The following is a 72,089-nucleotide window of genomic DNA, read 5'->3' on the forward strand; positions in this document are numbered from 1 at the left end:
TTATGTATATACGGTACATACACTAAAATAACATTTTTTACAATTTGTTTGTCTGTCTGTTTGTTCCGGCTAATCTCTGAAATGGCTGGACCGATCTTGACGGGACTTATATTGGCAGGTAGCTGATGTAATAAGGAGTAACTTAGGCTATTTATTTTAGAAATAATAAAGTAATGTTGCAATGTCTAAGAAACGGTCTAACTATAAATATAATTTATATGGCAAAACAACGTTTGCCGGGTGAGCTAGTAATAAATAATATTATACTGTCGTTATTTAAATCTATAGCCCTCAGTGGGTTTTCGAGTAAATAAATACAAAGTAATGTGATATTAAATGTGACGATTGTTCGTCAATGGTTGGGGAAGTACCTACTACAACACATCACACATAGACGTAACAAGTCAACCCGGATGTGAGTTTGAGATTCTACGAAGAATGTTGTAGGTAGGTAGGTACGTCAGTGTTACTAAATGTAGGTAGTTATGATACTAATATAATAGCCTACTATCTGATAAGTAGGTACTATTTAAAAATTAAAAGTAAGTAATAATTTTGAGGAGGACTTTCGGTACTATTATTTATCTTATACTAAAATGCTCTATTAATAGTTATAATATCCGGTCATTTGGTTGCTTGTCATGGAATTACGCATACAATAGTGTAAATAATGATGAATAAAATAGAAGGTAATTTGTATGTGAATTGGTATAGGTATTAGGTATACCTATACCTAACTAGTTATCTTCGAACAAAAAATTGTACAATTAATAATAACCTCTGAAGCTAATTTTGCATTGTATTACCTACCTATTTTTTTTTAATTCTTAATATTGCAGACGTTATGGAAAGTTCGTTACCAATTTTAATTACTTATTATATTTATAAACTACTAGCTGAGCAAAATATTTGAAATAAACACTTCACACTGCCTAAGTGAGAGTTGACACTCGAGAGTCGAGACCCAATAAGTACCTAATCGGGTGTCTTGTGGGAATCTAATACCTACCTATCTATATAATTTACTACGTAACTTAGTTAATAGCCAATAGCCATATTTAATCATTATGAACTTGCAAGTTCGAAGATGGCCGGCAAAGCTCTCAGACGTGTTTACGTTTTGTGTCTATATTTAGCAGTACAATCAGTATTCGCAAACAATGTTGACCGGAGATTTGACGTCAAAATACAAGCACTGAAGCCAAAAGGAATTCGTGTCTACATTCCAGGTTGGTTTTTATCTTTTACTACAGTTAAATTAAATTAATTACTTTTTAATGTCGTAATAAATAGTGTTTATGTTATTATTTATAGTCCCATTTCCCAATGCACCTAATCAAAAAATATAATCAGACAGGTTTAATTGTTACTAAAGAATAATACTTAAGTTTTGATTTAAGCGCCATCTATTTGCATCTGTAAGAATTTTCTCAATTACTTATCTTACACAGGTGCGCTGCTGACAAATGGTAACTTTAGCGCTTGTATCATAGAAGCTTAGATCAATATATTATTCATCAATCTGTGGATGGTAAAAATTATTGCAAGGAGTTAAATAATATTGAAGGAACAAAACGTCTGTCTAATGTTTATTGTTTACTGTATTGGTCGTTGCGGGTATCGAATTCGGTGGTGGAAAGAAATAATATTTTTCTACGTCTGGATTTTTGTTATTTAATAATGTTCTAGGTGATAGGAATGGTCAAATTATCTGTGTTTTGGTCTAAAGGGCACCATAGCTAGTGAAATTACTGGGCAAATGAGACTTGATTACTTATGTCTCAAAATGACGCGCGCAGCTATAGTGCCGCTCAGAATTCTGGGGTTTTTCAATAATCCTGAGCGTCACTGCATTCTAATGGGCAGGGCGTATCAATTACCATAAGGTGAACGTCCTGCTCGTCTCATCCTTTATTTTATAAGTAAAAAAAAAGACGTGTGGCACTCGGGGACTGCCGCGGTAAAGCTATTGCATAGCATTTTTTATCAACTTATGCAATTATAATTATTTATTTATTTTATTTATGCAGTTTTATTTTTCCTTTGTTTTTTTTTTCTTTGATATTAATTCAAGTTACACTTTTTGAGCGTGGTGACCGATAAGAAAACAATTTTTTTTCTTTTATTAAATAAATGAGAAGTTAATATTGTTCAAAATATTTTTATTATCTTACAATACATGTAGATAATTCAGGAATATTTATCATTGAAACTATAGGTTTATGGTAAATGAAATAAGAAACATAAGTTGCAGACTTTATATCTTCTAAATACCTGGAAAATACCGCGTCAATGGTGGTCCCATATTTTGTTGTTGATTCTTGTGGATCATTATTCATTTTCATATTCAATATTTTCGAAAGAAAAGTTGTCAATCGCTCTGATTTTTTATCAGCGAAGTTGATGTTGAAATCGCCAGCCAAAATAAGTGGAAATTTATTACTTCTTCAGTGTACTCCAGTAAAGTGCGATGAATAAAATGCTCTACCTCGTCCAATTTTGGATTCGGAGAAATGTAAATAATAATAAAAATTAAGAAAACGTGATAAAAAAAAATAAAGAAATTACAAAAAATCAAGATGTACACCCCAGGCTCGAATTTGGGACCTTCTGCACAAAAAGCAAACATGATAACCGCTGTTCCACGGCAACTGTAGTAAACGTGGCGAAATATCTATATAGATCTAGTAAGTGGGGTGTTAGGTTATTTTCGTTACGGAATTTCTGGATTCTGTCTCCACGCTCAAGGCCCGCGATAGAAGCTATGCAATAGCTTAAAATTATAATTCTGATAGAACAAAGGTCCACGTTTATGTGACATTATTATTAATTTACTCGTGGATGTATTGAGGCCATATTCATCGCATTCGCAGTGTGCCAACAAACTACACCATCGTAGGAATAACTTTCCCAGCTTGGCTAACAAAGTTCGCCGGGATTTGGAATTTTTTATTTACTTTCACTACAATTAAGGACGGGTTTGGCCTTAATTTAATTGACATAATACTGTCTTCATTTTCAGATGAGAAAAACTTCTCTTTGTTCGTTTTCCAAGGAAATGTAAATAGAAAAATTGGAGAAAACGATGTAGGCAATATAAGTGGAGAGGTGACTAGTCCCACAAACGGTCGGTGGATCTTTGAAGACCCAAATGTTCAGTTGAAACCTGGTGACGTCGTCAATTATTATGTACACGTTGTTTATGACGGAAAAGGCTTTTTGGAGGATAATTTGAGTTTTACTGTTCAAAGTAAGTATAAGTTTGTTCATTTTAAGACCTTCCATTTTCTAATATGCTCTGTACCTATATACTCTGTGGATTTTTTTTGTCTCATTGTTTATGCACTAAAGTATCTATCTAATACAAAGGGATTAGCGAAGGTTATTAATAATAATAATACTTTATTTCATTTCTTTTACACTCACTGCAAATAACTTAAATTACTAAATGTACAATATTTATTATATAATACCAATTATTTACATCTTTTTACCGCTAATTGTAATAATACATTTTACATTGAAAAACGGTTTTGGAGTGATATTAAAAGAGGTTGACCCCTGACCCCGAAACTAGTTAAAATGACAATGACAAACGAAACAAAAAAAAAATAAATGTGAATGTATGTGTGTGTGTGTGTGTTTGTGTAGTGAGTAGGTTACAGTAGACTTTCCGTTTCTGAATATGATAATTGTTTAAGATAAGTGGTGGTTATTAATGTTACATTTTATTTTTTTTATTAGTAACATTTTGATAGTCCATTGAAAACTATTTTTGTTTTCTTCAGAATTCGTTTTTTCGTTAAAAACGGAGGTATAGATTAAAACCGATGAAATTTTTCTGAAACCGGCGAAAAATTGTGCATATATATGATATACATATATACATATGTTCAAATTCAAATTCAAATATTTCAAAATAGGATTTAAATCACTTATTGAACGTCAAAAACTACCACCCATTCAAAAGATGCCTCAGACCTGAGAAGAATGAGCGCAAGAAACTCAGCGGTTTTTTTTTTATATAAAATATGGATTACAATGTGATATCGTACAATAAACATTTATAATTAAAGAGCCTGAGGGTGTTCGCTTTATTCCCAGTCCGTGGTGTCATTAAGAAAATCGTTTATGCTATAATAACCTTTCTCACACAAACGTTTTTTAACAATTCTTTTAAATTTCGTAACACACTTGTTTTGTACATTTTCTGGGATCATATTGTAGAAGCATATACATCGCCCAACAAAAGACTTACTAACTCGACCCAACCGAGTAGTAGGCATAACAAGTTTATGTTTGCTCCTCGTGTTAACATTACGAATGTCACAGTTTCTAGAGAATTCCTCAATGTGCTTATGAACATAAAGAACATTATTAAAAATATATTGAGAAGCAACAATCAAAATGTTTATTTCTTTAAATTTTTCTCTTAATGATTCTCTAGGACCTAGGTTATAAATCGCGCGAATAGCCCTCTTCTGCAGCACATAGATGGTATTAATATCGGCCGCACTGCCCCATAACAATATACCATAGGACATAATACTATGAAAATAACTAAAGTATACTAATCTCGCCGTATCTATGTCAGTTAACCGTCTTATTTTCTTAACCGCATATGCTGCAGAACTAAGCCTATTCGCCAATCCTTCAATTTGGGGGCCCCACTGCAATTTGGAATCAAGAGTAATGCCAAGAAATACAGCAGATTCCACTGGTTTTACCACCTCTCCATTTAATAAAATATTCGCATCTACATTTTTGACATCTGGCGCGGTGAATTTAATATATTTGGTTTCATGACTATTTAACAATAAGTTATTGGCGCTAAACCAGTACACGATGTCAGAGAGAGCATTGTTTACTTCGTCATATAAAACTTGGCTTCGTTTCACTTTGAATATAAGTGAAGTGTCATCCGCAAACAATACCACCTTGTGTTTTTTTTTCTACAAGGTTAGGTAGATCATTTATATAAATTAGGAAGAGGAAGGGTCCAAGAATAGACGCTTGTGGTACCCCCATACCGAGAGGAGTCCCAGGAGATCTCCTGCCTGAATGGCAGGAGATCTCCTACTTCACTTATATTCAAAGTGAAACGAAGCCAAGTTTTATATGACGAAGTCAACAATGCTCTCTCTGACATCGTGTACTGGTTTAGCGCCAATAACTTATTGTTAAATAGTCATGAAACCAAATATATTAAATTCATTCCTCGACCCTCTGAATCCTATTATTTAAATATGAGATCAGAAGATCGAGTGCAGATCCTCTTATACCGTAGTGAAATAGCTTCCTGACCAGCGTTGAATGTTGAACACAATCAAAAGCCTTAGATAAATCACAGAAGATACCAAATGCATTCTGTGATTCCTCCCAGGCCTCAAAAATATTTCTGATGAGTTCAACACCTGCAATCGTAGTCGAGCGTCCCCTAGTAAAGCCAAATTGTTTTATATGAAGTAACTTATAAGTGTTAAAGTGAGTAAGCATTTGGCTTAAAAAATTTTTTTCAAAAATTTTACTTAGGGTCGGCAACACTGAAACAGGGCGATAGTTATTCGGGTCAGAAGTGAGTCCCGATTTAAATATTGGTGTAATTTTACTATACTTCAGAAGGTCAGGAAACACGCCATGTTCAATACAGCTATTAAAAACTAGTGCTAGATATGGTGCTATGACGTCAATAACAGAATTTATTATTTTTTCAGATATGCCCCATATATCAGCGGATTTTTTCATTTCTAAGGATCTGAAAGTTTTAATTATTTTTGCTGGGCTTACAACACTGAATATGAAATTTTGTTTACATTCCTTAAAATTTTTCAAAAGAAGTGACTCGGCAACACTGGTGGAGGAGACAAGGGTGCTTGAGATGGAAACTGGAATGTCAGAAAAAAAAATCTCAAAAGCAGAAGCTAACTACTTCCTGCTCACAGTGGATTTTTGTATTGTTTATTATAAGATTATATTCAAACTTGCAGTCTTTAGCTCTAACAGATTCCCAGTTAATATGCATTGACTTAGCTATTAGTACATACTTTCTTAAATAATTTTGAATATTTTTTCACATATAGAAGAAAAGATACATCATGATTACATGATGATCTCTCACTATATAGTTCATATAACCGTTGTCTGCTCCTATGAATACCAGCTGTTGCCCAGTTGTTAAATGACAAGAGACCACCGGAGTTGACTGTCTTTGAAGTAAATATAGAGGCAAACTCTGTTTTGATTATTTTAAATAACTTACCATACATCTCATTTGGAGTACTGTTATAATTCAAATACAAGTTTGAGAGTTTTTCCGAAACATTGCCTATATATTACTCTATTCGCCTATTGTTTACCGGAACAAACATAAACTTTTTAGTTGAAGTAGATTTGTTTACTTCAATATTAAAAGAGGCTAATTGACCAAAGTGGTCTGAGCTCAGTTTATTAATTATTGACTGAGAAATAGGTTTATAATTAGTAAAAATATTATCAATACAGCTTGTAGAGGTTACTCTAGTAGTTTAGGTTCTCAGAAAATATTTGATAAATTATATGATTTAAACAAAGATTTGAATCTAATACTTGTGGAGGATTTTTCTAATAAGTTAATATTAAAGTCACCAAAAATCATAATATATTTCTTAGATTCTGATAATTTTGATAGAACCTCCTCTAATACACTCTCAAAAAACTCTTATAATGCATCGGGTCTGTATATACTTACAACAATAGCACACTCAAGCTCAGCACAGGCTATTTCAATGGTACGTTCAACGGAGAGGCCCACAATATATGGTACCTATGGCAGGGTCTCAATTGTCATTCATAGTATCAAAGGAATTTTGCTGCATTGCGATTCCTTGATTTACTTATTGATGTTTATTTAAGCGAAGATGAATCCTATAATAATTTACTAAGAAAAACCAAGAAAAGACAAAGAAATACGAGACTTACCTACCGAAATTAGTAAAAAAATATTTGCCCAGAGTGGGAAAATTTTTTTCTTACACTTACGTACTTTACTTAATTATGCAGGGTATTGTCTTCTTAATGATAATCACCACTTTCCGGCTGACATAGATGGTTGTTCTCCTGGAATATAAGGGCATTTTTCTTACAAATTAAACAAAAAAAACATTTCGACTGTCATCCCAACCATGACAACAATTTATTGTTAAAAAACCTATAAACATGTATTTTTTAGTTTCAGTCATACTTATGGCAAAACAAAAATGCAATTTCATATAGTAGAGGTCATCGCACTGAGCAATTGAACGCAGTTATATAATATATTATGGTGAATTTTGTAGTTATTTTTCTTGAAGCTCTAGAATTTGTTTTTTTTTCAAATAATACTGCTTTAGTGTCTCGGAAATTCAATTATCTATACAACGAAGTAAATTTTATACTAAAATAATTATCCAGTATGGATCTTAAAAAAAGAGTCACATTCAAAAATTGTTATCACCATGAAAAATTGGGTTAATTTAAAAAACCTTTTTCATTGTGTTTATCACATATCTAGTTTTGAATTTTTCTTATTATGTAGGTACTTACTTCAAATGTAAATTTTTGTTTGTGTTTTTAAAAAATGTAAAAATTTTCATCCTATTGAGTCCTCTTAAACAGGTCATTTGCCCAGTATGCATTGCCCAGGGATCATAATGAAGAAAAATAACATGATAAAAGTTTAAATTGTATTATTAAAAATCTATATCATAGCCAAAAATGAAAAAGTTTACTGAATCAAATGAAATAACTTTTCTTCTATGCAAATCTTGTAAATGTTGCAGAGTTAGAAGATCCGTCGATCCCAGTTCCATCAACACCCTCCAAGTGTCGGTCGACCGTGACCGAAGTACGAAATGGCAAAGCGTGTGCCGGACAAGTTATTTTTGAAGATACCTTTGAAAGTTTCCGTGAAGACTTTTGGTTGATTGAGCAGTACATTCCGGAGCAACCTGTAAGTTTCTATTTCAGGTGTTACCATATAAGGAAAAGCGCACGAAACGCGAGCGCTCTTCCACTGAGCCAACCGTTCGAGCGACATAATGTTCATAAATCTTGATTATCTTGTTCAACTCTCAGGTTGTGGCTTCATATACAGGATCTACTTTACATTTGATAACCTGCCCAACCCCAATATTTGCATACTTATAAAGAAATTCGACTTGAGATGTCGCTTTTTCAAATCTATACAATGCGTTATTTATTTTAACGTTTTAAGGTTAAATTTTTCATCAATTTTGTTTACAAATTCAATTTGTGTTATTAATCCCAGAAGTGAGGGTAGCACTTTAAAAAATAACAAAATAAAATACGTCCCTTCATTGTTGCAATTTTCAAATAAATCAATACCTATTTGTATGCGCTATTTACTCCTCAAATTCGCAAGCTATGTCCGAGTGGCAGGACATAGGTACAAATGCAAGTAGTCTAGAAGAGGTATATAAAATGCTATAAATGATGATTGGAATTATGGTGACGTACATCGCTCCCGTAATATTGCCACTTCTCTAAATACCTAAATAGTTACCAAATTTGGAGTGTGATCCGAAGAGCTGTTTGACCTAATTCCTTCGCCGAAATCCACCTTCGCACGACGCGCCACAAATTAGGATATCATCCCCCCACTATCTGGATGGATAGCGTTCCTCGGTATCGCGGTTTTGAAGGAACTTTCTTCCACTTACACCCAAGCTTTGGAATGAGCTGTGTTGTGCAGGGTTTCTAGGAAAATATACATATATGACTGCGTAAACTTTTCTAAAATGCTGGCAGCACACAATCGTCTGATTCCTCTAGTATTGCAAGAGATTATGAATGTCGGTGATCATTTAACATCGTTTGTCCTCCTTTTCCATAAAACATCTAAACTTTAGTAAAATTAGCAACAAAATATTGTATCATCACATATTGAAAAATGTTACAAGGCGCTTACGTTATTTGCTTTTGGATCATTTTGCTACATCAGGGGTACTAGGAATTACGACGCCTTAAAGCCACGCCCCTAATGTTTCAACAGAGTTAATATACCTACAGGATGTTTTTAAAAAATCCTGTATTATATCTTGACGCGATATGATATTGGCATCAAGTAGTGAGAAAAAATAAATATTGATTTTCAGGAAATAAGCACATTAAAAAAATATATTATTAACTTACCCAAATAAAAAAAATTAGGACCTCTGCCTACGGCCATTTTAATTTTTCCCCGCCCACACACCCATTTCATTCATGTACCCTGCGAAGGGCGTGCGGGTGGCGGCAAAAACGAAAGTTTTGTATTAATAATAGTCATCGCCCGCCGTATTCGTTTGATCCCCCGCGCCGCTCAGGTGTTGCTAGCTATTTGCCATTTCACTAAATAAGTAAGTAAGTAGAATAAATAAGTCAGGGGTTCTCTTGTTGAAAACATTTAATATGAAAATGTTATTTAAATCGTAGCATTAAATTTATGGGGTTTAGATTTTTGTGTTTCCGCATTCAAATCAAAATCAGTTTATTCACGTAGGTCACGGAAATGACACTTATGAATGTCAAAAAAAAAAAATTATTCTTATTGAATCTACCGCTTCTTCGTAAAAGGTTGAGCTAATGAGAAGAAGTAGCAAGAAACTCATTGCCACTCTTTTATATCAAGATTTACAGATCATTTCAATTACAATATAATATGTAAAATGTAAAATGAAGCAACAAACACACTCAAATGTCAAATAGTCAATGTCTTACACGAGTAAGGCAAAAAAGTAAATGTTAATTAATACAAAAGTTATTGAGTACAGTAGCTGCATCATCCACATACACCATAAATCAATAAAGGTATTCTGTGAGCATTTTATAAGCGGTTATAAATAAATCAACATGTATATATCCATACACACATATATATATATATATATATATATATATATATACACAATAACTTTTAAGAATCTGAAACCGAGTCTCCGGCAACAGAATTATCCTGCCACCACAAGCAGCGCCCGTTCACGAGAATGACGCATGAGCCAGCCATCGCCTCCCTCAACCATACTTTAGGGAAGGGGACGATCCGTCCCATGTCGTCGCCACAAGCAGTGACATTTAAGCGAGCATGATGAAACCTGTTACGAGAACTCAGCAAACTACAATAAAATAATCCTAATTTACGTATCATGCAATACTCACCAAATACCTCTCTTACAATTTGACAATTCTGCTTAAACCTGTAATTAATATTATATTTTACTAACAGTAATCAAAAGCTCAATCCTTTAGGGTAATCAAATCAAAATCACTTTATTCAGGCAGGTCAAGGAAATGACTTTTCTTTCTATATCCACCTCCTTTGGGGGTTGAGCTTTAATAAGAAGTGGCAAGAAACTCTGTGGCAATCACTCACAAATCATTTCAGTTACAATATATGTAAAGTGATGCAGCAATAATACTCAAACTACAAATACTCAACAAAATAAATAATAAATGTAAAGTAATACGCAAAAACAAGAGCTACTGAGTACAGTCACGGCCGACTACTACTGTATCAACAATAATACTAGGCCATGGTACGGTAGATGCATCGATCCCCACACACCGTAAATAAATAAAGGTATTTAGCGACCATTTTATTAGCATTTATAAAAAATAAATTTTTAATTTTAAAACCATGAGGTCGAGTTTCCGGCCACAGGATCATCCTGCCACCGCAAGCAGCGCCCGTTCACGAGCATGACGCATGGGCCAGCCATCGCCTCCCTCGACCATATTTTAGGGAAGGGAACGACCCATTCAACTTCAAATCCTTATCAATTATCGTACAGGGGTTTTTTTTTAAAATAGTGTAATAGTTCATTAAACTCCTTATGATTTCAGGACTACCCGTTTGTTTCCTACCAACGTTCTCCAGCAGCGAAAGTTGTATCAGTAGACGAAGGTAACTTGAAGATCAAACCAAAACTTCTTCAAAATCTGCCTGGTTTCACAGAATCCTCCGTGTACTCGGATAATCTGGATCTTATTAGTGGGTAAAGTATCTGATAAAACTTGTTTTTATTATAAAATGACGACAAAAGAGCTATTCGGCTATTGATTTATTGGTTATACAGAAATAAAAATTTGAAAACAAAATTTTATGAACGATGCGGGACTCGAACCCACGAACTCTCGCGTTCCGTGCGAGTGCTCTTCCAACTGAGCTCGACTCTCAGGTTGTGGCTTCATCTACAGGATCTACTTTACAGTTGATTACCTGCTCAATCCCAATATTTTTATATTAGGAAATTGACTTGAGATGTCGCTCTTGTAAATCTAAAAAATTTGTTATGTTTTTAAAGTGATAACCCTCACTTCTAGGATTAATACACAAATAAAATTTGAAAACAGAATTTTATGAACGATGCGGGACTCGGCCCACGAACTCTCGCGTTCTGTGCGATCGTACGACTCGAAGCCACAACCTGAGAGTTGAAAAAAGCATACAAGATTTTATGACGATACTTACTCGAAATTTTGATACATTCTTATGTAACCGGTTGATAAATTAATAATAATAATATATATATCTGCTGATTTTCTCCTCACAAACAACCATAAAACGAATACAGTACCTACAAAAGTGTTATACTTATAACAGTTGGTATTTTGATCCTATATTTAAGGTAACCAGGACCTCGCCCCTGAATTTCACTATCAGAATTTGTAATAAATATTAAAAATTAATTAAAGTCCGACTCTACGAAAGTAAAAATGAAAAATCTTCCGCCTCTCCGCCCAAATTCTCTTGTAATACCAGAGGAATCACAAGCCTTTTAGAAAGGCCGGCCATGCTGCCGTGATCTGGCTTTGTGCTTGATTGAAAGTCCCATGTCGCATCGTCCTGAAAACACTGCAGGAAGCTTATTCTACAGCTTGGTTGTATATGGAAGAAAGTATCTTTAATACTGGACTGTAGAAGAAAACCATTCATCCAGATAGTGGGGATAATATCCTAATTTGTTGGGTGTCGTGCGAAAGTGGAATTCAGCGGCAGAAATTAGGTCAAACAGCTCTTCGTAACACTCCCAGTGATAAATGCGGTAGAAGACACACATTGCAGGGCCAGGTGATTGAGCCGTTCATAGTATTATAATTCTCGTAGAGCTATTAGGATTAAGGAGACTGATATGATCACCTGCCATAAAGTGAGCCCTCTTCTTATATACCTGATTGATTCCTGACTCGAGAAACATTTTGCAGGTGCACCAGTAGATCCACATACGTGGCCAAATGCAGCATGAGGCCTTGGGGGGCTACTATACTGCCTCCAGTAGTAAGCGGTAGAATCACTACTAAATCACTGGCCTTCAAGTTCGGTATTGTCGAGATTCGAGCGAAACTGCCACAAGGAGAATGGCTGTACCCAGGTGGTGTTAACTTTTTTAAAAGATTTTTGCGTGGATTAACTAAACGGCGTCCGTCGTCGCGACATCGTCGCGACGTCCTCCAACTGGAACCTTTAAAGCAGCAAAAATACTATCACATCCTAACGTGACAATTTGTCTATCTGTTGTCTCGACCTCTTGCTACTATTAATGCAAAATTACAATTAAATCTATTCAGTAGTTTTTATGTTTTGCCCGGACATACATATAGAGAAACAGAATTCTATAAAGAACTTGTTTTGATTCGGTTCTGTTTGCACGTACAGCAAGTTTTAAAAAAAGTCATTCAATGAACAGTTACTACGTTGTTACGATTTTATTATATTTGTGACTATAAATAAGGGTCCTGTCACGTCTGTCTAGAAGCAGGGTAGGCTCAGATTACATACCATAATCTTAGTGGAATTAGCATTCAAGTTAACTTAAAACATAAATTACCTCGAACTCGGACGGGCATGCATGAAGCTTCAAATCTTTTCGTCCAAAATACCACAGTGTCTGAAGACTAAGGTTTTTAAACAGTGCGTGTTGCCAGTGATGACATACGGAACGCAGACGTGGTCGCTAACTATGGGCCTTATGAGGAAGCTGATGGTCTCTCAGAGATTGAGATGGATTGCTCGAGGGTTCGTAGCCCCCGCCCCCCCACAAGATGGACTGACGATCTGTAGGTTGGATGAGGACAGCACAGGACTGCTCGTCATAGCGATCTTTGAGCTCCCTCAAACGTTCACTGCGGGACAAAAGTCTCCACTTTTGTCCCGCAGTGAACGTCTTCCAGCTGAAATGGATTAACATAATAATGTGAAAACAAAATAATCTGATTTCAATACTGTAATGTCATTAACATATTTTTTTCAGACATCCTTCTTGAACCACTATTAAACAAGTACGGATTCTTGAGTTACGCTAGTGGGGCCATTAGGATAGCGGGTGCAAGGGGCAACGAACAGTTAACTGTCAATAATGAAGACAAGAGTAATAAGGTAAATACTGAAATGAAATAACACAATTGGGCTGGGAAATCAATATATGAGATCCCAGAATGAAGAGCCCTATATGTATAAAGAACATGCCTAATAGTTTAAGTATCTCTATTATTATATTAATGTATAAACTAACGGACACTGCAATGCTTATAACTATGGTGTTAAGAACAGGTCATTCTTAGGATATACGAGTATCTATATTATCTTCGTGATATTTGTTTGTGAACAGGTGATTCGCGAAGACCTATAATTTATATTTTATTATACATTATTGCCATCAAAACAATGCTTATGACTATGTTAAAAATAATTTGATTACTTACATTAAATTAAAACTATCATTACGGAGAAGTGTACCAAGAATACTGGCAAATTCGCGTTGGATAACTCGGCTGATCCGTTGACTGAAATAGCTGACAGCGCTTAGGTTTCCAGTAGCTCTATTGAGGCGCGTAGATAGTACTTTGTATATTCTCCGTGACCCTGGGCCCCACGGGCCAAGTGTCTCGACAACAAATGGCACAAAGATGTAAGACTCACTGAGACTGAAAGCTTCGGCAGCTGAAGCAGCAGCCCCAGCACCAATTGAAGTAGCTTTGATATGAGAAGCCAACACTGTCCGACATACCCCGTAACTCGTCTCTAAAACAGTTGCTATATTAAGTTGGTGAAGGCGTTTTATTAAGGCTGGTCATGGCATCATGTTGACGTCTGGCATTCTACAATCGCGCGTTTTACGAGAAACTTCTTCCCTCGCACAGCCATTTTGTGTAATCAATAACGTAATCTTAATTAACAATGATCTTCAATCTAAGAGCATATACCCACTTTAACGACCGGAAGCGCATCTCTTGATCTCACCACTTGCTATCACATGAGCGTCTTGCCTGTTTGCCCCCTCTTTTATAAAAATATTCCATACTAAGCTGAAAAAATCGTGACTTATCCGAACTTACCTAAATTGAAATAATTAAAATTATTGCTCACATTGAAAAATCAAAAATATAATTTAAAACATCTTAATATTGGAATGACAGATATAATCCAGTTAAGGCACAAGTAACAATAAGATGCATATTGTTTTATAAACAGTCACGGTAGCTTCTACATGAACCTACCTTAGTATTGCCATAAATGTAGCTACGAGGGAAATATCTTTTTTTTTCTATTGATATTTCTGATGTGTATTCGGCTAGGTATAAAATTAAAGGAACCACATCAATGCCGATGTTGAGTGCAGGTATAATTTGCTCTTGGGGGTCACGAGTTATCCTGCCTAAGATCATTCGTCACGCCAGCATTAATAATGCAATTCGCAGGGAATTTGCCGCTCTTAAACAAAAGAAGAAATTATAATATAAAAATAAAATCATTCATTTCATTCCACCCATATAATTTTAAAATACGTTAATACAATATTTGACAAAAAATCTTACAATAATTTGGTATTTACAATATTCACCAAAATCTAGATTAGTTATTATCGCTAATCCTTGTATTTACCTTATAAAACTACTTGCACCTAGTGCTAATATGAGCCTCGCTCCAAGTTTTCCAGAGAGAACTGTCTAGTCGAGATGCCAATATGCTAAGGAGGAGATTAGGACTGAACACGTAGGGCGCTGTAACTTCTCTGCGTGTAGTTATTCCACAGACTGCACGAATAAAAAGACTGGCAATATGCTCTAAACAGAGTCATTGACTCGGACCGACAGCGCCCTAAAAATGAATGCTTCTATGTTTAAAATAAATCAAACTTTCAAGATCAAAATTTAAGTAGTTTGTTTACAATTCTCTATAGGTCCTTTATGGCGGCCCTATCATGGACTTTGAGTGTCGTCAAGCAATGATGAATAAAAAGCTGTCGAATAAAAACTGGGGAGATGAATTTCACGTGTACTCCGTTATATGGGCACCAGGTGAGTTGATCTTTGTAGTTATCAAGTCAGAAATAGGGTCGAGGAAAGCGATGCTTGATCCATTCGTAATGCCCGGTTCACATTCAGTCCAGTGCTGGACTGGATCATATCGTAAAAGCTGCAAGATCGGTAACACTATAGTAACAATTCTTTCACGAGGGAGGTTGCGAAATAGTTCTAAAACTGTTCAATTATTACTGTTAGAAGAAGAAGCTGATGTAGTGTAAGAAGAACTAGAAAGAAAAAAAGCTGATATTTTCTACATCTGCTGTAAAACCATCTATCTGTATACCCTCACAATTTTTTTGCAGGGCGGATTGGCGCATGTTCATAAAATTCCGAAGTGATATGCCACAAATATGTTCTCTATATAGGATCTTAAATTTTAATCCCGAAGCTGGGGAAAGACACCGCAGTAGCACAAAGCCACCGGCCCATAGCTCTTTTGGCGACCCGAAGATATTCGAATCTCTCCTGGTGCCACTCCTGAGACCCCACATCGAGCTTAGGCAAGAACAGTTTGGATTTCGCGCTGAACACAGAACCACGCTGCAGCTGTCCAGGGTACTCCACACCCTCACCGATTCTTTCAACAAGAGAGAGAAAGCTGTGGCAGTATTCCTAGACATGGTGAAGGCGTTCGACCGTATTTGGCACTCTGGACTCGTGCACAAAATAGCTGCAACCTCGACACCTCCCCGCCTGGTGAAGATGGTCGCCAACTTCCTCGAAAATCGTCGGTTTCGAGTAAGGGTAGATGATGCCATCTCATCGCTCAAAATGATGATCGCTTGCGTATCGCAGGGGAGCTGCTTGCCATCCCTGCTGTACGCCAAATACACAGATGACATCCCGCTCCAACCGACGGCAACTCTGGCGCTGTATGCAGATGACGCGGCGTACGTTACCACGTCACTCAATGTGACCCATGCCGCTGTGAAGATGCAGCGCCAGCTGGACACCCTGCCAGAATGGCTCAAAAAGTGGCGACTATCGGTGAACGTGGGCAAAACCCAGGCGCTCGTGAACGGGAGAATGCTCACAGGCCAGCATAGGTTGCAGCTAAACGGACAGGTCATTGCGTGGTCCCCGACGGTAAAGTACCTCGGGGTCACCATCGACCGCCGGTTCAACATGAACGAGCACGTGAAGGTCTTGGTGTACAAGACCCACCTACGCAGCCGACTCACGTACGCGGCGCCTGCATAGTACGCGCTCGTGAGCCAAACCAATCGGAAAAGGCTTCAAACCGCTCAAAACAAGATTCTTCGTCGCATCACGGGCGCACCATAGTACGTGAGGAACCAGACAATTCAGAGGGACCTAAGAGTCAAGAGTTTAAACTACGAGAGAATTAACACTAAAGAAAACTTAAATCATTTGTATAACTATGGATTTCCGCAAAGTAACGCCTAATTCAATAAGTTTTGATTAATACCCACGACTTATGTCGCTGTAAAAGCCTTCAGGGCTAACAGACACCCGAGACCGATATATTACGTAAATACGTATAATGTAACCATATTTTTTCTCCTTTCGAAAAAAAAAAAAATTAATACACGGGTGGAGATGATGACGGCTTCTAAGAAGTCGTCAACAGTTCTCCTTCGCCGGCGTCTCCGACACCATCGGCGAAGCGGTCCGCTCACCGGTACCGCTGCCACTCCCACTGTTAAGCCAGTGGGGCCAAAACGTTCCCCCCCCCCATCTTTATAAGGAACAGGGCCCGCTGGCGCTGGATGGCCATTAATAATAAAACACCCAAATCGCTCACCTACTCGGCGAGAGAGTAATGACTAATGAGTATCAATCGCTAATAAAGGTGGAGACTAGGGAGGTAGAGCATCACCGCGCCCTTACCTCTCTCCTCCGCGATATGAATGTGGGCTTCCACACTTACAATCTCCCGGAGGAGAAGCGACTTCGGGAAGTCCTCCGAAATGCGCCCAAAGGACTGGACACAGCAGACGTCCTTGCGGATCTCAAGGCACAGGGCTTTCCCATGAAAGAGGTACACCGCATGCGTGGACACTTTTCCAAGCGGCCAATGAACTTGGTAATCGTCATCCTAAACCTCACCACGGAGGAAAAGGCCATTTTCGGCATTAAGGCCGTATGCTCCTTAAAGGGTGTACGTGCCGAGGTGCCATACAAAATAAAGGGTCTGGTACTGCCACCGGCCATGATGGATGGTGTATTATTTATTTATTATTACTCGTATTTATTCTCGGGTTCTCCTCTTCCATTGCAAATTCAACCCGAATTTATATTACAGGATCTAAAATTTTAAGCTATACTAGTAAGCATTGTAGTTCCTGAGCTCCTCGTGTCTTTCCAGGCAGGATAACGCTGACAGTTGACGGCGAGGAGTGGTCCCGCGTGGAACCCACAGCCACAGGACTTCAGGGTCGGCTGACAAAGAGTTGTCAGGTGCCACGGGAGCTGCTGTCGACAGGAACCAACATGGCGCCCTTTGATGACTTTGTAAGCATTCATTTTACTTTCCTTTGACTGGGAGATGTCTAGAAATGTTTCCTAAGGTAAGGAAACCAACAGGAAAGAAACCATAAACCTTTTCAAGGCTTGCGTCAAATTTTAAAATGTATCGAATTTCTACATGAGATTAACTTACTATAACAAAAAGAAAAACAAATGAATAATGTCACTGTTATATTTAACCTAAAATGTTCAATTTTGCACATAACAAAAAGATGTCTTTTTGTACTATCCCTTGTGTACTTGCTACAATTTTAATTATATAATGATGTGTTGTTGGTGTGACTCGGAACCAAACATCCATATTCATCATATAAATGTTTGCATCTACCGGAATTCGTCACTAGGTAATAATTCTCTACTTTTATTTTAGTTCTACGTCACATTGGGTGTAGCGGTTGGTGGTATCTCGGAATTTGAAGATGGCAGCTATTCCTCTGGAAGGCCAAAGCCATGGCGGAATGGCGGCAGAAAGGCTGCGATGAATTTCTGGCAGGACAAAGACTCTTGGTATCCAACGTGGTCAGAAGGCTTGATAGTCGACTATGTCCGCGTTAAGGCTTTGTAGACAGGCTAATTTACGAGTATACAATAAAACGTTGAGTGCATTTTGCTGTTACCGGCTATTAAAATAATTTTATGAAATATGATGTTTTATTTAATTTAGAGTTCCTGTAGAGTAACCGCACTAACCAACGCCTCAGACGAACCTATGCGAATTTTTTCTTAAGAACTCGTTTATTAACAAAAAAATTAGAAAAACGGTTGACCCTAAAGACCATCCCTGCAACTACCCGGAAATTTTTGAAATTTTAGAATTTTTTGGAGATGATTTATTTTTTGTTTTTGATATAATTATCTTGAATAAAATCGATCTCGAAAAAAATAGATACGATCGACGCAGGTTTTTAAATTCTATAAAAGAACTCAGAACATGCATTTGATCAGATATTAATTTTCGGAGTAATTTGAAAAAATTATTCTGTAAATTGTGTGTGATAAAAGTTTCTCTTTGAGCTCGAAGAGCCCAAAATCTTCATAAGTACAGTTTGAAGCGTTTAGGTATGGAATTAGCGGGAAGTTACAGGGATGGGGGGACCTTTAGGGTCAACCGTTTTCCTACTATTTTAAGCTATTGCATAGCTTCTATCGCGGGCCTTGAGCGTGGGGACCGAATCCAGAAATTCCGTAACGAAAATAACCTAACACTTACTTACTACATGTATATAGATATTTCGACACGCTTTTTACAGTTACCGTAGAACAGCGCTTATCACATTTGCTCGTTGTGCAGAAGGTCCCAGGTTCGAGCCTGGGGTACATCTTGATTTTTTTTAATTTCTTTATTTTTTTATCACGTTTTTTTAATTTTTATTATTTTGACAAGCATTTTTATTTAGTTTCACCTGTCCCGTTGTCTGTTTGTAATCAAATCTTGCAAGTTAAATTTTACTCTTTTTCTTTTTATTTAATTTATTTGATTAAAAAAAATACTGGATAAATAAAATAAATAAATAATTATAATTGCATAAGTTGATAAAAAATGCTATGCAATAGCTTCACCGTGGCAGTTCCCGAGTGCCACATGTCTTTTTTTTCTTTCATGCTATTGTATTTAACTTTTAGCGCTCCACAGCTCTATAACCACCAATTCGAGGACCGTAATATGACATAATTTTTGTTTGGCTAAGAATTCTAATTTCAAATTAATTTTATTTTAAAAACATGGAATTCTTTTTCCAAAAGTTAATTTATTAAAGTTAATACATTTTCATCGCATTTCAAACTTTTTCGTCATCATGGATGCTTTAAAAATTCGAGTAATTATGGAATATGAGTACCGTAGTGGTAGCAACCTGGCACAAGTGGCACGCAACATCAACGACATTTACGGAGCTAACACTACAAACCACCTGTTATTGGTTTTCTCGCTTCCGTTCTGGAAATTTCGACCTGAAAAATGAACCTCGCGGCCGTGCGAAGATTTTGGTCGACAATGACGAATTAAAGGCGATTGTTGAAGCTGATGATACACAATCTACGGCTGAATTTGCAGCAGCTTTCGACGTTAGCGTCAAAACAATATTGGTTCATTGGCGTCAAATTGGCAAGGTAAAACAGGTTGACAAATGGGTGCCCTACGAACTCAATGTTCGCCAGCGCGTACGCGTCGAGACGTGCCTTGCACTGCTCAACAGACACACAAATGAAGAAATTTTGAACCACATTGTTACCTGCGATGAAAAATGGATTCTGTTTGATAACCGCAAGCGCTCAGCAAGTTGGTTGGATCCTGGTTCAGCACCTAAACGAAAACTTACCCCTAGAAGAGTGATGGCCACTGTTTGGTGGTCTAGCGCCTGTGTGATTAATTACAGCTTCTTCCCAAACGGGGTGAGCATTATTGCAGATGTGTACTGTGAAGAACTGAACACAATGATGGAGATGCTGGCACATCTTCAACCAGCATTGGTCAATCGCTCGTCTCCGCTGCTCCTACACGACAACGCGTGACCTCATACTGCACAGCAGACGGTCTCCAAGTTGCAAGAAATGTGCTTGGAAGTTCTCCGTCATCCGCCTTACTCACCAGACCTTGCGCCTACAGACCACTACTTTTTCCAGAATTTGGATAACTTCTTGGCGGGAAAAAAATTAAATACCCGAGAGGCAGTACAAAATGCCTTTAAAGAATTTGTTGCCTCCCGTCCAGCTGATTTCCTTAAGAAGGGCATCAATAAACTGCCACTGCGTTGTCAAAGATGCATTGATTGCATGGGTGATTACTTCGATTAATACAAATAAAAATACATGAAAAAAAATCGTTTAAATTTTTACATACAAAATGGCAATTTCATAGGTAAAGCCTTATATCTTCACATTTGTATGTACTACCAATTATAGGAGAACACATCATTCCATAAAAATAACAGTGACTGTAATTTGTATTTAAGGTGACTAAAAACTACTTAAGTATCTTAAAAATAAGTTATATAATAACTAATAGTTGGAGAAATATTGTTTTCTGAACAAGAACAAATGTTGAATATAATAAAAAGTTAATCCCTAATTAATTTGCTAGAGCGTCGCTACATTTTTTCAGAAAAAGTGAGAGCCTCTCACAACAAATGTCCAGTGTTGCTATGTTTTTTACACGTTCGTTGTACACGCGTGACATACGGGCTGTAGGAGCGTCCTGTCCAAGAATCGTTCGAGCGTTATTAGTTTTAAAGAAAGGACATGGGTTGCGATGAGGTCTCCGAGGTACGTTTATATTGAATCTACTCAACATTTCATTGTCATTTATTTTTCCATTGAAAACTTTATATAGAAGTTTCATATCTTGAAGAGATCTACGAGATGCCAGTGGTTACATCCTAAAGTAATCGAGCCTGTTTTTGTAGCACTCTCTATAACTTGAGATCTTAAATCGGAAGGTTAGGTGTTCAATGAGTCTCTTTTGAACACGTTCGATTCTGTAAATGTGATTTATGTACCCGGGGGATCACACTTGACAACATACTTTCATATTCCTTATTCGATTTCTCGCCTTATTTTGATCTTACGAAGTGCTATTTACCTTTAAAATTATAATAGAATAAAGTCCGTTAAACTCTGTACAAATAAGAACAAAAACAACGTGACAAAAGTTAGCGGAAAAAGTGTGCGGAGACTTAAGTCTTTATTGGCACTTTTGTACGTTTATTGAAAACATGGCAACCTCTTCTTGCGAGCCTTTTTTAACGAGCAAGCATGACTTATAATGATGACTTATATGTACTTGAATAGTAAATATAAAACTTCAATTTTGTACTAAATACAAAAAAAACATGTGATCATAAATAATTAACAAAAAAAATGTGGTGTCGTGGACACCGGATGGGAACGAGGTTCCTTATTATAAAAATATTAATTTTACTGAGTTACCCAAAAAAAATGGGCCGTTTCCACTGAATTCCACTGTCTAAAATAAACAAAAGTGTGTGTATACTTATGTATGCACGCAAGAAGTTATACTTCGTTGGCGTAACAAAAAAAAATCCTTAAAATTATTTATTCGTCGTGCTACTCTTCGTTTGTAGAAAGAACAATATTGTAAAAATCGTGATATAAATTATTGAATATTACGAATACGGCTGTATTTGCTTGAACCCTTTGCCTGTCCTAATAATGGACGAAGAAACCAAAAAAAAAATATTAATGTCGCCAACGTCACAAAATTTCTGAAAATTTTTATTTTTAGTTGTTTTGCGCGCGCAACGTAATATTCAAAGAAATTTTTCTTCAATATTATCAAGAAGGTTTACATAACGTACATGTTTTGCTTTTATGTCACGGTAATTTTACAGTTATAAACCTATTAAAATATAATTTAAATATTCGTTTATTGTATTTTGGTTTGGTTTGGCCTTGTTACCAATGCTCTAAATAAACAATCAATGTAATTTGTAAGAAATGTGTCAAATGTCAATAATTGTTACTTGTCAATTATTTATATATAAATATTAAAATTCTTACGTTCCGGACGGTTTTTCCCGGTTTCTTTCCAATAAAATACCTTTTTACACCTAGCAACCCTAACTTTGCGGCTGACCAAGAGTTGGCATTCACTTTTTTATTCAATTCCTTGCATAATCTCAAAATTACGTAAAATTGATTAAAAAACATACACTTGCTCGCACATATCTGGAGCGAGAATCGTTTATTGAAATCATGGCAACCTCTGCTTGCGGTCATGTTTACTGGCAACCATGGCTTATGATAAATAGTAAATACAAAACTTCAATTTTCTTTTAAAATAAAAAAAAAGCAGATGACTGTAAATTATCAACAATAATACCTGTTTGGACCTGGCACCCTACTGTGCGGCTGACTGAGAGCTGGCTACAATATTTTTTTCATACCCTTTACATAATTTCATTTAAATGACGTATAATTTATTAAAAAAAAAATATATAGTTGCAACTTAAATCAGAAAATAAATTATACTAAAATTAATGACATGTTTACATTACATGTAATTGCGGCTAATTTTTTTAGGCTACATTACATACTTAACGTAAAAAACGTTTGTGTGGGAAAGGTTATTATAGCATAAACGATTTTCTTAATGACACCACGGACTGGGAATAAAGCGACCACCCTCAGGCTCCTTAATTATAAATGTTTATTGTACGATATTACATTGTAATCCATATTTTATATTAAAAAAAAAAGCCCGCTGAGTTTCTTGCGCCCATTCTTCTCATGTCTGAGGCAGTCTCTTTTGAATGGGTGGTAGATTTTGACGTTCAATAAGTGATTTTAAATCCTATTTTGAATAAAAATATTTGAATTTGAATTTGAATGGATGAAGAATGAAAAAAAAAAAAAATTTAACGAAGATCGCAAACGTCAGAAAAATTCTGAAAACATTAAATCATTATTTTTAATTAGTAGTAATAAATAAACAAAATAATCTATATATAGTAGGAGATTTTTTCAAAAATATTACTAATCAATTCGAAACATTTTTTTTAAATATTAAATTATAGTGGTTAAAAATTGTTTCGAGTGATAAAGTTTTTTTCTGACGAAAGTACTGGGCTTTACTTAAAAAATCTGAATTACTGGGGCGCCTAAAGAAGTTTTACTAAAAAAAATCATAGTCCATATATATTGCATAATTCAAGTTTCTATCTGGATGCAGTTTATTCCCTTGGTGAGCCTGGTTTGGCAGCCGGCTGAACCATGGAAGCCACAGTTAACCGCGAGCACTGCGGTACACCATATCATGAATGGTATCAGTCAATAACATTCAACCGCCCAAGCTTTCTCTGCCATATTGGCTACTCCTAAAACTATGAAAATTTATTGCACAACATTCCAGTTTAAATTTGAAACAGGCACAGTGTAAAACAGGCGTTTTGCAATTTCAGAGTAATTTCTTCTACTCTTCGAAAACTACCTTCAAAAATCTATTTCAGCATTACTATTATCAGATTAAATAAAAATAGCCTATAGTTATAATTTTATTTTTATAAAATATTTTATTACTAAATTAAATATTTTCCCATTGAAAAAAATACCGCCATAAATAGTAGCCCTTTACGTAATATTTTCCAATATTATTCCTAAAACCGCGGTTATTTAATTTAGAAAGTATTTTCTATGAAAATTAACAAGGAAAATTCACTCTTTGTTATCAACAATCGAAATTTTACACGTAACTTACGTGGATTATGTCCTTTACAATGTTGTGTTCTTGCCAACTTGCCTGCTTGTCTGTACTGCGATAAAAGTATTTACTAACTTTGATTATAATTCAAAGGCTTGCAAAATACCGACAAACCGTTCAAACATTAATATATTTTAAAACAAAGTAATTAAAAGTAAAAAATAAATGTTTAGTAAGACATATTGGACTTGGTGCCATTTCATTACAATTGCTAGATGCTAAAATAATATTGACACTGCCACACAAAATATCTTGTCCCAAAACTAGGCACAGTCTTTACTATTTTTCCAAGAAAACGATATATTTAAAACTTAAGCATGTATTAATACATATATATCCATGACTCTGAAATAAATATCCATATTAAACATATAAATGTTTCCACCAAATTGAATTCGAACGCGAAACCTCTAGCTGAGGGTCGCTAACCACTGGGCTTGTGGGTCTTATTGGTTTAAATCCTTTCAAAAGTATTTCATGTAAGTAGTAGGACTCACCATGAGGTTACTACAGTTGAATTGAATTAATACCCTGTTATTTACAAAAGTGCATGGGAGCGCTGATAACTCACCATTAAGTTCCCTGCAACTGCTATTTTAGAATTCCACAAAATAAATTAAACCCATGGATGGTTCAAAGTATGAAAACCAGACATGGAGGTTTATTAGGCGCCTGGCGTCTGAGAAGCCTCGAGCCAGGGTCTGAGCTGTGAGAGCTGTAAGACGTCTGAGGTCGAGCCCTGACTGCGCATGTCCTCCCCTGTGGCCCTGTAGCCTCCCCCCTCCCGCGCCTCGCTGTCGCGCCTTTGCTGCAGTGTGCCGCGGAGTTACGTCACGCGCGAACGATCTCCCAAATCCTGGTCCATCTACGTGCTCTCATCTCTATGGTCGAGCGTGCTAAAATGTCAAGTGAAATACATTTAGTTTCAGTGCAGTGCTGATGTGTACAGAAGTAGCGGCGGAATCTGAATATGGTGTATCGGAGAAGTAGGAGTGGGTCGAGAGTGTGTTGCGTTGGGACGGGCAGTGACGTCACGAGGTGATATTCGAAAAGCGCGATGTCGGTGTTGGTGGCGGCGATGGTGATGGGTGCGTGGGTGAGGAGTGCGGCCGGAGGCTGCGGCGTGGCGGAGTACGCGTGCCGCAGCGGCGACTGCGTGCGGCTCGACGCCTACTGCGACGGAGAGATGCAATGCTTGGATGGCAGCGATGAACCTCCCCACTGCACCGTCTGCAACCGCACTTACTACGGCATAACCGGCGTCGCTTACGGCGTGGCCGTCCGCGGAACCCCCCGAGCACCATTCCTCTGCCATCTCACCTTCACAGCGGGCGGAAGCGGACACGGCGATCTGGTCCAACTAGCCTTCGACGAGTTCCGAGTAGGGCGGTACCAGACAGGCGCGCTTGACGCGTGCCCGGACGGCTACATGCAAGTCTCGGAGCTCGGTCGACCTTTTACCGGCGGTTCATGGTGCGGTACCGCAGAGGGCGTAGCTCTGTACTACAGCGAAACAGCTACAGTTACGGTTTCAGTGAAGCTATTCCGCACTCGTCTCGGAGAACCGTTCGGCTTCCGACTGCGTTATAAGTTTTTGGCGCAAAGGGATGCTATCGTGAGGTAATCTTACCTTTACATTTTTTACAACGGGCTCATTGACACACCGATAACTTATTCACACACCTCAGTTTCAGATTCCTTATCACAGAGATAGTTCGTGCAAAAAAGAAACCTATTCATACTGCTCGCGAACTTATCTGAAACTTTCACCAGTATAAATGATCCCTTAGCTCTGCGAAAGTTATCGCCTTATTGCATTTAGATTTTATTAACTTAGATTTGTAAATTAACAACGGGAATTCATTATTTCCTTTTTTTTATTCTGGTGTCAAAAAACAATTTAAAATAGGCTATCGCATGTGTGAATGAGCCTTCATCCTAACATAGTTAATATCTCAAAATATACATAATATGATATCCGTATAACTAACCAGTTTAGACATATAATAGTCAGTAACGAAGTAGTTGTATATGATCATATTATAGTATTCTATTCTATTCTTCTTCCTTCTGTTACTTCTGTGGAAGATACACCACAATTTAGCCAATGTCATGTTAAAGTAAAGAATTAGCTTTGAGTGTGAGTTTTCAAATTTTAACGGTAATGTTTGATGCCAAGATTGGACAAAATTATATTTTCTAATTGTATATCTAAGGATTGATTTCCGCAGCGCTCCAACTAGATACCGAACTATCTAAGAACAATAGATTTTTTATTAGATCCTTGAGTGCGTGGCACCTTGACACTCAATAGCATCTCTCAATATCAAATTTTGTAACACACGCATCCTGTTATTTTACTTTTTTTTGACATAAGATGTCATATCTCATTTGCCCAATAATTTCACTAGCTAGGGCGCTCTTCAAATCGAAACACAGTAATGCTTACACATTACTGCTTCACGGCATAAATAGGCGCCGTTGTGGTGCCCATTATCTAGCTGGCATCTGCTGCAAAGGATTTACTTTACAGTTATAACCTGCTCAACCCCAACAATTGAATATTGAGAAATTAACTTGAGATGTCGCTTTTTTTGTTTAGATTTATTTTATTAAAGAGCGACATCACAAGTCAATTTGCCGTTAATGTGCGGGCATCGTCCATAAATTTAGGTCCAATTAAATTTGTATATTAACCTGTTTCTCAAGAACAACTTTAGTTATGTCACAAATACCCAATAGTTATAAAAGTACAATATTCCTCATAAAAAAATACCGGTCTTGCAAATTGTGATGTCTGATGACTCTACAACGACCTTGATGTATTCAAATATGAGCGTACCCTTGCATTTGTAGAAGTTTTATGATTAAAGTAACTAAGACGAGTTAAATATTTCAGAAGTTTAGTGATTTGACCTTAGATAATGTATATGTTTATGACAACAAACCAGGTTTATTAGCTTAGTGTGCATAACAGTTCTGTCTTACACTGGTGGTGGTGGTGAGTGAATGAACACTTTGTTTGTGTGTGTGTGTGTGATACTGCTGTGCCCTGCTTCTTAGGAGATCGGTTTAAAGAACTTTATTTCTCATTAAGACAGTCGTCACTTACATGAGAGCATAAAATCAGTGAATGAGAGGCGAATTAAATGGAGATAAAGTAGTTCAACGCTCAGAATTCTTGAGTATCCAAAATTCTGACCGTAAATGCGCTGGTTCCTTTGAAATAAACAAAAAGTATTGTATATTTTATTAAAAAGAGCGTAAAAAATAATGCAGGGAGAGTTTTTCGCGCCGCTTTTTCTCTCTCAGTGCGTCATTTGTTTCCGAAGATGTGGTAGTGTTAGAAGTGACATCAGAAATAATTCTAAAGGAATCAATTTTGGGAAAATATATGCCTTACATGCCTTTTGAAACTTGAGATCTGTGTTTTAGAAGACGTCTGATTCTCAATACGTAATCCACGATTGACTATTGGATTTTTTTTACTACCGATATAACTATCATCATAAATGTTAAGTCACAGTAATCCAGTATTGTCACTAGATAGGACACATTTTAAATCATACTCGCACACTACTGGCGTGAAGCCGAAAACGGTAGACATAAACCTTCTTTATTTTTTTTAAATAAAAGTCATTATAGATATATTTTTTTATATAATAACTAAAAAATGCTCGCATAATGCCATTATTTTATTTACGGTATGTGTGGATTGATGCGTCTACTGCACTGTACTTTAAGTAAGCACTCTTATTAATTTACATTTATTTGACTTACTAAGGTATTTAAGTAAGGCATTTAGTAATTGACGTTTGAGTATTTTGTTGCATCACTTTGCATATATTGTTATTCAAATAATTTGTTAATTTAATTCAAAATAAGAACCTGTAACACCATTTCTGTTTTGAAAAGAGCAACCTCAGAGTTTCTTGCTCGTTCTTCTCTAAGAAAATCTGTATTCCGAGCGAGCTATATGAAAAATTTACATATTTCAAGTGTAATACAATTTACCTACGAAGTAAAATAGTTTTTATTTGATTTGAACCTGTCACTGGTGTTACAGCCCCGTGCAAGACCCACTAATGAGAGAATTTTCCAGATTCGGCGCACTGGAGGCACCTCTGGAGCGGGGATCTGTCTCGCCTGGTACCTATTGTACTCGGACTTATGAGGAATGTCATCGGAAACCATGTCGCTTGCAAAGTCCTAACTATCCCGGAATGTATCCTAGGTACGTATCTAGATGAATTAATTAGACTTAAATAGTATCCTGTCTCAATTATTAAATTACTTTTTAGATTGGTTCTTTGGAAAAAAAATTTATTACTCGAGATCCATATGCATTACCAAAAAATGTTTTAGGGGGGCTAAGATTCACAAGACTTGAGACAGTATTTAAATCCGTAATATTTAGTTTTAGTTTAGTTTCACTGAAGTAAATTAGATTCCAATTATAAACCCAATTTATCTTAAAACTAATAATATATTTATTTGTAAATAAGCTAGGAATGGACCGAAGCGAAGTTATATACATTACCGATTCATATCGTCTTATTTTAGGTAAAATAATGTTGTTTTCCGAAAAGTTAAGTATATATTTTATTTTTATTAAGACAGGAAAATAACTTTCTTACTGTTTGTTTCTTATCTGTGCTTTGGCAGCTTCGGTTCAAATGAAACGTCGAAGTGTTTAGTTGTAAGTTCTTGTTAGGTTTTTGGAATACAATTAAAATTTATATCAAAGTATAATATTAGAAACGGTTCCAGCAATTTATACCAAATTTTGTGTTTAAATAGAACTTCGCTTTACGATTTCATATAAATATATAGTTGGTGTCCTTCCTAAAATAAAGTGATAAAAAAAAATAAACGTGATGCAACTTATAAAATAATTTTTGTCGCCCCATTTCGTAAATCATTGAAACACTTTCAATGTTGCTTTTGAATGTCACTATCAGATTTAACCTTACTCATAAGTTTGTGGTTAATTTGTATTACCTAAAAGATCACCTGATAACGGTCACTTTTCCAGAAATTATTTGGTGGTAATATTTAAAATTCCGTCTTTATTTACATACATCAATGTAAAAAGGTTTATCCTGAATTCAATCATATCATTTTAATCTATGTTGGTGCATGATTTCAAAGTAAATGCAATGCGAGGAGAACAACACAAAATGGTTTAAAATTTGTCGTGATTATTGCTACCTGACCAATCACAGTTTGTCGTAATCATTAACTGACCAATGAGCATCCAGAATCTGATATTGACTGAATTGTTTGTGAATATGGGTATAAGGAGTCATCGGTATTATATTAATACTGTTAAATATTCAATTAGTTATTATACGTAATGGTCTTGTGTGGTCCATGCGTCAACTCGTGAACGGGTGCTGCTTGTTGACGTGTCGACAAGGTGTCGACCTTTTACAGTTAATAAATCATTGTATTTGTTGGATGCAATTACTAATTATAACAGTAATCACGACCATCACGACCACAAACAATGAATTAAGCTCTAAGGGTTGATGCATCCGTTAATTTCTTATGTACCAATATTACAGCCATTGTAAAATACTCTATTTGGTTGAAAAGAGTGGTCGTTGAGTTTTTATTTTCGAACTCGCTCATTTTTTTACAAACTTAAGGTAAATTCAGTAATTTAAAAGAAATGTTTGTAGTGATGATTCGACAGCGCTTACATTAAGCCTAATTGAATAAATTGTATTTGGCTTTGACTTTGTATTTAACAATATGGCTCTTTGTAAATTATCATTCTGTTCTGTCTCAGCCATTCTTAAGCAGTTAATTGCACGCTTCCTTCAGATTGTGTCATTTAAGATGGTCTTGGGCTACTTCCATCAGTTCATCCCTTCAGTTTTCTTGCCGTCATACTACTGTCGCATATGGTCTGATTCAAGTCTCTTTGCGCCCCACAGAACCCATTCCGGGACCGTTTTGCCCCATGCCATGTTTCCGGACTATGTGTCCTAGCCACTGCCACTTCATCATTTCCACTCGGTCAAACGATTAACTCGGTAATTCTTAATTAGAAATACCAAACATTTGATATTACCACCTTTTCCCTATAATAAAGTTAACTAAATTGGAGAGTTTACCAAGACTAATTTAAATCTGCATCTAAGTTAAGGCATAGTTAAGTCAACTTAAAATCTCGCTAACTCGAATTAAACCTTGAGCTAAATCAGAGCGTTATGTCAGTGACTTGAAAACTCCAATTTGCGCCAGTAAAGTAAGAAGAGACATAACTTAACTTTGATAAAGTTAGAATGATATAATAACGTAGTAAGTATACACAGATACAAGTGGCAGTGTTGAAAGAAAATTTATTGGATTTGGCGTTAATTTGCAGAATTCTATAATTATTCAAATGCTTACAAGTGGGAGGGCTTTTTACACATGATGCCGGCTAGATTATGGGTACCCACATCAGTGCCTAATTCTGCTGTGTAGCAATGATGTGTAATCATTATTTTGCTTCGGTCTGAAGGGCGCCGTTGCTAGGAAAATACTGGGTAAATGAGACTTGACAACTTATGCCTCCAGGTGACGAGCGCAATTGTAGTGCTGCTCAGAATTTTTGGATATTTCAAGAATCCTGAGCACTGTATTGTAATGGGCAGTGCGTACGTTCTGCTTGTCTCGTCCCTTCGTGTCATAATAAATCCAAATGTTATGAGTTTTGAGTGTTTCAACAACTTTATGGTTGAGATCTATAGATCGTATTCAGACTTTGCCCAGACATTTCTGAAGTAAAGCTTAGCTGAGTCTAAGCTTGTCATCTTTGATTTCGTTTTTATAGTCATTTGACAGCTGAAATTATACTGAGGTTTGGCAAAGGCAATGCAAAATTCATGTTCGCGTTTTATCACACTCTGCTATGTTTTACATAAGTAAAGTCTAAAACATGTTTTAGAGATAACTTAAGTTCGAAGTTGGAGTTTATGCCTTCTAAAATTGACCATAATTTGTTGGTCATCGGGGTTAGATATGGTATAGACCCGTTGATTTTCGACTCTTAAGAAATCCGAAATCTTGACTGAACTCTGACCGGGTGTAGTCGAGTCTTGCTGAAAGTCCAATGTATATTTTATAATCATCTAAGACTCCTCCTTCTCCTTGCGCCGTATTCCTCATTGCTGAGGATCGTGATTTCTCTAAGGATTCAACTTTTTGACAATAGTTCGTCATCTGTGTCTGTCTTTGGCTAAGTGTAGTGCGCCATGAAGTCCGGTATCCAGAGATGTGCGAATTTGGTCAGACTATCTTTATAGGGCTGCGACCTCTGGGGCGTCGTCCGTCTACCGTCCCAGTAACCATAAGTTGTTCGAGGTTGTGGCCATCTTTTCTGGCCATATGTCCAAAGAACTCTAAGATTCTACGGAGGCAGATGGACGAGAGTCTGGTTTTTACAACTATAGTGTGAAGGATAGATTGGTTGGTGCGGAATGTTGTCCAACGGATTTGAAGCATCTTCCTCCACCACCACATCTCGAAGGCATCAATCAGATCTCTGTCGGCCTTCTTTAGTGTCCATGTCTCAGCTGAAGATGGACAAAATTAGACTGTTAACCTAAGACAGTCTTTTAGATAATTTATACGTCTAATAGAGTCTCTTTCTGTTAGACAACCGATAAAAATAGGCCCGTAATATTAGTGTAGTGTGCGTGACAAGCTACACTCGCGATTTGTATGACACTTTGCGTAAGTTTGCGTGAATTGCTCTGAACAGAGGTTAGTTATAAAAGTCATTTTTTTCGACGTTTTCACAGCTGTCATAGTTAATCTAGACGTATAAATTTTCACAATCATTCGGGCTACGTCGGTTACTTAGGTTCTCCTACGGAAAATCTTCACTTACTTTTCATAAAAATGTATCTTATACTCCAAGACACAAAAATTATGACTAACGCGGGAGATAGCCATTGTAGAGCTTATTTTTCTTGTTCTATTTGTCTACAGTTTTAACATTTTTTCTTCAGTGAAATAGATATTGTGATACAAGTATGGAAAGTAGGTTATTGCAAATGAGCTGTCATTAACGATTGCCGATAGCCACTGTTTTTAATATCACGAGCTTAGATTAATGATTGGTCTCCGCTGCGCCACAACTAGATACCACACAACCTAAGAACAATAGCTTTTTTATTTTGGCAACTATTAGATGCTTGTGTGCGTGGCATCTTGACACTCAATGGCATCTTTCAAATTTTGTAACATACGTTTCGTGTTATTTTACATAGAAATCAATAAAATAGAAAATACTTACTGATTATAAATGATACCAGCGTCTTTCTTATTTCTTATAGTTCTATTTTTACAAAGTTTTACTACTTCATTTTAGTTTCAATAATTAGCAAACTTTAACAGAATATGTGGCACGTCAACGTCACTCCTTGATCGAGACTGGCGCGAGTACGACCACTTGGGCGTAGTATAAGTTGCCCTTTGCGGTTACGCCTAACTACGCCTACGACTAAGTACAGCGGAGACCAACCCTTAATCTAAGATTATCACATACAAAATAATAATAATAATAGCCTTTATTTACAATCCTTAATTATGTACAATGATTCCTTACCTAACTGATCTAATCTAACCTATATTTATATTCTATTTTCATTTGTACCGGTAATTATTGGATGTCTTGCCTTTCAGCATAGGCCTCCCCCAAACTTTTCCATAGTGAGCGGTCTCTCGCTTTTCTCGACTAGGTTGCACCTGCTACTTTTTTCATGTCATTTTTCGACGTGACGTGAAAGACGTGGTTTGCCTTTTTTGCTTTTATGTTGTCTCGGATACCATTCTGTAATATTTTTTGACCATTTGTCTTTTTTGTTCCTGATCATGTGGCCTGTCCATTTCCATTAGATATAATATTTCATATCAATTATTTTTAACCGACTTCAAAAAAGGAGGAGGTTCTCAATTCGTCGGTATTCTTTTGTTATGTTTGTTACCTCAAAACTTTCGACTGGGTGAACCGATTTTGATAATTCTTTTTTTATTTGAAAGCTGGTGCTTTCCGAGTGGTCCAGATCTGACAATGGAATCCATGAGAAAACCATAAAAGTCTTAAATTTTGCTATACATACGTATAGCAAAGTGGATGATAAATTTACGAATAACTGAATATCGCGCTATCCGATTTCGATGATTCGTATTCGTAAGGTGAGAGTTTGGTTAGGTTCTGATTACGGAATCCATTACAAAGTAACAGAACACTGTCTGTAATCAAATTACAAAGCACTTACATTCATTGCTGCATTGAAATATTTAATATTTTTACAAATATTTAGACAAATTGTTAGTTAGTGTACTTAAAATTCACTAAAAATCATAAAACAAAAAAAATAACAATAAAACAACCGCCTTCAAAAACACTATTCCAAAACAATAGATATAATGTGCACTAAAAAGTATAAAAATAATTGCGTATTTTTATACAATCTAATTAATTAATCTAATTCTAGTTACGATTATTGTAATTTTTGGAGTCGGTGTCATCCAAGATAGGTTTGTTACAACATACATAGTTATAAGTGAGATGTGCTTGAGTCGTGAGGAGGCGAGAGCGGGTTGCAGCGGAAGGACACCGATTCCAAAATTTTTGTTTGTTCTCGTATGGATTGAGGTCGTATTCTGTCCTGTATTTTTATATTGAGCATACTTCTCTCCATGTTACATTTACCAGTTGAGGCCTCCTTTGCACAGGATGCCGGCTAGTTTATGGGTACCACAACGATACCTATTTCTACCATGAAGCAGTAATGTGTAAACATTACTGTGTTTCGGTCTGAAGGGCGCCGTAGCTAGTGAAATTAATGGGCAAATGAGACTTAAATCTTATGTCTCAAGGTGACGAGCGCAATTGTAGTGCCGCTCAGAATTTTTGGGTTTACCAAAAATCCTGAGTGGCATTGCATTGTAATGGGCAAGGCGTATCAATTTCCATCAGGTGAAAGCTCGTGTCGTCCCTTATTTTCATAAAAAAAAAGAATTTTATGCTGACAAGTTTCTAAATGTTTATTTGGTGAGGCTCTACGTTTGACAGCCGTAGGCCAAGCTGGGTGAAATGTATGTATTAAAAACTTTTCTTGAAAATTGGCAATTAAAAAATAATTTATTTTATGTTCCAGTATTTTTTCCATGCTATGTTTATTCTATTAAATACTCCCTATGGAGATATTTGTTGTACATACAAAATTACTTACGTTTAACTTTTACCTTTTTTATGAAAGAGGAGGACAAACGAGCGGACGATATAAAGTGTCGCATGAACGTACATATGAATTAAAAAACCGAAAACATATTGGTACATGGACAGTTAATTATATAACTTATGGTTAGTTAAATACTTCTTCAATCTGAGCTTAGCGAAGTAATTAGGTTGTTGTGTTAGTAATTAGAGTTGAGGCGGCGGCTGTAATTAGCGTCGAGGATAATGTATTTAAGGATGTAATTGAATACGCTGACATATACGAAGTAGGGATGACTTAGAAAAGTAAGCAGGCAGTTTAACTAAACAAAGTATTGAATGTCGCGTTTTAAACAGTATATTATACTGTCTTAATTAGGTACACCTTTTTAACTTTTTTTAATGGAAGAGGAAGGCAAGTTCGTGTGCGTCACCTGATTTTAAGTGATCACCACCTGCCACTTCCTCCTGCATTACTAGAGGAATTATAAATGCGTTGCTGGCTTTTAAAAAAGTGCCATACGTTTTGGTAATACCACGCAAGGTAGCTCATTCCAAAGTTTGCTTGTACGTGAAACAAAATCCTTGAATACCACACAGTAGATGAACGCTGGACATCCAGATGGTGATGATATACAAGCATGTCGTGCGAAAGTGGAATTCAGCGGCAGGAATCAATTCAAGCTCTTCGGACCACAGACCATGACAACAGCGGTAGATGACACACAATGAAACGACGTGAATGCAAAACTAATCTAGTCGTTCACAGTGCACTGAACCTTCGACAATTCGAGCAGCTCTGCGTAGCACGCGGTCTAATGGTTCGAGCTGATATTGGGGTATATCTAGACTATAGATGAGAAACTCCATTTGTTCGAAAATGTCGTTTTGCCCCAATCCGCAACCTTCGAAGTCGACGGAAAACACAAGTCCTTTCCGGCACTGGTCGAAGATATCCCGAGGGAGACTTGCATCGCTCGTTTATATGACGTCTCCAGTACTGTCATTTGCATAGCAATCCAATAGGAGACAAACAACTTACCGTTTATATGCAGAAGAAATAGTGCAATTTCCTACACAGGCTTGGGGAAATCCAGCGATCACGGGCTTGGGGTTTCGAGCAATATTCGTCGAAAATTAATTTTGATTTCAAACATCGAATGCAGCTTTTGATGTAGCGAGCTTTCGCCACGCGCTTGTAAGAAAGAAAATCATTTACTTATTTAATTAGGTCAAACTGACTTATGATTGTTAAAGATTTTACTACCGCTACAAAAAAGTTGAACTTTAATCAGCAACTCATTGCCACTCTTTTATTCAAAAGAGTGGCAGTGAGTTTGTATATGGTAGTGATTATATGGGATTAAGTATGATGGAATTAAAACTACCGAGACAATTACAAAACTTTGATCACTAAAAATAGACTCGGGCTAAGCATATGCTGCTTTGCATAACAAACAAATGGAGCAAAAGAGTTACGGTTACGATAAAACTGAAGTTACCAGAAAGCAATCACGACCAAAGATGTGATGGAAAGTATATATTATACGTCTGACTGGGGCCACATTCGACAAGGGGATATAACTCAATAGAGAAGGAGGAGTCCTATCAGGGTTGAGCATATCAAATAGGCAGTGGACACCTTGTTATCACCCTTAATAAATATAAGTTAATTTAGTAGTATTTAAGTTAATTTGGTTTACTTTGGTTCGGTTATTTTATAACCCAACATTAAACAACCTAATAAGATTTTTCCTAACGCTAGATACTAAATGTAATGTTCCACGTTTGCTCACGAGTGACAATGATTGTTAGCACATACTTAGTTCAGACTGGATGTCAATACACTACTCTAAATACATACGGTAAGCAATCTCTAGTTAGATATACAATGCCAACTTTGCTAGAAAACTAATGCACGCCCGTGAGTCCTATGCCAAATGGCACACCGAACTGAAGACATTTTATGAAAGGAGACGTATAAGTATTTTATTTTATAACTAAAAATAAGTTACTCATTATCAACGAGCCCTTGAGTTGTAACCTGAGCCGCGGGCGAGGGCGAAAATCAGTCGAGTGTCTAATAAAAAGTCAGAGAGTTTGGAAATGGGAATTGGCGCGTTTTATTCAATATATTTAATTTATATGAATAATTTTAATTCATAATTCATAATTTTCTCCCACGCTCCAAATGTTCGATGATTGATTACATATAGCCTACTTCAGAAATATAATTTTAGTGATAAAATGCATATATTTTAGTAAAAATATGGTGAATTATAAATAATAAGATAACAATAAATGATTTTTCGTCTTTATTAGTGACACATTTATTTTTTAAGAAAATTTAATGAATTTTCAGCGGCATAAAAACACTTTGTTGTTATAAAAAAAACTATAATTAATTTTATAAAGTTGAAGGTGAAATTTGCAGTTAGGTACTAATTTATCTTTATAGGGATAATTCTATTATGGTAGTGTGTAAGATTATTATTGACGTGTGTGTTACGTAAAGTTCAGTTTATGGCCCTGAATACGATGTAATAAGACTCACTTTACGATAAGTGTGTTGAAATAATTAATTAGTTGTTAGTATTTTTATTGTAATGGGAGGAAAATGTATGTTTTATCAGGATTATGGGTCTGCCGTGAAGCTGTAATGTGTAAGCATTATTGTGTTTCGATCAGAAGGGCGCCGTAGCTATTGAAATTACTGGGCAAATGAGACTTAACATCGTATGTCTCAAGGTTTTTTTTTAATGAAAATAATGGACGAGACGATTGGGACATTCAGCTGATGGTAATTGATACACCCTGCCCATCACAATGTAGTGCCGCTCAGGATTATTGAAAAACCCAAAAATTCTGAAAGGTACTACAACTGCGCTCGTCTCCTTGAGACATAAGTTCCCAAGTCTCATTTGCCCAGTAATTTCACTAACTACGGCACCCTTCAGACTGAAACACAGTAATGCTGACACATTACTGCTTCACGGTAGAAATAGGCACCGTTGTGGTACCCATAATCGAGCCAGCATCCAGAGCAAAGGAGCCTCCCATTGGTAAAGGTGACGAGGGCAATTTTAGTGCCGCTCAGAATTTTTGGGTTTCGGAAGTATCCTGAGCGGCACTGCATTCAAATAGGCAGGGCGTATCAATTGCCATCAGCTGAACATCCTGCTCGTCTCGTCCCTTATTGTCATAAAAAAAAGTGAGCCCCATAGAGGTCAATAACGACTGAAAAAATAAAAGAATACATGCTGGCAGTAAGCAAAGGCCTGTAGTCACACACTCATGTATATGTATGGCACCGTTTCTCAAAGGCAACGACACACATAAGAGCCCTTTTATCTTATAAGAAACAAGGGCGGTGGTTTCCTGTTAATGGGTCACGTATATTTCTCGTTTGCCCTAATAATTATGTTACGTAAGCCATTATATAATGGTATACGTACGTAAGATAAAACCTTTATAAAAAAAATAATCTCGACCGCATTAGAATAATTTGAACATAGACTTACAATATTCTAGCGTATAGACAAAGCATGCAAGAGAGAAGAAAATCTCTAATTTACTAAAACTTTTTCGGCCTTACAAATAAAATTGGCATATTGTTATAACTAAGCATAAACCATTAATATGTAAAATGTTTACAAACAGACACTTTGCTTATTAATGGTTTGTTCGGACGTATACCGCGTATATACGTTTCCCGCGTTTATTTGCATGGCAGCTTGTCATTCGGAAAACTTCAGAATTATCATTGTATTGACAGTGTTGTCAACGATATTGTAAACATTTTGCATTTTCTTTGTATATGCTTCGTTATAACTTTATACCAAGTTTATTTGTAAGGCCGAAATGACTTTAGTTACATAAAACTTAGCTGAGTGTGATAAAATGTTTGCAATGGCCTGTCTTAGCTTAAAAAAAATATCATTGGCTTAAACTGAGCATTATTTCAGCTGTCAAATGACTATAAAAACGCAATCAATGAGTATGCTAACTTACACTCCACCTTAGCTAAGTTACACTTAAGTAACATCTGAGTAAAGCCTAATGTGCCTATGCTGTAGATCTCATCCATACCACCTTTAAGGCCCGGTATCCACCAAAGCGGAGAGGAGTTTAGATGTATTTTGATAACCAATCAGATTTCGTTATTTACTCATCTCCTCTCCGCTTAGCTTTGGTGAAAATTAATCAAGCGGAGAGGAGAGGAGATGTCTTATCTAATATATAAAATTCTCGTGTCATGGTGTTAAACATTGAACTCCTCCGAAACAGCTTGACCGATCCTCATGAAATTTTGAGTGCATATTGGGTAGGTCTGAGAATCGGATATTTTTATTTTATTATTTTTTAAATTTGTTTGTTTATGAGTCAGCACTAAATAATACATACAATTTCAAATTTTCACCCATCTACGATCAACAGTTACTTTTGTATCGCGATCTTAATATCGGCAATACAACGTTTGATGCGTCAGCTAGTTTTTCTATAGATTTTTTTGCCGCGTCGAGCGATCAAGTGGCGCGGCAGAGACAGATGAATGTAGGTGGGCGACCGAGCGGCGCCTTATCCAGTATCTGTATCTCCTTCGATAGTTTAAATATTGAAGAATCAATTGTGTTTCTTCAATCTCTAATTCCTCTTGCTCAAGCAACTTAAAATATAACTTTTGTAGCGTCTTGACGTCTTCCTATCGTCACTCGACTGATTTTGAGCTCTCACAGCTCACATCTCCTCTCCACTTTGGTGGATATAACCTGGATATAAGCCAGCTTCGCGGCTTATCTCCTCTCGACTCCTCTCCTCTCCACTTTGGTGAATACCGAGCCTAAAACTCGGAAAAGCATCTCTTAACTTCTGGTGATGCGTATTTCATTTGATGGTTGTTCCCACCCCGTTTTCGTTATCCCCCTCTTGGATAAAAAAGACATCGCAAATAATGTATTACATTCAGTTCAAGTTTGAATGTTTAAAAAAAATATAGTAACAAGTTACTCGTATAACCTCACGCGTTGGTATAGGGACGCAACATAGCTTAATGTGGGCGTGACATCAGCCGGCACTCTTTAGTGTGCAAATTGTACCTTCTATTGACGATTTATAGTGATTGTACGTACCTGACGTCACTATGAAGTTGCTAATATCTTAATATATATAAATTACGTGTCACGTTGTTCGTCCGCGATGGACTCCCGAAACTAATGAACGGATTTTAATGGGGATTACTTCATGGAGATCAGATTAGTCCAACTTGAGAGATAAGATACTTTTTATTTCGATTTGGGACCCATAATTATTTTATTTTCAATATTTGTTTTGTATGGAAATATTTTCTATGAGAGAATTTATTAACGCACGATTTGACGGTTCCGCTGTGGAACAATTTCATTATAACAACAGGGAGCATTTTTTACGGCATAATTCTTGATGTTTTGAAATATTATTGGCAAATTCCTATAAAACAGTATATTTTTTTTATTATCTACAGAACAACGTCTGTCGGGTCAGCTAGTAGTATATATAATATAATACTGTCACCCGAATTAAGCATATATAGCCTGTGTTATGGGTTGCAAGACAACGATATATTTAATACAATATAAAGTATTATATATACAATATGGCGGTGAGATGAGGATACATCTCAATACGCGGGGCCTTACAGCCAATGTAAATACTCTATTTGATTAAAAAGAGTCGCCGAAGAAAGAGTTGAATTTCTTGTATGTTCTTCTCATGAGCTCTACTTTTTCCGAAATAGTAGGTTCAGTAGTTCATGTTACTTAAATATTCATTTTGCACTTTACTGATGTTAAAGAGATAAGAAAAATTATGTATGACGAAGTAAACGATGTTCTATCTGACATCGGATACTCGTTTAGCGCTATTTTTATTTTTACTTTATTTGACAAACCAACAATATTCATGTACAAATGTAAAAATATTAACAAGGAGACTTAAAACTAAAAGACACTTAGCAAAAACATCAATAAATGGCATGTTACCAGTGGGAGGCTCCTTTGCACTGGAAGCCGGCTAGATTATGGGTACCACAACGGCGCTTATTTCTGCCGTGAAGCAGTAATGTGTAAACATTACTGTGTTTCGGTCTGAAGGGCGCCGTAGCTAGTGAAATAACTGGGCAAATGAGACTCAACATGTTATGTCTCAAGCAGACGAGTGCAATTGTAGTACCGCTCAGAATTATTTAGATTTTCAAGAATCCTGAGCGGTACTGCTCTCTGTAATATTTTTAGTGATTAATTGAATAAGGTTTATTTGATTCTGACTTTGACTTTGGAATGGAGTTTGGAGTACAATTTTATTTTTGAGTAGAACTTGTTTTAAATGACATGAAGATTTTATTTTTATGCGAAACTTTGTGTAATTCAACAGGAACGTCACCTGCTACTGGAGTTTGCGGCAAAAGGATATCCCGACATGCAAACACGCCATGATATCTGTCAGGCAAGAACATTCACACAAAATGCAGATCAAACGATCCATATCTATGGCTAGGTGAGTTATCACTGCTATCGTATCAAGTAAAGTAATGTATATATTTATTCATGACAACGCTAACATTATAAACTCTACCAACTAAGCCAACCGTCCAAATGCCGAACTATCCGAAAATTTTGATACTTTTTGTTCAACTCTCGGGTTGTGGCTCCATCTACAGGATCTACTTTACAGTTGAACTGCTCAACGCCAATTAATTAACTTTTTCATGTCGCACTTCAAAGAAGTGAGGGATATCACTTTAAAAAAATAACAAATTATTTACAATAAACATACTTAAACATACAATAACACATATGGATGTTTATATACATCCATGACTTAAAACATGACGGAATCAAACATTAAATAATTTGAAAGCACTGCTGTGTTTCGGCATGAAACAATGAATATTCAAATCAATCAACCTAAGCTTTACTCAGTAAACAAAGCAATCACATAGTCTCGGAATAATAGAATTATTTAATAAGATAGATATTCTTTTCAACTGGAAAACTATTATATATATGATGACGACCTGTATATCCGAGTGGTTAGCGATCCTACCTACTAAGCTAGAGGTCCCGGGATCCTACCTACTAAGCTATATTTATGCAAACATTTATATGATGAATATGAATGTTTGTTTCCGAGTCATGGATGTTTATATGTATGTATGTATGTTTAAGTAAGTATATTGTATTAAATATATTGTTGGCTTGCAACCCATAACACAGGCTATATGCCTAATTGGGGCAAGATAATTTGTGTAAAAGTGTGTCAATATTACTATAATTATGATGGGCAAGGAGGGTCACATGGTCAGGACTCAGGATCTTCGTGATTGTCCATCGTTGTCGGCGTTTGAACACTACAGCAAGTAAGTCACAGTCTTAAAAACACATGGTTTAATATTCCGCAAGAAACGTTTCAATTCACAGCTATATAGGTTCCGAAATAAGAACGTAGTGTTCCCGGCATGCGCGTGCGACACAACCGTCTCGCTCGATAGTTAGTCCCTGACTGAATGCTCGGCGCCCCCTCTCACCCGCACTCGCACCGCACGCCGATTACAGTCGAGAAAAGAAGCATTACGTACCTGCTTCGTGGCTCAACGTTCTTAACTACGACATTTATGTTATTGGCTTCGTCAAAGCTAGTCTTTTACGGCCTAATTGGAAGTTACGTGTTTGATCTAAGATAAATAATATTATTTGCTGCTCAGAATTCAATCAGAATACACTTTTCTCTTTTTGATGTGAGACCTTTATCACATAACCTTAAATTTTTCCGTCAATCTATCGCATATTGCATGTTGTTTTACACTGTTTGTTTTTCTAATAAGCTGCGGAGTTGGTGTGAAGTTGAATCATTCATTTCAACAACTACTTTCAAGTCAGGATAGCTGAGTAGAGTATTAAAAATAAGCATATAGGTTTCATAAAACCACACAATTGCTTTTAATGTGAAACTTTTGTTACATTATCTCAAACTTTTTCGTCTGTGTGTTGCATGTCGCGTGACGGTCGGGCGGCGCCTATAGTTCGCAGCAGCTGACCGTGTAGTATATAGACTATTACTCATTTGTGCCATTGCTCTACGCTAGTTTGTTTGTTTTTGTCAGTGTTTAATATAAATATTATTCCAAAAGTTTTTAGTTAAATTTCTATAATGTGAAAAATAGTTTCACTTTTACCGTGGTTTCATAAAACCACACAATCCTTTTTTTATGATTATCTAAATTTAACAGGATCTTAGTTAATTATTGAGTTAGTATTAAGTTACCGCTTCCATGCTTCGACTGCTGTTTCCAAATTATCCTTCGCTCTGAGCCGCTCAGACGGCGGGGAATTTAATAAAGATTTATCCCTCTTAATCTTTAAGAATTAGTACCATTGGTTATACCATAAAATTTGGAATGCAGCGTCCACCCTCAGACAACGACCGATCTCGGGCTATTTACATAATAAGTTTTATTGCAACGAAATTTTATATAAAAAAAAGAAGTAGCAAACTGAGTTACTTGCGCCCGCCCCTTCTTCTCAGGTCTGGGGCAAAATTGGAGTGATAGTGTATGACGTTCAATAAATGATTTCAAGTCATATTTGAATTTGAATTAGTGTAATGATAAGAAGTGTTTACAGTTTGAACAAGACCGGCCGTGCTGTACGCGCGTGGAGAGAGTGCACCGGAGAGCGAGACCGCTTGATCGTGTACGACGGGGGCTCCACCGACGACCCGGTGCTGGTGGAATACTGCGGAGGAGACTGGATGCCTGCCGTCACTTCCCGCGGCCCCGAGATGCTGGTGGCTTTCCACTCCTCGCCCTTCAGTGCACCACCTCGCGCCTCCCCCCCACACGCACCCCTCAGGGGCTTCGAACTCGACGTGGACGTCATCTTCGCTGACTCTGATTCGCTGGATTATGCCAGGTAAATTACATCTTAAGGCGAAGGGTTAACAAAAAAAATGCAAACAAGGTGTCTTAAAATAAGTTTTATGGTGAAAATACAGCATTTGGAGCTATAAAGACTATTTAATCCTATTACACATTCCCTTAAGGGTTATTTGTGGGATTTCAATGCTTGCTGTTGGTCGTACACTTAACACTCCATAGCTATTTAGAACTACATTTTATTTGTAGATAAATAAGATTTTTCACGGCAAAACGCACGTGTATTGTATGAAACTCAGAATAGTTATTCTTGTGCTTTTACTTTTTCTGCAGGTACATTTATTATATTACAGTTGATAATCTACTAAACCCCAATAATTGCATATTAGGGAATTGCAAAATTTACTATCCATGCGTCATTCGAACGGTTATCTAAGTTGGTAAGAGTGTTCGGATGGAACCCGAGAGAGAGAATCCCGCATCGTTCATAAATTTGGTTACTTTTTTTTTGTATAATTAATCCTAGAAGTGAGGGATATAAAATAACAGATTATTTATCTATATGTTTCAAGTTTCGAACACAACTTCGAAAGGAAAATATCAGTTGCCATTAGCACAATAGATATTGCAGTACGTGTTACGAGCGCAATATGGAATTGTGTTATATCGAGTGAACTAATCGTGGCGAGGGATTAAGTTCTCTCCATTACACAAATAAATAGCTTTAACCGCATCGTCTATGTTTCATGTTCGACTAGAATTATGAACTCGATATGACATAATAGTAACGGAATAGAAATACGTAAATAGCGACGTTTTAACATTGTTCAGTAGCGGACATTATTGAGTTACGGACTATTTCAAACACGAGTGGTCGAGTATGTTTTCTCACTATTTTTATGCTTGTGTAAAAGAGACAAAATACTCGATCGCAAGCATTTCGTTTTAAGACACCGTTTATAGATCGGAGGCTCCTTTGCACAGGAAGCCGGCTAGATTATGGGCATCACAATGACGCCTATTTCTGCCGTGAAATGTTTACACATTACTGTTTCTGCCGTACAATGTTTACACATTACTGTGTTTCGGTCTGATGGGCACCGTAGCTAGTGAAATTACTGGAGAAATGAGACTTAACATCTTATGTCTCAAGGTGACGATTCGGTGACGACGCAATTTCAGAATTTTTGGTTTTTTCAAGAATTCTAAGCGGCTCAGCATTGTAATGGGCAGGGCGTATCAATTACCATCAGCTGAACGTCCTGCTCATCTCATCCCTTATTGCCATAAAAAAAACTATTACACACGCAAAATTCCACCATCGGAAATTACGACGTCACAATGCGAAAATCCACCCGCATCACGTTGACGGCTGCAAACCACTGAGGGATCTTCAAGAATGGGGCATACTCCCTTAAAGACCGGCAACGTATCTCTTGACCCCTGGTGTTGCGGATGTCCTTGGGTAGCTGCCTCACCACATTCCATTACGTAAATCTCTTGCCCGTTAGCCATTTTGGTTATTTGCGATATCCCATCTTTAGTGTTGCTACAATAGTTTTTTATTAAATTTGTTTAAGTATTTCTAATAGAAACTATTTAAAATCATTTCAATATGAGCTAAAATTATTTCAGCTCACAATGCCTTTACTACAAAATTTTACTTTTTTATCGGGGTACTTGTATAGAGATGTTTAACTCAGTAAAGCTTAATAGCTTCTCAAAATTCATCATACTACCTTTGCGTTTTTTTTTCTCTCCATTATGCGTTTTCCTCAGTATAAAAACATTAATTTTATGAAAGATACAGATATGTATATAAATTATTACAGCAACGAGAAACGAGTAACCAGTACTCTCCTAATATAAATTTAAGTCATCAATCATAAAAAAATACGGTTCGAACAATTTTTATGTAAAAACAAATGACAGTCATAACAAAATGCTACTGCCAAAGTGTTCGATTTTCGAATACCATAATTGATTTTTTATAATAAATTTAATATTAGAAATAACTAGTTCAGTTAGTTTTTTTTAAGAAAATAAGGGACGAGACGAGCAGGAAGTCCAGCTGATGGTGATTGATATGCCCTGCTCATTACAATGCAGTGCCGCTCAGGATTCTTGAAAAACCCAAAAATTCTGAGCTCCTCACGTTGAAGCGTAAGATGTTAAGCCTCATTTGCCCAGTAATTTCACTAGCTACGGCGCCCTTCGGACTGAAACAGTAATGTTTGCACATTACTGCTTCACGGCAGAAATAGGCGCCGCAAAAATACTATACTAGTATTACGCACATAGCATAAACGCAGAATGTATTTATTGAGGAAGCTTACATTTTTGTTTAGAGAGGCTCGTCGGTGTGAGTTCCACGTGAAAGCATCTTCATCAGCCGAAGAGTCGAATGTCACCAGTTCTATGTCAACACGAGGACGTCGAGGTCGCATCCGCGCGCCCACACACACGCTTCCACCAAATACAACCTGCACGTGGACCTTCCACGGCCGCCCTGGTTTGTTCTAATAATATAGAATAGAATTATATTTATTATTAACTAGCCGTTCCCGCCCGCTTCGCTGGTCGAATTTTAATAAAAAGGAACGTTAGAATTCGAAAAATAGTAACCATAAACCATCTAGGTTAAATTTCGCATCGAATGGTGGTAGTTTCATGTCGATGGGATCAGTGGTTTAGGCGTGAAAGAGCCTCAAACAAACACCATTTTCTTATATATATAGATATAGAGAAGATGTAGATACCATAGGGAGTGATAATAACATATTGCTTCAACACTTGGTTAAGTAAGGTGAAGCTACATCAGTTCGTAAAAGTGCTTTGACACCGGGAGAAGTCCTAAATAGGGAACTCCAAGTCCATCTTTGAAACCGTATAAAAACTTCGCCAACTTAATATAACTACTATACAATTTTAGGTGGCCTGCGCATAACCAGTCAAAAACCATGCATCATTATCTTTCCTCTATCTATCTACTTTAGTAATCCTTCTTTGTTAAGGAAGCTTATATATTTCTTGTATTTGCTCATTGAGTCCTAGTATCTAGTATTTTATTGTAAAATTTAAATCCAAGACCTATGAAGAAGCCCTTAAACCTGGTTAACTTTTTACGAGGCATGTACAGTTTATTCTTTCTTCCTGCTTTGAATTAATTCAATGTCCAAATCAAAGTCGTTTATTTTTTTAAATGGATTCATGGATTCATTGATTGATTTTTTTTAAAGTTAATCAAAAGTTTTGGAAACAAATGGCGTGACAAGGAACGGCGAAAGATTCTACTGCAAATCCCAGTTACTTTTTCTGAGCGCTCTTTAAAATCACAACATTACATAAATAATTGCTTAAGACAATCATAATCTGGTCGCTTTTTATTTTTTAGGACTTTTTATTTTAAAATCAGATGAATCTTTTCGAATATTACCTTCTTACAAACATTATACTATAGTCTTAAATGAATACGTCCCTGTTGTGTAAATAAATGATAACAACTGAACTATCAAATATATTATGCATTTATGACTTTCTTTTTTCTGTTTATTTTAGTAGTAGACTTTTATTTTTGTCAAGCGTGAAGTAATTCGTGGTGTTTGCATTTAGGTGATCTCGTCTGGATCTACTTCTCAAGCTTCACACATTACTCATTGGTGGAGAACAGAAGAGTGGAAAGTGGAGAGCGCGAAGATGAACTATTGCCACGACCGGGAGAGCTTCCTCAGTCAGGATCAATATCTCTAGCGCGGTTACCAGGGGGCCCAGTTTCAGGGGGAGCATGTGCTGTAGAGCTTAGGATATGGGATGGGGGTGGGTCAGGCGCATTGCTTGGGCGCTACTGTGACGCCACACCATCACTTTGTGCTCGAGCTGCTCTCACTAACGCCACAAGAACCCCTCGTCCCTGTTCTCCTCCAGACGGTTACGTCTCTGCAGCCTCACTCCTGTCAATCGCAGCTACTTCTCTACCAGGAACTGCCACGCATCCTTTAGCCTTCTCTTTATATTACGAATTCGTTGATGCAAAACTCGAAGGAGTAGCATTACCGATATCAGAGACAAGGGTTAGGACGGAACCTCCAGAGTGTACCAGAAGACTAACGATTCCGGGACCATTCTCATCTCCAAGAAATGCTCTGTGGTTTGGAAGAGGTGGAGCAAAAAGGTTGCGCTGCGTGTATAGAATACAAGCAGATAACGCCCATATAGACCTCAGTTTGCTCGCTGCCGCTTTTGGTCGAGATCCGCACTGTGTGACCCGGGTCGACCCGGTTACGGGAAGACCAACGTGCTCATCCGAGGCTACCGATGGACCTGTTCCCCGCCCCAGTGATCTTCCTCCGGATTTCGATAACGTAGACGATGAAGTGCCTTCACATCTCCCTCATCTTCGAATTTACGAAACTCCTTGGCCCGGATACAGAGTAAGTGTTAGTTAAATTTTTTTATTGCATTCCGTTTCTTTTACGTAAAAATTCATCAATAATATTAACAACAAGGGAATTTGTTAAGCCCTAATTCCGTGAACATGTCAGTAATTGAAGTATATTCACAATATACTAATAATTATTTTTGCAATTAATGCAAAATCTACTTGATTTTTTTTAGCTTATGATACAGATATCATAATCAATTACTTCTGACTCTGATTTTCACTTTATAATATATTATGTCAGAAGACTCACAGTACAGGCTTTGCAACCATATCTTTTTGAAGATTTGGTTAAAGATCATTTACAGCCCGTAGCAGTTTTCTATTGTTTGTTGATTTATATAAATCATATAATAATCATATTTTGGTATTAATTCTTCAGTCTAAATATCTGCTTTTGATGCTTGTCAATCTTGTGCATAATTTAATTAAATTTTACATGCTTCAGGCTCTTCCATAGAGTCTGGTAACTTTAGACCATTTCTGAGTTTTAAGTAATGTAATTATTTTTTTAAATCTAGAGCTGAAAAGAACTCAAATTTTCTGATACGATCACTGTTCAATGATTCTTTTTATGCCCTAAATAATTTAATATTTTTGCTAGTGATATGTTAAATCTTTCTAGGATTAGGTTATGAGTCATTGCCAAATTAATCATAAAATTATTTCAACTTCAACTAAGATAATTATTTCAACAGCTCCTGTTTGCGTTGATAGACCTATTCCAGTAAAGTTTAGCACAGTGAGTATTTAAAATAGATCGAAAAATAGAAGTTGATGATAATTTTGGTATCTTAGTTGCGTCTGTGCATATACATGACATGCTAAGGATCCTGATATAGTTTTGTAATACAGGTGCCATTGGCATGTATATGTGACAACAGCAGCACGCCACTGAGCTTGACGTCCGGGGGACCAGCACTGGAACTGGAACTTGTGGCTGGGTCATTGAGCGCTGTTGAGGACCACCGTCATATCTACTTCCGTGGGGAGTGGCACACAGTGGGGGGGCCCATCGATTGTGCAGCCCGGCGTCGTATGATGCCACCCGGAGGACATGCGCATCTCTACTATCCTTATAGGTAATATGTCTGGAAAACTGTGTTAACTTTTAGGTGGTATATACACGAGCCAGTTAACTAAAATCACATCAAATCAATGTCTTATGAATGTCAGTGTTATACATTAACGAATTAGATTTTTTTATAGAAAAGGAGGACTAACGAGCGTATGAATCACCTGATGTTAACTGATCACCGCCGTCAACATTCTGTTGGTACACGAAAGCCACAGACTTTAAGAAAGGTGTACGCGCTTTATTGAAGATAATGTTGTATCGTCCTGGAAACACCGCACATTCGCACCATATTGTACGTGGAAGAAAATTTCTTGAAAACCGCACTGTAGAGGAATGTCACACATCCAGATGGTCGGGATGATATCGTTATTTATGTCTTGTCGTTCGAAAATTGAACAAGGCGGCAGGAATCAGGTCAAACAGTTCTTCCGAGCACTCTGAGTGATGAATGCGGTAGAAGACACACAATGAAGAGAGGTCTCTATGCATCGCAGAGTTATCAAGCCGTTAATGAAGCTCTGGAGTCCCAATAATCCGATCAGCTCTGCGTTGCGAGATTATATATATTGTTACCGGGAGGTCTGCTTGATGTGTTTTTTTATTATTATTATTTCCTTTAAAGTTAAAGTTATTATATATTTTATTTTATGAAATGCTCACATAATGCCTCTATTTATTTACGGTATGTGTGGATTGATGCATCTACTATACTCAATAACTTTTGTGTTTATAAGTATTAATTTACTTTTTTTGACTTACTCATGTAAGCCTTAAAGTTTTTAACATTTGAGTATTTTTGTTGCGTCACTTTGCAAATATTGTAATTGAAATAATTTGTAAAACAACTAAAATGTAAATCTTGACTTAAAAGAGTGGCAATGAGTTTCTTGCTACTTCTTCTCATTAGCTCAACCCTTTACGAAGCTTAAGCGGTAAATTCAATAAGAAACAATATTTTTAAATTTTTTTTGACATTCATAAGTGTCATTTCTGTGACCTACATGAATAAAGTGTTTTTGAATTTGAATTTGAATACTGCTTCGAGAAATATGTAATACTTAATGCGAATAAGAATAAGAATAGTTATAATTGAGTAAATATTTGAGTAATTAAAGGATTATATTTATCAATTAATCTAAAACGTTGGGCGTCTTAACAACAATGAATACAACATGGATAAAAATCCAAATAGGGAATACCTTTTAATTATTTGATTGTGTACACAATGTCAGTGACAATTCGTGAACAATTAATAGCTAAGATGTTGCAGTTTTGACGTTCAATAAGTGATTTTAAATCCTGTTATGAATACTAATATTTGAATCGGGATTTGCAAACAGTTTGAACAAAATCTCGGAATGTGGAGAAGCGCCTTTCCTGCTAACAGCGCGTGGAAACCGGTCTGTGTTTCTGAGAGTTTGGGGCGAAGAATTGACAGCAGCAACCCTAAGCGCCGAGACTGTGGTCTGCCACACCACCAACAGGCTGCTTGTCTACGAAGCACACACCACACGGTAAGAGAAACATATAAGAAAGTATCACTGATACCTGATTCATTATCTTCGAGTTTCTATGAAATTACTTGGACACCAGGATTGTGGAGTATTCTGTACAATTAAAACAATGATTAGAACTTTAAAACAAATAATTCCAATGTCTGCCACTAGTCTAAACATTTGTGTGTATGTCCTACTATAGCTTCATTAATGTACATATGTTTTTTGCATTTCTATTATAGGAGAAAAAAATGTGAATAAAATTAGTTTTAGATAAGTTCAACATTTGATAAGCTTTTGTCATGTACCTATTTTGTGTCTTTTCGAAAACGTCTAGAACTGCAGTTTGAACACTTTCAAATTAAGCAATTTCTAAGATGCATATAATAGGCACATATCATCAGCATATATTACAGATTTGCACGACGCTAACAACACTATAATAAGCATCAGTTGGCACCACTTACGTCACATTAGCCTCTTCGCCAAATATCGCTTATCATCGTTTTTAGTGATCGATTATAATGGTAGTTTCTAAGTCATATGCTGATTGGACCCCTACTCCGCACTCCTGCATGACTTGAAGCAACACACCGTGATCTAAGGTATCACACCACATTAACTTTTTCTACATTGGCACTGATAATATATTTCGGTATATATTTAGTATATTCATATTGGCTACCACTAATCATAGATTTTATATTTCTAAAAAAATATAAGGTAGAATTAAGTTACCTTTAATTTATTTGGATCCAACTAGTTAAAACACTAATATTTATTAAATTGGCCAAAACTGGACAAATCTTCTCATTTTTACATTTTACCCTTATATTGTCTAAATCAGGAGATTTTTTATTGTACAGTATATTTATTATTTTATTAATATGTATGTATCACTATATATGTATCACACATTACAAGTATTGGTGACTCATTTTTGAGTTCAATCAAGAATTCTGAGCGATACTCCATCATAATGGGCACGATGTCTAAGTGATACCATAAGGTGAACAACCTTTTTAACACAGATTATTCGCACAACTTAACCTATATTAACGCATAGGATAGTTTTTACCGCCCCGACAAAGTTGCAGGCACCAGTTAGTAGGAATATCTCCTAAAGTGTGAGGATATGTGTGTAGGTTGCTGAAGGCGATATGTCCGGGTGGAGAGGAGGGGCGCACGGTACACGTGTACACGGAGGAGTGGTGGCGTCGAGGTGCAAGTCGGGGTGGAGGTTTGCTCGTGGTATGGGCAGCACGCGAGGCCGGCGCCGCTCGCTTTTCTTGGATGGAAGTCTGGCGCGCAGCCGCCGCGGGCCAGAACCACACAGGCTGCGGACGAGACTGTCTATCGCTGGCGGCTTGCATGCCACCTGCACTCTGGTGCAACGGGGAGGTGGACTGCCCCGGTGGTGCTGACGAAGCGGGTGCTTGCGGCGCGGGAGCCCGTATACTCGCCATGCTCGGAGCTCCCGCCGCAGCTGGAGCGGCTGGTGCAGTCGTCGCCGTTGCAATGGTAGCCTTCCTCGCAGCCGTAGTACTCCGCAAGCGGCGCACCCGTCGCGACAAACACTTGCTCGGCGCCCTTTCCGCAGGTCGTCGCTTTACAGAAGAACTTCTCTACGACTCCCGCGCTTCATCCGTCGCGTCCTCCTGACGACGCGAGCGCTCCGTCGAGTACATTCACGTGGACCGAGAGACCACAGTGTGACGGAGCGCCACCCCTTACTCACACATGTGTGGGAGCGAGATAAAACTATATTCCAGTTTCGTGATAGACATTGCACTCAAAGTTGCCAATATCTAAGTTCACTGCCGACTTACGTGTATATCGATTATTTAATAGATTTATTCAGAGAAGCACGTGATGACCGGTGTTATGTTGTGATACAGAATACAAAATAATGATAAATATAAAAGAATGGGTAGTCAGTGTATATACACTGTAAAATGTATTATAATATAATTATTATCGTAATTATATAGAGCAGTATGTCCCTGGAGGAAAATGTAAAATAACGTAAAGTAGTAATAGTACTTATGATATTATAGTCTATAGACCACATAAGCAATATAATTACTGAGCCATTTTTGTTGACTGTTGTTAAAAACTAAAATTGACAGCCCTAACCAAAAATGATTGTACTATAAGATAGCAATTACGGAACTCATAATTTATATTATTTGTTCTAAAAAATAATTAACATTTAGTGTTTTCTAGGAAGTTTGTAACATATAAAATCACAGACTTTAATTGATCACGCACAGTCTCCTCCAGTAAGGTAACATATAGGGCTGTCAACAATGAAATAATTTGTTTATAGATAATTGTTTGGTTGTACTAACATCATTTTCTAAATCCTATACTATCAAAGCTAGAATTCCTTTTCGGTAAATTCCATTTTGGGAATTTATACAGTACATGTAAACTATATGAAAGATAAGTGAATGAAGTCACCGTATTCGGTGTTCGTAGTGTTAGTTATAAAACTTCGAGGCTCAAAGGCCTGGCAGGAGTATAGAGGTACGTTATCTCATTATATGGGACAAAAGATTATTTAAACTGTTTTAAGGCTACGGTATTACCTATTACTTTAGTAACTTTTTTTTACCCGCAACCTTTTCTGTTTTTTCAAACAGGGTCAGTTTCGGAAATAAATTATAAATGAAAGGTAATGATTGGTTTTTACTAAAATATCTATTATATCTATCTAGATATCTACAACTAAATCTGTTTGTCTATTGACAAAGGCCTCTTCCAATTTCATCTCACTTGAGCATGTTTTTCTTACCCTCTTGGTCATTATTCCAGAAGACGTACACAATACATTATTAGTTGTGTATATTGTCTCCTTTGGGACGATATGAAGACGGTGGAACAAGAAACCTGATCATGAATAACGTATTAAGAACCCTTTTGAAATACGTTAATTTAAGATAAATTACTATCATCTTCTGTTCCCATTTTCTGTTTAGGTCTTCGGGGATTTGTTATTCTAATATCTGTGATGAGTTCTCCATTTATTTTTACTATAAAGAGTGTTCCCGTACAGTGCCACTTTTGATTTTGGCATTTGTGACATTTGTTTTTGTTTTCTCTGATTTACCATATTCGCTATGTGTCGTCCTTGGCGATCAAAATACTTAGTTTTGCTGATCCCGGCGCTTTTCCAACTTGATTGTGGACTGAAAAATCACCATCGTTAGACCCTACCATCCAAAATGGCTCTTTAAATTTGTGAAGTCAATTCTGCATTGGAAAAATTTGCCCGCATTTTCAGTTTCGTTAGTTCTGTTAGTCACCATTAATCAAAAATTCTACTGTTTTATTATACTACCGATGATCGATTTTATTTGTTTTTTCAAAATCGAATCCTTTGAATACTTTTTGTTATCAGTTAAAGTTCCAGCACCGCTTTGGAAAGAAATGGCTCTCTGAGTGAGAAGAAATGGCGAAATATACTGTTCCTGTATATTTTCTTATAATTCCATATTTAAATCCGAATTGTAGAATGTAGTTTTTAAATTCACGACGATTTTGTAGAAGAAGAAGCAAAACTATTCAATCTTGCTGTGTCAATAGTGAGTCTATAACATAATGTGTGAATATATTAGGCACATTCAAAGTTACTTTTCTGATTACAAAGTCATTGCTACGCATTTTGTAATTGGCTACTTGACGGTTGTTACAATAAAATATGAAATAATTATGTATAATATGTTATCTTATAACAAAAATAATTGTAAAACATTTCTTTAGCAAAACTGTAAATTGCAAGTATTTTAAATGTGTTCAAAACATTTACGTTTTTTTACATAAGTTTTACATTTTTTATCTGTTGACGAAAGCAACTTAAATGCGACGACCATCTTGTTCGTTGTGCGTGACGTCACATTATATTAAACATCTCTTGTTTATCTTTTCTTAGTTAATACCGTGTACATGAGTATTTTGTTGTTTCATATAATATGACGTCATCAATCTAATTATCACGTGACTGACATCATTATTAATTATGAAAAATAATATTACCTATATTAAAATAACACTTATTCGCTGAAAAAATGAATGTGAGTTGGTTTTAAATAAAAAATTGTAATTTTTAAGACATTTTTGAAAGACAGTCAAGTAGCCAATTATTTTTGTTTATTTGAGACTTTTTCAACCCATTGATGACGTAACGTAGAACTGCACTGCTCCTGCTGAGGCATTAGTGTTCTATTGTTATTGTTTTATATAATTTATTGCTTATATTGACTGTATGATGGTTGGCTCCGATGATCTATCCCGTCCCTCGATTTCACTTCGTTCTCGGTATCGCTAATTATAGGTCATAATAGATCGAATTTATGAAATGACTGTTGTTTTATTTTTTGAATATCATTAATAAATGAAACCCGTTTTTATTCAATGAAATAAGTGATAAGAATACCAAGACGTTCAATTAACGGTAAGTAATACGTTATGTACAATATCGTTGTAATAGTAGCTGTGCTTGTCAGGATTTTTGAAAATCAAAAATTCTTAACACTTTTAAATAAAACACTTTAAAAGGATTAAAACGCGTGTAATTGTAACTGTGTTTCGATATTAGATTTTTGCGTAAAAGTTACATTTTTATTTTAGTTAACCCGACGTTTCAAGACCTTTCCAGATCTCGTTTTCGGGGGGACCGCAAATGAAATGAGTCAAAGATATACTATATATATAGTATACTTTTCATTATGAAGTTTAGCGCCATTTATTGCCTCGGAGGTGGTATTTGCTGTAGACATATTGTTTTATGCAAAATTTACTGACAGTGTCCTCTTCTTTCTTAGTATGTGTAGTTGTGGGTTTTAATTTAGAGATTATTGGATCCCAGGTGTTAGATAATTAATTGTAATGTAAAAACACAGTTACAATTACACGCGTTTTAATCCTTTAAAAGAGTTTTATTTAAATGTGTTACACTCGCAAGCAAGGAAAGGAAATACTACTCTTAACACTTCTTGCATACCACGATATAATCACTACATCATCATCATCATCAGCCGGAAGACGTCCACTGCTGGACAAAGGCCTCCTTCAAAGATTTCCACGACGATCGGTCTTGCGCTGCTCTGATCCAACGTATTCCGGCGATCTTCACCAGATCGTCGGTCCATCTTGTGGGGTGCCTACCAAAATTGCGTCTTCCGGTACGTGGTCGCCATTCGAGGACTTTATTGCCCCAACGGCCATCTGTCCTTCGAACAATGTGTCCTGCCCATGCCACTTCAGTTTCGCAATCATTTGGACTATGTCGGTAACTTTGGTTCTCCTACGGATCTCCTCATTTATTCAATCACTACATAGTATAAAACAAAGTCGCTTCCCGCTGTCTTTCCATATGTATGCTTAGATCCTTAAAACTACGCAATGGATTTTGATGCGATTTTCTTAAATAGATAGAGAAATTCAAGAGGAAGGTTTATATGAATAATATACTATACTTGTGCATAATCTTATATATAAAATTCTCGTGTCACAATGTTAGTTACCTTACTCCTTCGAAACGGCTTAATGATTTTTACCGACTTCAAAAAAGGAGGAGGTTTTCAATTCGTCGGTATGTTCTTTTTTATGTTTGTTACCTCAAAACTTTCGACTGGGTGAACCGATTTTGATAATTCTTTTTTTATTTGAAAGCTGGTGCTTCCCGTCTGGTCCCATTGTAATTTGGCCCAGATCAGATTGATAGTGGAATCCATGAGAAAACCATAAAAGTCTTAAATTTGCTATACGTATATAAAAATAATAATAATCGTAACTAGAATTAGAGTAATTAAATAGATTGTATAAAAATACGCAATTATTTTTATACTTTTTAGTGCACATTATATCTATTGTTTTGGAATAGTGTTTTTGAAGTCGGTTGTTTTTTTTGATTTTTTTTACCTAATTTTATATGCATATCCAGTAGGTCTGAGAATCGGCTACTATCTATTTTTCATCCCCCTAAATGTTAAGGGTAGTCTTTGTTATGATACAGCATTAAAAATACATACAACCCTAAATTTTCAACCCTCTACGATCAACGCCTATTTTTGTATCGCGATTTTTATATTATTCTGTTCCATCCACAAATCCGCTATAGGGTTGCAACATGGCAATGGATCAATACTTACAATAATTGTAGTACCATAAATTTGGTAGGTCTGAGAATCGGTTGCATCTAGTTTTTACACCCCAAAAAGATTTTATTACTTTATATAGCAATACAACGTTTGCTGGGTCAGATAGTATACTATAAAACACTCATAATTTCACAGTGTTAGAATGTTGAAAAAACGGCTTTCCTGATGATAGGATTGATGATGACCAGTAAGTACGTAACAAAAAAATTAAACTAAACTTTATTTAAATATTTTTAGTAAGTAAAAAATTAAAATTGTTGAATATTTTAATTCACTCATGAATGTTCATAAAACGCGTACACCTTCCTTAAAGGCTGGTAACGCTCCTGTGATTCCTCTGGTGTTGCAAGAGAATGTGGACGGCGGTGATCACTTAACACCAGGTGACCCGCACACTCGTTTGTACTCCTTTTCCATCAAAATTAAATGAAAATATATAACTATGTATTATAATATGAGAGACTTGATCCTGCAGTCAAAGTGTTTTCATAGATGACGATATGTATAAAATAAATAAATAATGTAATTAGTCTTAGTAACTGTATGTCAAAGATGTACTTCAAACTGAAAACACAGAATAAAGAAAAGTACTACAGAAGTTGTACTTAGTTAACACATTTTAAAGGAATGAAAAATGTACCTTAGCTACCCGCTTACAAGATTCATTTTAAGTCATACTTGATCGAATCGGTTTGATAAATTATTTTATGCATACTATGATCTGTCCTACTCAGGGCGGACGCGCGCTAAATGACTACGGGCGCCTTTTTCATGCTACATCATTTTATTGAAGTAGGCGTTACTTTGCGGAAATCCATAATTATACAAAATTGTTGTCTCGCCAAAAACAATAAAAAAAAATTCAAATTTAAATTCCAAATTTCTTATTTGATATTAAGATATATATACAAAATTACTTATAATCTACTTATTAAAGCAATTTACAATTGAGCCTTATATATGTAGGTATCACAAAACTTATTTCTACAACCCTATCTACGTATTGAGGGATAAAACTTTATTATGCTTAAAAAAAAACTAATACATATATATACTAACCATAGTTTGTGGGGGAAAATCCAGGAAACTGGGAAAACCTGGCTATTTGCTATCATCTCGCCCAAATCCGGCACGAGACTGAATCAAATGAGCCGGAAGCCGCCCTTATATACCCTCGTCCTCGTCATTTCATGGGAGATTTTGGCGAGACAACACGTCCTGAGGATGCCTCGTGTAGAGGCGAAACACGTGTCGAATTGTTTAAAGACAAGTATTGGCGGAATTAACACTAAAGAAAACTCAAATCATTTGTATAATGCTACATCATAACTGGTACTTGTGGCTGTAGGGTTGAGGACTAATTTGACAAACACAAAGCTACCTTTTTTTATAAAAATAAGGGACGAGACGAACAGGACGTTCAGCTGATGGTAATTGATTTGCCCTGCCATAACAATGCAGTGCCGCTCAAGATAATTGAAAAACCCAAAAATTCTGAATGGCACTAAAATTGCGCTCGTCACCTTGAGGCATAAGATGTTAAGTCTCATTTGCCCATTGTAATTAATATCACTAGCAACAGCGCCCTTCAGACTGAAACACAGTAATGCTTTCACATTACTACTTCACGGCAGAAATAGGTGCCGTTGCGGTACCCATATTCTAGCCAGCATCCGGTGCAAAGGAGCCTCCCACTGGTGAACACCTTCTACTTGTACTTCTTTTGCATAATTTGGATGTAATGCTTACGTTTGTTTTGTTTTTCAAAAACTTTTTTAAGCTTCTCCACATTTGAAAGGACTTTTATTCCGATCAAATAAATAAAAAAAGATAAATATATACTTACGACCACGTAAGTATCCTTACTAAAATGTAAGCGACACGCTCGGCCCCTAATAGCCTGAACACATGGTCGGATTTGCTACGGCTGAAGTATTGGACGCTGACCATATTCGATGGCGCATCGTCCATCGCTTTAAATGATTACTATAACCGTCAGGACCGTACCGAGTACGACACCGGATCAATTGGTGCGAGGCGCCCACCGGACCGTTCGATTAGCCGGCCGTACCAAATCCGACAATATGTTTAGGGTATAAGAATGTTTAAGTACCTAAACCAAAGAATGTAAGAATGTAATCGAATAAGTCAGATCTGTGAAGTAGTTGACTCACAAAGCTCGCGAGTACATCACTCCTCGCTCGTGAGTCCTTACCGGCTAGCATGGTGTGCAGAGGCCGCCGCACGTACTTCCGATTTCGATACCTTCACGGGAGTGAGACAGGCCTGCCTAAACTGTGTATTGACACACGCCTGCCAAAATAATCTAGTTTCCACACAAAGCGCCTTGCATGATAAAGCGTCGCTGTAGTTCAACATCCTGTGCAATGTAAATCATGGATAAAATTAAAGTTTTAGCACTTCTTAGCAAATGTTATACCATGGTGTTGCAAATTTAAAAAAAATCATGGAAGTGCCCCTTTAAATTAACAAAATTGTGTAATTAACTGACGTTTTTAATGATATTGCTAATTCATTACATTTCAATTGCTAAAACAAAACGTTCTTGCCTAGTGTTCGCGTTTGTCTTGCGCGTGACGTTGTGTTACTACTTCTAATGAGCGTATACAATGACTTTCAACGTTTCTGCTACGAAATTAGGTGTTAATTTGAATGAATGTTTTTATCTGTTTCTGTAAATGTATCTGTATATATCTTTTGACGAGATCTTAATATGCGAATGGGAGCCAAGTTGTTTATTGTACGTCAATACTTCGCATATTAAAGTAATAATTATAACCATTACACTTTTAAAATATTAATCAATAGCTTTATTTTCGCAAAACATTTTCGAAGTTTAATGAGCACTCAAGAAGACTTAATTAGAAAGTATTTGAGTAAGAAATTAGTGTGAGTTTGAGTTATGAAGAACTCTTGATTGGATGGTACAATTCATCTGGGCTTATTGTGTGTTTAATGGGAGGGTGAGGTGGAGGCAAAAAGGGAGGGATCCGTCATTGAGGACAACTGAGGGATACCGGTCGTGCTTCATTAACATCACAAGAGGTCCTTTAATGATATCTAAGTTATTCTAACTTTACCTACTTAGTTAATACTATAAATGCGGATCGAAGTTGTTTTGTTTATTACCTACACTTTATAATACAACTACCTACTTAACGGATTATCATTAAAGTGACCGATCTAAGAAAACAAAAAACTCTCGAGACGCAATTAAAAAAAAAACAGCAGTAGCTTCACACTGTAGTGTTATTCTGTAGTAATAAAAACTAAGTGAAACTCGTGAATATTTTTAGTGAGTCGAGAAAATGCACAATAAAAAATACGTTCTCTGTAGTAACGTAATACGTACATACATTATATATAAGTTAACAGGATTTTTTTATTAATGAAAATAAGGGATGTGACGTGCAGGACGTTCAGCTGATGGTTATTCATTCGCCCTGCGCATTTCAATGCAGTGCCGCCCAGGATTCTTGTAAAACCTTCAAATTCTGAATGGCACTACAATTGCGCTCGTCACCTTGAGACATCAGATGTTAAGTCTTATTTATACAGTAATTTCACTAGCTACGGCGCCCTTCAGACGGAAACAGTAATGCTTACACATTACTGCTTCATGGCAAAAGTAGGCGCCGTTGTGGTATCCATAATCTAGCCGGCATCCTGTGCAAAGGTGAAGTGCCAAATGCTTACAAAATTCGTTGGTCGAATGGTCTGATACGCGAGATTTAAGCTATGGTTCCCGAGAGGAAGCGTGGAGTCGAAGCCCACACCTGACAAAAATTGAATGCATTATATTTTATGTTATGTTATGTTTAATTTAATTTGTTTTTTTTTTTTTTCGATTATTATGCTGATATTAATATGTTAACTACCGACTTAAACCTCCTCTATGCTGTCCGCCCTGAAGGCTTTCACAGCGACATAGGACGTGGGCCGTGGACGCTGCAAAGTCTACGCAACAACAGTCGCTGTTCACTCGAACTTAGCGCTCTGGCTTATATAAGCAGCACGACCATACACCGTGACAATGCTACCAACTGTTAGTTAGCACTGCTGTAGTGTCAACTAACTTACACGGATCAAATTAACTAAAGATCTGAATATAAAAATATGCTATTATATTTATCTCCAAGTTAAGTGGTAATTATATAAAATAAAATTACTTACAGTAAGTAGTAAAGTAAATGGAATTATTAATTGGGGAGTTCATGACGTTGGTAGCGCTTGTTAACACATCGAGCTGACATTAAGTCACTCAAATCTTACTTAACAAAAAAGCATACTACTCATTGAAAGATTTTCTTGACGATAAAATAGTAAATAATAAAAATTAACTTCGACTGAACTCAATATCATTGTGTAGCTAATGAGATTATATTATAAATTAAAATGAATAAGCCTATGAAATAATAACTATTGTATGTATGATTGACGTTAATTTAAGTTTGCTTGGGATGTGTATCTTTTTTAGTATAGTATATTATAATTGTTACAGAAATTAAAAGGTGAACTGACTATGTATTCCATTATAAGTTTGCATGCCTTATGGGTTAGGATAAGAGCACGTGTTAATTATAAACAGACATCTTATTATTACCTTATCTTGCAAATAAAGATGATTTGATTTGATTTGATTAGGTTGTCGTTACTTTCACGATTGTGTTAGGTTGCTCTGATTCGATGTATGTATGTAAGTTGCTACGTCATTGTCACAGCTGAACTTTGTGTTGACACAGTGTGTTAGCAATCATAGCGAGCAGACAGGAGGAGACAGAGTAGGTGTGGAGTTTGCTCTGTTTACTGAACTGACGTGTACAAACTTTAGCCAGTGTTCAACTCTCGTTGCAAAAATATAGTTGATATGTTATTTATGTAACAGTTTTATGTCTTTGCACGGAATGCGGGTTAGGTGGGTTTTTTCTGGGTGAAACATTAACGGCCTTACAAATAAAATTGGCATAAAGTAATAACTAAGCATAAATAAAGAATATGTAAAACGTTGTTCGGACGTATAACGTTTCCCGCGTTTATTTGCAAAGCTTGTCATTCGGAAAACTTCAGAATGATCAGTGTATTGAGAGTTTTGACAACGATATTGTAAACATTTTGCATTTTCTTTGTTTATCATCAGTTATAACTTTATACCAAGTTTATTTGTAAGGCCGTAATTGTTTAAAAATTACTTTGTTTCGGCTAATGAGACTAAACGTCTTATATCTCATAGTGACGAGCCCAACTCCGAATTCATCTCTAAGAATTTTGAATTTTTTAAGAATCCTGAGCACCACTGCTGTGTAAGAGGCAGGGCGTATCACTAACCACGTCTAAGTAACGTCTTCCTCTTCTTGTCAATTTTTGTCATACATACTAAATATTTTTCCTTATTTGATAAAAACCTAAGTTTATTTTAAATTACAATCTAACCTTAGGCTTATAAGCAATTTTTTTTTAAACTTAATTTACTAAGTCGACTAAAACTAATGTAATAAATTGTCAACCAAATTTTATTGTCTCTGTTAAGGGAAGACAGGATGTTCTTGTGTTTTTAACACTTAGTACATGTTATTTTCATTATTCACTGCCATAGACATAAATCCAAGTAGATATCGCAAATCCCTCCGTCTGTATGAAAACCAAGCGTGCCCTTTTTTTGTACCTACTGTGACGTCGTTAAAAATGCCAGTGCATCGAGCCTAACGTTTAGCCACTCACCTCATCATTAGTTGACGTTTTCAGTACATCAATAGTCAGTATTGCTTATTACTAAAATCGGCAATGTATTATAAATCATAATAAAATATAAAATAAAAGCGTCAAAGGAAGAGAATTGCTCCTCTTTCTGTCCTCTTTTTGACACGCGAAGTACATACACTCGCGGTATATATTTGGATCCACTATAGTACATTAGTTTTTCACACTAACTCAAAAGGTTAAGTTCTTTTAAATCTTGTCACTAGGTCCGTGTTGTCTAAGAGTTGCATAGCGTCGGCATTCACATGATGGTGAAGTCTTAGCTCATGAGGTTTCGCATATTTTTGAGTGATTTTTATGACTAAGCCCACCTTTTTTAACTTGCAAGTTTTATAACTTGTTCGGTAATAGTTGTTATTTAAATCCATAGAAAGGACACAAAGAAAAGTAAATTATTGTTTGTTTTTGTTCTTCCATATATATTATGGTAGCTTAACTTACCAATTTGTAAACTTAACACAAACACACAATGTAAAAACTATAACTTAATTTCCCGATAATATTATGTTCCTAAATATTTGCTATTTACTTAATTTGTGTTGTGTATTAAAGTTAATTTATTAAAATGAATCATTTCTTTGCATGTGGTGAATAATATATAAAATAAATATCTTACAGAAGTAATAAACAGTATGTACAGCTTAACATATTCCGGTCGCGTTATATCTTCGCGAAGGTTCTAGGTAATCTATTTGTACAAAAAGTATTGATGTATTGTTAAATGCAATATATTTTAAACATTTAAGATATACCTGTATGGTCTTTCTTCATTGCGAAGACGCAAGAAAAGAAAACTCAGTAGGTACATGAATGAATATGTAAATTATATATCTTAAAGTTACTAACAACCAAACCAAGTTTTTAATTTTAATCATCATTCATTAAATTTTACAAATTTGATTTGTACTATTATTTATGGACGATGCGGGATAAGTTTCGGTACTGATTCAATTTGTTTAATCCCTAAAAATCCCACTGGGATTATTAACAGATCACATAAAACAATAAAAATTAAATACCGGACTATTTACGGCCGTTTTCAATAACGTATCTCTAATTACGGATACATTGCTCACACCGTTTAATGACAAGATCTTATTTATCCATAGTTATGTCTAATATAGTTATAGTCCAATGCTTTATGTCGATAGGTTATTGAAATGTAAGTAACCGTAAAAAGATAGATTTGTCTACCTCAAGTAACTAAAACTGAGGATAGATAGGTTATTGAATACGACCGTTAATCGATATAAGTTGTACAATTGTGTTCGATTGGTCGGATTCGATGTATGCACATCAGCAGATACGACATGGCCACAGTTGAACATTGTGTTGACACAGCCTATTAGCAATCATAGCGAGGAGACAGCTCCTCGTCTATCCTAGGCGCGGAGTTTGCTCTGTTTATTAACTGACGTGTTGTTACTTATAACAATGTACCACTGACCTCTACTATATACCACTGGACTGGCGGCTGTCAAAGTGCTTTTGTGCCTGTTTATTATTCGCCGTTTTGGTGCGGTTATGTACTAAAACTAGTGATGACGACCTGAGCTAAACAAACATCGATAGATGGTGGGAAACTATTAAAAAAATATAATATACTTTATTATTTACTTTATTTATTTCTTTATTTGTTGATTCCTGAAGTATAAATAACTCGGAAACCGATCGAAATTAATTCAAAATGCAGAAATACTTTAGAGTATTGTACGTTCCTTCGAAGCCATTTGTATTATACATCAAAATTAGTTCTCTGGACGCTCGCGAGTGGCGCTTCACATAGGCAGAAAAATATTGCTGTCAAACATATGGAACAGCCTGTCCAGTGGTATTTATACAGGTCAGTGCAATGTACCACATCTCATCGGAAAATAATGTTAAAAGTTCAAATATATTAACTTATTTGTTATGTACTGCTACAAAATACACAATTTTACATTGGTATTTTTTTATGACAATAAAGGACGAGACGAGCAGGACTCATCTCATGGTAATTGATACGCCCTGACCATTACAATGTAGTACCGATCAGGATTCTTGAAAATCCCCAAAATTTCTGTCGGCAGCACAGTTGCGCTCGTCTCTTTGAGACATAAGATGTTAAGGACGCGTTTACGAATCCGACAAAAATAAGATATTTTTCGGTAGAGTTTGTGATGAAATGAAACTAAATCTAACACAACTAAAAATTGCCACAAACAGATTACTTCTTTATCTCCAATTAGCGGGAAATATTTGCTTTAAAATTTTGATATTTTATGTCGTAAAAACGATTATCCGTTACCTCTTCACACAAAATTGACGAAATGGGGCTTCATTCAGGATCAGTTTTCTGCTACTACTTACATAATTTTTTCTCTTAAAAATTACGAAAGGGTAACAGATATAATAATTTGAAAAACACGGGAAATAAATTAATCAATATGTTATAAATAATCTCAGGAAAAAATTAAAATGAATCGTCTAAAATTCATATATTTTTCTGATAAGCATGAGCTTTAAAGTGTGGTATTAAGGGTTATTTTATTTTGTCCCTCCGTACGCATTGCACAGAGAGATCTATCGAAACAACGTCAGTCCGCGCTCGGCCGCGGTCGTGGGTAGTCACTCTACCGATTGCAAACAGGAGCTCGTACTCGGAAAGATCGCTGTACGAACATGAATATTTTTATAAGCTCTACAATACTGTCTTTGATACTTTACATATTTTGAACGCAGTCAGATTTTTAAAAAATTATGTTTCTGTATTTTTTTGAAGAATTAGTGATTTATTTTTCATCTCTAAATATAAGGTCGAATATCGGGTCAAAATCGAAATCCAAGATGGCGCCTATGAATTTTACCAACTTCTCTTCATGGGTGTCATTTTCATAGTTTTCGGGCTCAACAAAACCGAATATCGGGTCAAAATCGAAATCCAAGATGGCGCCTATGAATTTGACCAACTCCTCTTCATGGGTGTCATTTTCATGGTTTTCGGGGTCAACAATAACGAATATCGGGTCAAAATCGAAATCCAAGATGGCGCCTATGAATTTTACCAACTTCTCTTCATGGGTGTCATTTTTATGGTTTGCGGGGTCAACAATAACGAATATCGGGTCAAAATCCAAGATGGCGCCTATGAATTTTACCAACTTCTCTTCATGGGTGTCATTTTTATGGTTTTCGGGGTCAACAATAACGAATATCGGGTCGAAATCGAAATCCAAGATGGCGCCTATGAATTTTACCAACTCCTCTTCATGGGTGTCATTTTCATGGTTTTCGGGGTCAACAATAACGAATATCGGGTCAAAATCGAAATCCAAGATGGCGCCTATGAAATCTACAAAATTTTCTTCATAGGTGTCATTTATTAATTATTTTGCGCGGCGGCCATCTTGTATTTCAAAAATGATCCCAAAATCGTTCTCTGCACCCTCCAGAACCTCGGATACGATACCCATATTGTGGAATCATTTTTTTGCGCGGCGGCGATCTTTTATTTCAAAAATGACAAAATCGTTCTCTGCACCCTCGAAAACCTCGGATACGATACCCATATTGTTGAAATCATAATTTTGTGCGGCGGCCATCTTGGATTTAAAAAATGATCCCAAAATCGTTCTCTGCGCCCTCGAGAACCTCGGATACGATACCCACATTGTGGAAATCATATTTTTGCGCGGCGGCCATCTTGGATTTCAAAAATGATCCCAAAATCGTTCTCTGCACCCTCGAGAACCTCGGATACGATACCCATATTGTTGAAATCATAATTTTGTGCGGCGGCCATCTTGGATTTAAAAAAAAAACTGCGTCTACTACACACGACGTTATGCGACAGAATTGCCATCTAAAGTTCTAATATTTAACTACTAAACGAATACATCAAACAATTATCAAAAATACATAGGTATTAAAAAAAACAAAATTCAAACTTGCTAAAGTATCAAATTCATTTCATTCCCGCAACTAACTTTAAGTACGTGTATGTGTTTGAGCGGTGTCAGTGTCTTAAGCCTCGTTTGACCAGCAATATCACCAGCTACGGCGCCCTTGAGACCGAAACACAATAATGTAACAAATTTCAGCTCTTTTTTCAGGTTTTTTTCTTTGTGTGCTAGTAACGTATGCAAGAATTAGAATGAAGGTTGTGTTTGACAGTTAGATGATGTATAATTGACGTAGTACCTGACGAACTTTATATTTGAGTAAGTTGATTGGTCGAATGTATGGCTTGATATAATAAATATCATAAAGAGCCTTATGATAAAAGCAATAGGGTCCAAGATAGGAAATCTGGCGTCGATACTATTTACTTATTCATTGCCTTTGCACAGAATGCCGGCTAGGTTATGGGTAGCATAACGGCGCCTATTTCCGTCATGAAGCAGTAATGTGTAAACATTACTCTGTTTCGGTCTGAAGGGCGCAGAAGCTAGTGAAATTACTTGGCAAATGAGACTTAACATCTTATGTCTTAGGGTGACGAGCGCAATTGTAGTGCCGCTCAGAATTTTTGGGCTTTTCAAGAATCCTGAGCGGCACTGCATTGTAATGGGCAGGGCGAATCAATTACCATCATCTGAACGTCCTGCTCGTCTTGTCCCGTATTTTCATAAAAAAAGGTACTGCTACTTATTACACACTTTTACATTGGTATTTATATATATTTTCTAATGTAATGGCACGTGTAACAATTGCGATAACAATAACGTTATTATACCTATCGATCATATAATTAGCAGTTTTGATTCAGCTGTATGCATTCCGTATTTTGGTATATTATTTATAATCCAAATATATTCGTGGCTACGGGTTTTGGTTACAAGCGTTGCTTTATGCATCGATTGGAACCTACTTGATAATATGCCAATGTCAATATTTTTTTTATGAAAATAAGGGACGAGACTAGTAGCACGTTCAGCTGATGATAATTGATACGCCCTTCCCATTACATTGCAGTGCCGTTCAGGATTCTTGTAAAAATTCTGAATGGCACTACAATTGCGCTCGTCACCTTGAGACGTAAGATGTTAAGCCTCATTTGCCCAGTAATGTCACTAGCTACGGTGCCCTTCAGACCGAAACACAGTAATGTTTACACATTACTGGTTCACGGCAGAAATATGCGCCGTTGTGGTTTTCATAATCTAGCCGGCATCCTGTGCAAAGGAGCCTCCCACTGGTAAATATGCGTAACCACATGAATATCGTTGCAGCGCGCAGATGATCTTGGGTGTCACGGGCTATCCTGACTAAAATTGCCAGGCCATATCACTCGTCATGTCAGCATTAATGAATATAAAATACTTGTAGGGGTTTATATACTCATAGAACATTGTATGCGTGGTCAGTCACCCGCAAGTTAACGTTTTGAACGAGAATTTGTAGCTTTTCTTTTGATAATATTGATCGACTGTGGATGTTTATCAGCTTTGTACCCTGTTTCCATTGTAGGACGTTATAGTTTCATAAGTTATGGTATTTTATCTGCCAGTTATCAATAGACAAGAATAGGGTACACTTGATAGTAATTGGGTATCGGCGCTACTATTATATACTATTTTCCGATAGTAAATGAATAACATCGGCGTTTTACATGTACGTACTTATTTGCAAGTAACCATGTCATTTTGATCTGGAAAAACCGCAAAAGGAATTTCATTATAAAAATGAATGAAGAAAGTTCATAGGAATCCGCACTATGGAAGAACCTCACACATTCAGACGGTGAGGATAATGTTGGGTCATTTTTAGGAACAATCTTCGCGATATATATTTGTAAACAGTGATTAGGGAAGACGCCATAATTAATTTATACATACACTAGCCGTTCCGGCGGCGAATTTAAAAAGAAAATAAATTAAACAATAAAAAAATAAGTAGCCATAAACCATCTGCGATGAATTTCGCATCGAATGGTTGTAGTTTAATGTCGATACGATCAGTGGTGTAGGCGTGAAAGAGCCTCAAACAAAGACCATTTTTCATTATAATATATAGGTTACTGAATTCAAAACAATCCTTATTAATATATTAAGAATAATATGATTACTTACATTAAATGAAAAACTATTATTACGGGGAAGTGTACCAAGAATACTGGCAGCATTTCCACTTTAGATAGCTAGGCTAATCCGTTGACTGAAAAAGCTGCCAGCGCTCAGTTCGATTCAGGCAGGCAACGCGAGCACACGTGCCGCGTTATCTGTCCTCCTTCGAATATTTTTATTACCTGCGTTATCGCACTATCTGCTCAGTCCACCTGGGCTAGCTATTGTTATCGCGCGCTATTGTTCGGGACTCTTTGAGTCTCGCACCTGTTACGTTCCTTCGCGGAACGTAGCTTAGTTATTATCAGTGTTAATTACCCGGTTTTACGATCGTCTTAGTTAGCACCTGTGCTGTGTTTCGCGATTCTGCATGGTAATCGTGTGTTTGTGAGTTGCAGTTCGTGCCGTGTGTGTCTTCTCCGCGGGGGCCTGCACAGCGTGCATCGGGGTTCCGGCCCAGTCAGTCTACATCCAGTAAAGCTAAGTCTTAGGCTTAATTACTATTATTAATTTCTCTTAATTTTTGTATATTTTATTATTATTAATAGTATTTTATTAATGTACAAGTGTACAACTAAACTATAGTTGTCCACTTAATTATTATATTCCCCCTCTGCCTGACTCGGGCAGCGGGGGTTGTCACCCGCTCAACCTAATCAACAAATATGACAACCATGGCTTCACCAATGGTTCCCGATGAGGGCTTCTTCAGCGCTCTCTTAGATAGGTTATTTTCGGAGAAGATCGCTCCGCTAATGACTGAGAAAATAAATAAGACAGTGGATGCCGTTATCAAAGCGAAATCCAGCAAATATAACTCGTCATCCGACGTTTCGGGTTCCGACAGGGAATCCGAAATGGAATTAGGAAATGACTCCGACGCAAGCTCCGTGGCCTCGGTCAAACCGAGAAAGGTGATCACCCGATCAGCCCGCCCGCCTGTCCTTCAGGCGTACTTTGACGCGCAGGCGACCCCTAAGGTCCCCGCGGTCAGTCCTGACCGCACGGAAGCCCCTCAGGCTTCCAGTGCTTCACCGGCCCAGCCGGAAACCGCTCTACCGTCAAGAGCGGAGAGTGTCGCGTCGGATGCTGACGGCTTCATCACCGTCAGTCGCAAGAAGAAGCGCGGTCGCGAATCGCCTTCTCTTGATGGCACACCCGCCAAGAAAGCCGCGGCCACGACTGGCTCCACTCCCGCGTCCGCGCCCGCGCCCGTTAAAGCCCGCGTACCACCTCCGACCAAGCGCCCGCCTCCTATTCTCCTATTATAGGAGACCGAGGCCGCTGGTTAGTTATCAAAAATAGGATCCCGAAGACGCTCTCCTTCCAGGCGAGGGCGTACCAATCTCTCATCAAATTAGAGACCAGAGAGGTAGCGGACCACCGCGCCCTGACATCTCTTCTTAGAGAGCTGAGTGTGGGTTTCCACACGTACGCCCTGCCTGAGGAGAAGCGTCTGAGGGTCGTTATTAGGAACGCCAGAGAGTTAGACGAGGCCGACATTCTGTCGGACCTCAAAGAGCAGGGTTACCCTGCACACGAGGTGCACCGTATGCGCGAAACCACCAACAAACAACCATTTAACATGGTTCTCGTCGTCCTCGACCTCACGCAAGTGGGAAAGGAAATTTTTAATATTAAATCGGTTTGCTCCCTTCAGGGCATCCGGGCCGAAGCTCCTCGCAACCGCGGGGGGCCTGGTCAGTGTCACAGATGCCAGTTATACGGGCACTCAGCACGCAACTGCGAACACACCCCGAGGTGTGTGAAGTGCCTCGGAAAACACGGCACGCCGGAGTGCCCTCGACCAGCGCAATGCGGGGAGCCCCCGGCCTGCGTCTTGTGCGGGGAGAAGGGGCACCCCGCGAGCTATCGCGGGTGTCCCAAGGCACCCAAACACAAGCGTCACCCAGGGCTCCGCCAGCCGTAAGGCAGAGCAGAGAAGGTGGAGTTCACTCCGACCTTCAACCCTGCGCCGCCTCCGAAGGTAAACGCCTGGGCGAGATCTCCTCCGGCTGCCAACGCTGCCACAGAGGCCACTCTCGCGGCCCCCGCGCCCCTCCGGCCACCGCTAGCGTCCCGCCCGGCGGCGTCGGTCCCGCGACCGAGGCCACCGGCGCCCGCGTCCGCGGCAACAGGTAACAAAGGCGGCAGCACCTTTGCCTTCATGTTCGAACTGTCAGAGCTGTTCGACATTGATGAAATCACAGCCCTGGCCAGCAGGCTCGATGCTGTCCGGGACGACCCGACGTCGCTCCTGCAAGTTATGGCAGACAACGGCAAAATATTCCGTGCCCTCACCGATATAGGGCGAAAGTATAAAAACATTCGCGATGCCTAATTACGTAAGCGGACGGGTTAAACCACATACGCTCCGTATAGCGTATTTTAACGCCCAAGGCCTTAAGCCTCAACTAGACTTGGTGAAGGAGTTCGCTCATGAACATCAATTAGACATATTCTTAGTGCAAGAGACATTTCTAAAACCACGTATACGCGATCCGCGTATCGCTAATTATAACTTAGTCAGGAATGATCGCACCACCCGTATGGGCGGCACCCTCATTTATTTTAAAAGGTCTCTGTACTGTATACCTGTACACTGTATACCTATAGATCCTCCGGTCCTCACTAACATCGAGGCCTCTGCCATCCGGGTCAGTATGGCGAATCACCAGCCGATCACTGTTATTTCAGCTTATCTTCCGCCCAGCAAAAAAGTATTATACACAGATATAGAAGATTACTTGGCCACGGGGCTGCAGTCATAGTGGGCGGCGTCCTTAACGCCAAACACTCCAGCTGGAACAGTAGAGCCACAAATAGAAACGGAATCTTATTAGATTCGCTGACAGACACGCTGAACTTTTCAGTAATAGCACCCGACGAACCAACACATTATCCGGATAACGTCGCGCACCGACCCGACATTCTAGACGTTGCGTTACTTAAGAACGTAACGCTCAATGTAAATTCAATCGAGGTTTTTCACGAATTAGAGTCAGACCACCGGCCCGTCGTCCAAAATCGAGGCCCACCGGTTAACTTTCAACCACCGACGAAAACAGTGATCGACTGGACACGGCTGGAAAACGATTTCGAGTCTATCAAGTCCGACGACCTTGACCTTATACCGGACGTCATCGACTCGGTCGACACGGCTCACAGTGCTATCTCTCATGTGACGTCACATATACAGAATAGGATCAAGGCCTGCTCCAGGCAGGTTCCGACGATGCAACCGCATCGCCTAAACCTACCTCCAGAGGTCAGGAACTTACTCACACAGAAGCACAGAGCCACTAGACTTTACGACAGGTATCCGTCGGTCGAGAATAGGCGCCACCTCCGCTACCTACAGCGGGTGCTACGGGAACGTATCGCGGAACTCCGCGGCGAACGTTGGGACCGCTTGCTCGGCAACCTTAAGCCATCACATGTGGCTTTCTGGAAGCTGCCTCGCGCGTTCAAACAGGAGCCGCCCACTGTCATGCCTCCTTTGGACAGACCGGGACTGCAGCCGGCGCTCGATGACGATGAGAAGGCTGAATGCCTCGCCGATAGTCTCGAGAGTCAGTGCTCTCAAATGCAGCAGCCGACTCGACACACGTTGACGAAGTTGATCGTGAAGTTGAACGTCGCTCCGCTCTGAGCCCTTCAGGCGATGTAATAAAACCCACCTCTTACGAAGAGGTGAAGCTAATCATTAAGGAGCTTCACTCCAAGAAGGCCCCGGGGCCTGCCACTATAAACAATAGGGTTCTTAAAATCCTACCCTCGACTCTTATTACTTTATTGGTTACCATTTTTAATATTCTATTGTCTAATAGCGCGTTCCCCGAACTATGGAAGGATTCCATTGTTATCGGTATCTCAAACCCAATAAACCTAAAGCTAATCCGTGTAGCTATAGGCCTATTAGCTTAATAAACTCGA

General features: G+C 37.3%; 2 protein-coding genes across 2 annotated transcripts; both read left to right on the forward strand.

Moving 5' to 3' along the window:
• Positions 1-1,063: 1,063 nt before the first annotated feature.
• On the forward strand, positions 1,064-18,453 carry LOC126966413 (beta-1,3-glucan-binding protein-like). Its single transcript, XM_050810436.1, has 9 exons — positions 1,064-1,229; positions 3,023-3,250; positions 7,797-7,966; positions 10,858-11,009; positions 12,220-12,386; positions 13,266-13,390; positions 15,195-15,312; positions 17,651-17,796; positions 18,182-18,453. The coding sequence occupies exons 1-9, from the start codon at positions 1,088-1,090 to the stop codon at positions 18,374-18,376; spliced, it is 1,443 nt and encodes a 480-aa protein (XP_050666393.1). The 5' UTR covers positions 1,064-1,087; the 3' UTR covers positions 18,377-18,453.
• A 6,398-nt stretch (positions 18,454-24,851) lies between these two features.
• On the forward strand, positions 24,852-54,528 carry LOC126966405 (uncharacterized). The gene is made up of 9 exons (XM_050810415.1): positions 24,852-25,645; positions 28,128-28,259; positions 40,656-40,778; positions 42,905-43,192; positions 45,504-45,667; positions 46,768-47,585; positions 48,449-48,675; positions 50,012-50,185; positions 51,313-54,528. The coding sequence occupies exons 1-9, from the start codon at positions 25,083-25,085 to the stop codon at positions 51,827-51,829; spliced, it is 3,006 nt and encodes a 1,001-aa protein (XP_050666372.1). The 5' UTR covers positions 24,852-25,082; the 3' UTR covers positions 51,830-54,528.
• Positions 54,529-72,089: the final 17,561 nt, after the last annotated feature.

The sequence above is a fragment of the Leptidea sinapis genome, chromosome 10 (genome assembly GCF_905404315.1).
Source record: "Leptidea sinapis chromosome 10, ilLepSina1.1, whole genome shotgun sequence".
NCBI lineage: Eukaryota > Metazoa > Arthropoda > Insecta > Lepidoptera > Pieridae > Leptidea > Leptidea sinapis.

Coding starts and splice junctions, on each gene's coding strand:
- LOC126966413 (XM_050810436.1), top strand. CDS start 1,088: ATGGCCGGCAAAGCTCTCAGACGTGTTTACGTTTTGTGTCTATATTTA. Junction 1,230..3,022: donor AATTCGTGTCTACATTCCAG/GTTGGTTTTTAT, acceptor CTTCATTTTCAG/ATGAGAAAAACTTCTCTTTG. Junction 7,967..10,857: donor AGTACATTCCGGAGCAACCT/GTAAGTTTCTAT, acceptor TTATGATTTCAG/GACTACCCGTTTGTTTCCTA.
- LOC126966405 (XM_050810415.1), top strand. CDS start 25,083: ATGTCGGTGTTGGTGGCGGCGATGGTGATGGGTGCGTGGGTGAGGAGT. Junction 40,779..42,904: donor CGATCCATATCTATGGCTAG/GTGAGTTATCAC, acceptor AAGTGTTTACAG/TTTGAACAAGACCGGCCGTG. Junction 50,186..51,312: donor TACGAAGCACACACCACACG/GTAAGAGAAACA, acceptor ATATGTGTGTAG/GTTGCTGAAGGCGATATGTC.